This window comes from Schistocerca serialis, chromosome 5 (genome assembly GCF_023864345.2).
Source record: "Schistocerca serialis cubense isolate TAMUIC-IGC-003099 chromosome 5, iqSchSeri2.2, whole genome shotgun sequence".
NCBI classification, from domain to species: domain Eukaryota; kingdom Metazoa; phylum Arthropoda; class Insecta; order Orthoptera; family Acrididae; genus Schistocerca; species Schistocerca serialis.
Genome location: NC_064642.1, coordinates 562590283 through 562662371, shown reverse-complemented (window position 1 = coordinate 562662371; position 72089 = coordinate 562590283). Strand labels below are relative to the sequence as shown.

General features: G+C 42.2%; 1 protein-coding gene across 1 annotated transcript; it reads left to right on the top strand.

Annotated features, from left to right (window-relative positions):
- Nucleotides 1–25232: 25232 nt before the first annotated feature.
- Nucleotides 25233–52910, top strand: LOC126482084 (facilitated trehalose transporter Tret1-like). The gene is made up of 4 exons (XM_050106060.1): nt 25233–25445; nt 31053–31461; nt 43869–44263; nt 52605–52910. Exons 1-4 carry the CDS (start codon nt 25233–25235, stop codon nt 52908–52910), a joined length of 1323 nt encoding a protein of 440 aa, XP_049962017.1.
- The last annotated feature ends 19179 nt before the right edge of the window (nt 52911–72089 follow it).

Genomic DNA, 72089 nt, shown 5'->3' with positions numbered 1-72089 from the left:
TCTAACATTTTATATTTTCTAATCCCTTTTTCTTACACAAACAATATTTCAGCAAAATGTTATTACACTCCAGTTGCCGGCTGTGACGTCACAGGTGCCCACAGTATCGGCTTATAAAGACTTGGACCCGCTTCAGTCTCCTGATTGCTGGATCACACGCCGTGCTGAACTGTAGCCCTCCATCTCTATTAAGCGTGCAGTCAGCAAATTTTATTTGAATGAATTCTTAAATTACATTGCCCCTTAATACGGTAGTGTGAACGACGGACGATAGAAGTGTCACCGTTTTCTAGAGCATGCTCGGCTAAAGTAGTTTTTTGATAGTGGCACATCCAGGATTTCTGTTTGGAAGGGACTTGACATGGCTGAGGGTAGCCTTCACCAGGGTAAACACTAAAAAAGCACACAAAATTTTCTTTTCTTTATATAACGCTTAGAAAATGTCCTGGGTGACAATTTTTTTGCAAAGTTCGACACGTTGTAGGCTGCTAGATATGACTCGGCGATAGAAAATGTCACACATACTGTTCAACCTGTCTTCAGTCACTGTCGTTTTGTTAGCTCAAGCGAATAGGAGCTGCGCTCCTCACTATAAGTGATACTAGTAATGCAGCGAAAATTTATTCAAAGAATTTTATGTTCGGAAAAAACTCATTTGTCTCTCTATTTTATTGTTTTCAAGACTCTTTTTAATTCATTTTTAAAGTATTTCAATTTTCTCGTGCTTCCACATTCTATAAAATCCACAAATAAGATTCTTTTAGGTCCCTACAAAACGACAGCATGATAGGTGTCATGTATAATATTGGTATCCGAATCGATTGTGAGCGAGCAGCGATGTTGTAAGCTGAATCGCAGAAGATAAGCTAGTATTCTCTGAGCTGCGTGAGGGCGCAGTGGAGCTGACAATGTTTAGCTTTGAGAGAGAGAGCAGTCAACGTGCAACTATGTTAGAAGTTAGGCTGACTATGTTTAGCTGTGTTTGAGTTAGAAAATAGACAATGTTAAGCTGTGTTAAGGTGAGGAAGCAATGGAATAAATTATATTTTAAATTGAAAGTTTCATTTGATCAATTTGTTCAATCAACATGTGACAGAGAAAGTCTAATATAATGTTCAAGGTAAATACAATAATGATGTTACTTTTTTTTACCATTGCTGCGTCATCGAAAGATCTTGGTTATTGTACTAAAAGTTGTTAGATTTTAGACATGGGGAAGTGTTTTGTTTGGATGTTAAGAAGTTCATTAAATTTAAAGTCTGCCTTGAACACTTTTTCACATTATACAAAAAACTTAGTGTCGTCATTTATGCGCATATTTCATTTTCATACCAACCTTTCATTTACCATTCTTTTTAATGGATTATCCAAGCAAGTGTGTTCGAAAGACAGTTCGTTTTGCAATTAACAGAGAACTCATTGCACCTCTAGAGTTTCTCTGTGTAAATACAGTGATTTGCAACTTTAGCATATGGGAGCGCATATTTTGATTTTTTTAATTTATTCAATCTACGCCAACTTATTCAGAGAAAGCGTTTGTGATCAATTTTGCAAAACCAATTACTCTAGGTTTCATATCCCAGTTAATTATTCAGGCTGTTTATAGTGTTCAAAATTTTTGCAATCAGATTGCTAACTTTTACAGTATGAAAGACTTCTCTTTTCATTACGACGATTAATTATTATTACAGTGCAGCTTTGCTTTCACATTACGACAGTACACGTTTCATTATGTCAGTTCAATTATTATTACAGCTCATCGCTTACAATATGAAACAGAGTCCTTCAAATTATATTTTTATTCAGTTAGATAATTTTGAAGCCTTAACCGATATCTCGCTTTCTTTAGTTTCTTGCGCTAGGCGGAATGACTCCACAATACTGAGTCTGTTTCGTCTCCAAGTTAGCGCAGGAGCCCGCCTCCCGTCACAGCTCACGATTTCGTCCTTCCGCATCGCAACGAAAAGGAAAGTCCAGAGTAGCAGTCTTCCATTGTGTTCAGTCGTTCTCAGAAATAGTTTTGAAATCTAGTTAGCACGCAACTTGCAGTTCCCTAACTGTTTGGTCACGATCTCATGAAAAATACTTTAATTATCTGTGGAAACTTGTCGGACATTTGAAATATAGTGAAACGGTGATCTTTAAGAATTTTTTGTCAATTTTCAGTATGAGTTAGCTGTTAACTACAGACGTACGCCCACTGTTGTCAACATCATGAACATTCATCCTTCTTCTCTACAGACGTGTTCAAATTATTAGACTAAACGATTATTTTTGCTACTCTTAAGTTTTCTGGCGTAAAAATAGGAGAGAAAAGTGTAATAATTGAATTATTTTAATAGTTTGATTTATGCCACGAAATTTCCCTTTCAAGCAACTTACAGACCGCTGAATTTTTCACAGTTGGTAACACTTGTCATTTTCCCTCCAAATCGTGTTAATGTTCATTGTCTGTGTACATGCTTTGAAGTGTGTTTACAATGTTTTATGTTTATGTGGTGTACTTCAGCTTGTTATTTATTGTATCAACTTCTTGTTACATTAACAAACATTATATAACTTGTGAATTTGCATGTTTTTAGCTATAGGAATAAATCTTGGTGTTTCCAAAGAAAGTGAGGTTATGGGGAACACAAAAGATGTTTCACCTCGGAAAGTTACGGCTGTGGTAGCATTTATTGCTGAAAATCGTTGTACACAGCAAGAAAATGCAGACAGAATGAGAATATCACAGAAAATTGTCAGCAGAATCGAAGTTCCAGTGCAAAAAGGTGGCTAGTGCAAGCCAAACAGAAAGGAAAATGTGGATGTAAGAGAAAAATCAGCTCTAGAACAATGAAAAGACTTACAAAGACGGGAACAATGAACTGTAAACTTACTTCTACAGACGTGAGCCATCAGCTGTGATGAAATAATAGATCTGACTGTTTCCAAATCTGTTTTCTAAGTTTGACATCATGTGTACGATCGCATCACGCAACATAACATCTGAATATAAAGCACTACAAGCACATCTGAATTTGCATTTCCTCGTCATACCCTGCAAATTTGTTACCCACTCGCGATAAGTTTGTTCTGACCTTTCCTGCAATGAAAGAATTGGTACCTATCTGCCACCACATTCACTTCTTGGTCATAATAGTTAGCTAGAGAACCTACAACCTGATAATAGGAAAGTTCACTCAGAGTGGCATTAGGGAACAATTTATGAACGATGCGAAAGATTGTGCTTCCTAGCATTGACAATAAGTTATGTAGTTACACAGTGCCTGATGTTTGGTGAGCAATGATGTGTGCTTCATATTGTTGCAACCATTCGAGCCATTCCTCTTCTTTTTTGTTAAACTGGCGAAAAGGCGGAATGGCACTTGGAGCTACAGTTGTTGCATGTTGGTCGGTTGGTCGTGGTGCGTTTGTTGCTTGGTTGGCTAGTAACTGCTGTGTGGGTTGCTCGTTTTGGAATAGGCATTTGCAATAAACAGACAATGCAAGCAATAAAAGTAAGCACAAGCAAAGAAGTTTTCTGTAACGCCCACCTGAAAACACTGAATCGAAAAAACACTATGAGAGACACTGTTAAAACATGTACACAAGTCCCTGCATAGAAAAGACAAGGTAGAAGTAATGCACCAGCAAAAAACAAAAGCCCACAACAAAATAAAACAAAGATAATCTGTGGCAGCTTGTGGCTCTGAGTTCGATACGTTAACATGTTGTCGCTTCGTTATTGCTCCTATATCGTCGGCACCATATTGTTTGAACATGTTGTGTCTAGGAATCCTGCATACTCAGTTTGCTAGACAAACTATCAAAAACTAGTATTAATGAGTTTTATTATAACAAGACGAGTACAAATACTTAACTTTGATAGAAGTATCGCAAGCAAAGGGCGACATACAAAATAATCGGTCTTCTTCAGAATAGACAAACACAAGTCTGTACCATGCAGAGGTTGCTAATGATAGAGCCTACGGTGCAATAGCTAACGAAGTGGATAACGTTGAAGCTGCTATTGAAGTGGGTGCCACCAGTTAGGTGTGGCGCTAGGGACCGCTACTTTCGCGTTGTCGTCCTGGAGGGAGCTTGGTCAGCATGTGACTGGTTCACCTCTTCTCACAGCCGTCTCTTCTCTATCGTTCCCGACTGGTGTGCCGGCGCTGACTTTACGCTGTACTTGACTTAGTTGCTGTTGCATTTGAGAACATTCCTGTACTTGAAACAGACTGGTGCAACATGTGTGGAAACAGTTCACATAACTGCAACATAACAGAATACAAGTTGAAAAATAGAGGGAGGGAGAGAGGGTGATATATATATGTGCGTATGATAAAACTCTTTCCTTGAAAATTTCCCTCTTTCATACCTCCTCTGTGCTCCCACAGATGACATCTACATCTACATCTACATGGATACTCTGCAAATCACATTTAAGTGCCTGGCAGAGGGTTCATTGAACCATCTTCACAAATCTCTATTTTTCCAATCTCGTATAGCGCGCGGAAAGAATGAACACCTATATCTTTCCGTACGAGCTCTGATTTCCCTTATTTTATCGTGGTGATCGTTTCCCCCTATGTAGGTCGGTCTCAACAAAATATTTTCGCGTTCGGAGGAGAAAGTTGGTCACTGGAATTTCGGGAGAAGATTCCGTCGCAACTAAAAACGCCTTTCTTTTAATGATTTCCAGCCTAAATGCTGCATCATTTCTGTGACACTCTCTCCCATATTTCGCGATAATACAAAACGTGCTGCCTTTCTTTGAACTTTTTCGATGTACTCCGTCAGTCCTATCTTGTAAGGATCCCACACCGCGCAGCAGTATTCTAAAAGAGGACGGACAAGCGTAGTGTAGGCAGTCTCCTTAGTAGGTCTGTTACATTTTCTAAGTGTCCTGCCAATAAAACGCAGTCTTTGGTTAGCCTTCCCCACAACATTTTCTATGTGTTCCTCCCAATTTAAGTTGTTCGTAATTGTAATACCTAGGTATTTAGTTGAATTTACGGCTTTTAGATTAGACTGAGTTATCGTGTAACCGAAGTTTAACGAGTTCCTTTTAGCACTTATGTGGATGACCTCCCACTTTTCGTTACTGAGGGTCAACTGCCACTTTTCGCACCATTCAGATATTTTTTCTAAATCGTTTTGCAGTTTGTTTTCATCTTATGATGACTTTATTAGTCGATAAACGACAGCGTCATCTGCAAACAACCAAAGACGGCTGCCCAGATTGTCTCCCAAATCGTTTGTATAGATAAGCAACAGCAAAGGGCCTATAACACTACCTTGGGGAACGCCTGAAATTACTTCTGTTTTACTGGATGACTTTCCGTCAATTACTACGAACTGTGACCTCTCTGACAGGAAATCGCATATCCAGTCACATAACTGAGACGATATTCCATCAGCACGCAATTTCACTACGAGCCGCTTGTGTGGTATTGTGTCAAAAGCCTTCGGGAAATCTAGGAATACGGAATCGATCTGAAATCTTTTGTCAATAGCACTCAGCACTCCATGTGAATAAAGAGCTAGTTGTGTTTCACAGGAACGATGTTTTCTAAACCTATGTTTACTATTTGTCAATAGACCGTTTCCTTCGAGGTAATTCATAATGTTCGAACATAATATATGTTCCAGAATCCTGCTGCATATCGACGTTAACGATATGAGCCTGTAATTTAGTGGATTATTCCTTCTACCTTTCTTGAATACTGGTGTGACCTGTGCAATTTTCCAGTCTTTGGGTACGGATCTTTCGTCGAGCGAACGGTTGTAAATGATTGTTAAGTATAGAGCTAATGCATCAGCATACTCGGAAAGGAACCTAATTGGTATACAGTCTGGACTTGAAGACTTCTTTTATTAATTGATTTGAGCTGCTTCACTACTCCGTGAATATTTACTTCTACGTTACTCATGTTGGCAACTGTTCTCGATTCGAATTCTGAAATACTTACTTCGTCTTCTTTTGTGAAGGCATTTTGGAAGGCTGTGTTTAGTAACTCTGCTTTGGCAGCACTGTCTTCAATAGTATCTCCACTGCTATCGTGCAGAGAAGGCATTGATTGTTTCTTGCCGCTAACATATTCACATACGACCAGAATCTCTTTGGATTTTCTGCCAGGTTTCTAGACAAAGTTTCGATATGGAAACTGTTATAAGCATCTCGCATTAAACTCAGCGCTAAATTTCATGCTTGTGTAAAGGATCGCCAATCTTGGGGATTTTGCGTCTGTTTAAGTTTGGCATGTTTGTTTCGTTGGTTCTGCAACAGTGTTCTAACCTGTTTTCTGTACCAAGGAGGATCAGCTCCGTCGTTTGTAAATTTATTTGGTATAAATCTCTCGATTGCTGCCGATACTATTTCTTTGAATTTAAACCACATCTGGTCTACACTTATATTATTAATTTGGAATGAGTGGAGATTGTCTCTCAGGAAGGCGTCAAGTGAATTTTTATCTGCTTTTTTGGACAGGTATATTTTTCGCTTATTTTTCGAGGATTTGGGGATTACAGTATTCAGTCTCGCTACGACAACCCTGTGTTCACTAATCCCTATATCAGTTTTGATGCTCGTTATTAACTCAGGATTATTTGTTGCTATGAGGTCAAGTGTGATTTCACAACCGTTTACTATTCGCGTAGGCTCATGAACTAACTGCTCGAAATAATATTCAGATAATGCGTTTAGCACAATTTCGGAAGATTTTTTATGCGTACCTCCGGAATTAAACATGAATCTTTTCCAAATTATCGAGGGTAAATTAAAGTCACCACAAACTATTATCGTATGAGTCGGGTACGAGTTTGAACATTTCAGAAACTGTATCATCTGAACTGGGAGGTCGGTAAAAGGATCCCATTATTATTTTATTCCGGTTGCCAACAGTGACCTCTGCCAATATTAACTCACAGGAAGTATCTACCTCAATTTCGCAACAAGTTAAACTAGTTGTGACAGCAACAAACACGCCACCGCCAACCGTGTTTAGCCTATCTTTTCTGAACACGGTTAGGTTCTTCGCAAAAATTTCGACTGAGCTTATATCTGGCTTTAGCCAGCTTTCAGTGCCTATAACCATTTGAGCATCAGAGCTTTCTATTAGCGCTTAGAGCTCTGGTACTTCCCAACACAGCTACGACAATTTACAACTGTTATACCAATGGTTCCTGTATCTACGTTCTTGCTGTGCTCAGCCTGCACTCTTTGTGACTGAAGCCCTTCTTGTGTTTTCCCGAGACCCTCTAAACTAAAAAACTGGCCAGTCCACGCCACACAGCCCCTGCTACCCGTGTAGCCGCCTCCTGCGTATAGTGGACACCTGACCTATTCAGCGGAACCCGAAACCCAACCACCCTTTGGCGCAAGTCGAGGAATCTGCAGCCTACACGGTCGCAGAACCGTATGATCCTCTGATTCAGACCCTCCAGTCGGCTCTGTACCAGAGGTTCTGTCGACTACGCTGCAAATGTTCAGCTCTGCTTTCATCTTGCAAGAAAGACTCGCAGCCCTTACCACTTCTGTTAGCCGCTCGAAACCAGAGAGAATCTCTTCTGATCCAAAGTGACACACATCATTGGTACCGACGTGAGCAACCACCTGCAGTTGGCTGCACCCTGTGCTCTTCATGGCATCCAGGAGGACCCTTTCCACATCTGGAATGACTCCACCCGGTATGTACACGGAGTGCACAGTAGTTTTCTTACCCTCCTTGTCAGCCAAGTCCCTAAGGGACCCCATAACGCACCTAACGTTGGAGCTCCCAACTACCAATAATACCACCCTTTGCAATTTCCCGGAACTTGCAGGCTGAGTGGTTTCCTCTAAAACAGGGCCTGCATGAGTGGCCGAGCGGTTCTAGGTGCTTCAGTCTGGAACCGATGGGGCCATTACGGTCGCAGGTTCGAATCCTGCCTCGGGCATGGATATGTGTGATGTCCTTAGGTTAGTTAGGTTCTAGGGGACTGATGACCTCAGCTGTTAAGTCTCGTAGTGCTCAGAGCCATTTCTAAAACAGGACAGGCGACAGCATCTGGCTCAGCGACAGTGTCAGCCACAGTCAGCACCTGGAACCTGTTTGTCAGACAAACTGGGGAGGCCTTACGTGCGGCCGCCTGGGAAGTCTTTCGCCGCCTGCTTCGCCCCGGGGCGACCTCCCACTCGACCATAGGTGAGGGGTCGGCCTCAGTGCGAGCAGTAACTGGGTTTGCCACCGGTGAGGACCGATGGGAGGACTCTGACGTGCTGGACGTCCGTTGGATCCCCACGGCCGGCCCACAACAGTGGCGCCCATCCACTGCAGCCTGAAGCTGTGTAACCGAAGCCATCACAGCCTGAAGCTGAGTGTGACCAACTCGGCTCGCATCCACACACAACAATCGGAGTCCCTGTCCATACTAAAGACCGTGGAAAACTAAACTATTCAGATAAACGGACTATTGGCATGTGCTGCGCAGCTCTACTGTAGACCCTGACGAAAATGCATGAACTGTGTCTAGTAATACGCAGATATTCAAAAACCTAACTACCGAAGCACTCAAGTGAAACTAAATAATTTTCCCCTGATTAGGGACTTTTAATATGTCACAAAATCGGTTTACTTTCTGACGCAAACGAAAACGCGAGAACTGTGGCTATTAGATGTTAAATTTACACGCAGAAACACAAGGAACAAAACTATTAAAGCACACAGATGATATAATAAAATTCGCTCCTGGTTAGGAACTCGTAAATGACACAAAAGCGTTTACTTATCTGTTGCTGCGTCTGTCGCGGTCGGCTACTCCTGCCTGACTGTCACTGCTGCCTGACTGCTGCCTGACGTGTCACTGATCTCATTTGTACTAAGATTGCAGAACACGTGAGGTGCCTCTCTGCTTCCAATGCCATGAGTGGAATGAATAAGTTCTAATAAATGTTCAACAACCTAGAGTCTTCCATAGTTGTTGTCCCCTGCACAGAAAACAGAAACTAGCCAACGAGATTCTTCCATTCTTTTGCAGGGTCTGCTCAAGAGACAGGATTATAACTGGAGGAGAAAATTAGATCCCTTCAGGTTGATTTGGACAGAGCGAGGGAGGAACTGAAGAGGTTAAGGGGGGAGGAGGGTAAACAGCTGTGGGAAGTGATAGCTGGGAACAGGGGCCACAAAAGAGGACAGTGTCTGACAGTTTCCCAATTGGGACAATCAGTAGATTTGCCTTGCTACCACAGTTAAGAAAGGAAGAGGCTCCAGCAGAAGTAGATGTAGTTAAGATGCAACAGAATATCACTAGGAAACCAACTGTTTCAAAAAGAGTAGATAAGAGGAGAGTTCTGATGCTAGGTAGCAGCCATGGAAGAGGTGTGGGCCAAATTTTGCAGGAAAAATTAGGTGACAAGTACCAGTCAAAAACTTTTTCAAGCCAAGTGCATGTCTTAGCCAGGTGGTAGAGGATATAGGTTCCTCGTGCAAGGGTTTCACAAAGCAGGATCATGTGATGATAGTGGGTGGAGTGGGAAACAGTATTGATAGGGATCAGGGCTACAGTATTGAGTGTGACCTGGTGAAAATAGCCTTTGCAACGACCCATACCAATGTTGGGCTAGTGCCTGCTTTCGTGTGGCATGATCAGCCCCAGTTGAACCGCTCTGTCAGAAGGGTAAATATGGAGCTGGATCAGTTGCGTAGGGTGGCCATTCTGTCAGACATTGGTTTGGTTCCTGTCGATGCTATTTATAGGGAGGATTACACTAGGCATGGCCTACACCTCAATAGGAAAGGGAAGGGTAAACTGGCAGGGTTGTTAGCGAAATCCATAAGGGGGGACACTAGTACTCGTGGATGTACCTCTTTTTTAGACTAATATCAGTGTCAAATGAGAAGTTCAGGCAGGCAGGTGCTAAAGAGGTCCAAAACTCACAAAATTCTCACAACAGAAAAGTAAATAATAATGTTACCATATTTAACCAAAATATTCCAGGATTGAAGAATAAAGTTGATGAGCTCCTGATTTGTTTAGATGACATTGTATCTGATAATGTAATAAATATACTATGGCTGCCTGAGCATCACATTGTATATGATATGGAAAAGGTAAATATCAGTTGTTTTAAACCAGCTGCAGATATGAGTAGAGATAAGAAGATGAGAGGAGGAGTTGCCATGTATGTCAAAAGTTATCACGGTGTAAAATCTTAGATATAAAAAAGTTTTGTCTAGAGAAATATATAGAAGCATGTGCCTGTCAACTTAAACTGAAGGAGGAATCTTTTATAATTGTAACAGTATATAGGTCCCCTTCAGGAAACTTTCATTTATTCTTGGAAAACTTGGATGCCTTGTCGTGCTATCTGTCAGATAGGGGAAAGCAAATTATTATTTGTGGGGACTTCAATGTTGATTCACTGAAAGAGTGTAATAGGAAGAATGACCTGGAAGTCTAGCTCGGTTCTTTCAATTTGACATCTGTCATTAATTTTCCTACTCGGGTAGTAAAGGACAGCAGCACATTGATAGACAACCCTTTTATAGTCCAAAATAAGTTTAAAAACATACATTCCTGCCATGCTGAGATTGGCCTTTCTGATGATGGTGCTCAGCTTGTTACAGTATATGACATAGCTCCATTCAGTAATTCAAAACTACCCTCCAAAGTTGTGCATTCAATTAATGACTCAACAATTAGAAATTTCAGAGAAAATCATCAGCAGTTAGACTGGGATGAGGTGTACAAGGAACTCGATGCTAATTTAAAATACAACTTATTTCATGATAGACTTGTAAGAGAATTTGAAAACTGTTTCCCCAAGAAATTAGTTAAATCTAGTTATAAGAAACCATACAAAAAACCTTGGCTTACTAAAGGAATAAAAATATCTTGTAACCACATAAGGGAACTGTATCTAACAACAAGAAAGATTAATGTCCCAGAAAAAGCCAAATATTATAAAACTGCTGTGCTACATTAGGAAAGGTCATTAAAAAGTCCAGAAGCATGTGCATCATGTCTGAGATTAATATCTCTGATAACAAAATCAAAACAATTTGGAATATTATTACAAGGGTGACAGGGCAACAAAGAGTACATGATGACAGCATTACCATCAAAACAAATAGAAACTTGACAAACAATAGGCCAGAAGTCGAAAACCTTTTGAATAATCATTTTTAGATGTTGTAGAGAAAATAGATCTAAATGTCCATTAGAAGAAGCAGGGCAGTTAATGGAAGAGGCCTTACCCACACCATTTGATACAATTGAAATTTCACCCACCCCTCCTTTTGGGAGAGAAAGATAATAAACTCTCTCAAGAATAAAAGCTCACATGGAATTGATGGCGTTTCCAGCAGGATAATAAAATCTTGTTCCCAAGAGATAAGTGGGATTCTTAGCCACATATGTAATAGCTCTCTGAAGCAGGGTATTTTCCCAGACAGACTGAAGTATGCCATTGTTAAACCACTGCATAAAAAATGGGATATGTCTGATGTCAACAACTACCGCCCAGTCTCTCTTCTGACTGCCTTGCTGGCCAGTGTGGCCGAGCGGTTCTAGGCTCTACAGTCTGGAACCGCGCGACCGCTCCAGTCGGAGGTTCGAATCCTGCCTCGGGCATGGATGTGTGTGATGTCCTTAGGTTAGTTAGGTTTAAGTAGTTCTAAGTTGTAGGGGACTGATGTCCTCAGAAGTAAAGTCCCATAGTGCTCAGAGACATTTTTTTCTGACTGCCTTATCCAAAATTCTTGAAAACGTTATGCATTGTAGAGTAGCTTCACACCTTTTTAAAATTAAAGTTTTAACAATATGTCTGTTTGGTTTCCAGAAAGGTTTTTCAACAGAAAATGCTATATATACTTTCACTAATGAAATATTAAATGCTCTGAGTAACTGGAAGTCATCCGTTGGGATTTTTTGTGATCTCTCAAAAGCTTTTGATTGTGTAGGTCATGGAATACTTCTAGATAAGCTCAAGTACTGTGGTATGAATGGGACACCGCTCAAATGGTTTATATTATAAATAGGTGGAAGAGTGCAGAAAGTTGAAATAAGCAGTTCACATAATATGCAAAAGACTGGTGATTTCTCAAACTGGGGAACAATCAAGAATGGGGTGCCACAAGGTTTGGTCTTGGGTCCTCTGCTGTTCGTAATATATATTAATTACTTGCCATCTATATTCACGAAAATGCAAAGCTGGTAGTTTTTGCCGATGATACGAGTATAGCTATCACACCCAACAGTCAAGAATTAACTGGTGAAATTGTAAATGATGTTTTTCAGAAAATCATTAAGTGGTTCTCTGCAAATGGGCCCTCAATAAACTTTGACAAAACACAGTACATACAGTTCCACACAGTAAATGGAATGACACCATTAATAGATATAGACTTCGATCAGAAAACGGTAGCTAAGGTAGAATATTCAAAATTTCTAGGTGTATGCATTGATGAGGGGTTGAACTGGAAAAAACACACTGAGGATATGCTGAAACGTATGAGTTCAACTACTTATGCTATTAGGGTCATTGCAAATTTTTGCGATATACATCTCAGCAAATTAGCTTACCACACCTATTTTCATTCTCTGCTTTCGTATGGCATCATATTCTGGGGTAACTCATCATTGAGTAAAAGAGTGTCCATTGCACAAAAGCGAGTAATCAGAATAATTGTTGGAGCTCATCCAAGATCATCCTGCAGACACTTATTTAAAGAGCTAGAGATCTTCACTGTAGCCACACAATATATATATTCACTTACGAAATTAGTTATTAACAATCCGAACGAATTCAAAAGTAATAGCAGTGTACATGGCTACAACACTAGGAGAAAGGATGATCTTCACTACTAAAGGTTAAATCTAACTTTGGCTCAGAAGGGGGTAAATTATGCTGCTACTAAAGTCTTTGGTCACTTACGTAATAGCATCAAAAGTCTGACAGATAGCCATATAGCATTTAAAAGGAAATTAAAAGAATTTCTTAATGGCAACTCCTTCTACTCATTAGATGAATTTCTGGGTATAGTGAGTGGTTAGTTTCCCAACCCCCCAAACAAAAGAATATTAAGTGACATGTAATATTTTGTGTAATGTAGTATCTTGTATAGGCACCTTTTATGAACCTGACACATTCCACATCACTACGAAGAGCCGTATTCATGATGTATGGAACAAGTACTCACCTAATCTAATCTAATCTAATCTAATGGTAAATCCGTTATCTTGAGGCTGTAATAAACACTTAGCAAGGAACAGATATTTTAGAAATAATTTAATTTCCAATTAGTTTGTTTATACAGGATGCCACTCGCTTTTTATTTGCAGAACACGAGAAACTGCACAATTTCATTCCACTTTAGAGTCACAAAAAGTTTTCAGTCTTCAACAAAATAATGAACTGCGTAATTTGGTAATTACTGTCGCACTGTTCCCAGCTGCATGTCCAATTAACCAGAAAATTCTAATAAAGCCTTAACTGACACCACTCAGAGCAGATAACATGTCTGTTCTCTGAGGCTGCAGAAACAGCTATAATCTTACAGCCCAACCACTTCGCCCACCATCCAAGTTAGGGCAATCCAAATGTCACCGAAGTGCTTCGTCTGCCTTTTCATTTAGCATTTGTTTATTATTCTGCAGGTGATTAATACTTGTGAAACAATGGAAAGATAGCACGCTATTGAAGGGTGATTTAATTTGAAATGCAAGTAAATACGGTTTTAATACTAATAACATTTTGGCGCACAAATTCCGAACGCAGCAGCCAATCACAGAGAAGAAACATAATTTAGGCGGTCTTTCTGACGATACCTGTAATCGATACCTCACATTACATTACGTCGTCTTCCCACTGCTGCCTTCTCAACTGCTCTAAGGAGAGCTTCTTGTAGGCGAATATTACACATCCCCCTCCCCTTGATATTTCAGAAAATTGGGATGTTTTCACAGACAACAATCAATTTTGGAAATGAACAAATTTTTGCTCAAGTTTTTTAAATTTTTGAACTATTGTCTCTCAAGGGCCATACCATTTCATTCCATTACACTTGTAATATCTTATTGTTTTTCAAATGTGGAATCTACATTATATTTTTTCATTCAGAGTATTAATTTACTTATTAATCGTAAACTTAATTATTTTGTGATTAGAAAAACTGAGCATTACCCTCAATAATTCGTGTATAACCTTATATCCCAAAATTATTAATCTTTATCTAACAGTTTCTAACTAATTACATTATTCTTTTAATAGTAAAGATTTTCGAAGCAGTATTATTTTGCATCTTTATGATGTTGGTTGTCTTTTGTCAAATTACACTCTACCATTTTTGATAGAATACTCTATAGGAGTCCACTGTCTCCTAGATAACTCTCAACCACAGAATTTTATACTGCTGTTAGGCTACTATCGGAGCATTACAGTCCATTAAATTCAACAAAACATTTCTCGTGAAGAATTTACGTTGTTATTCACTTGCAGCGTATTGCTGTTCTTCAAACAGACCAACTGCTATACCACTACTATCGGCAAATTGCCGTCCTTTCAACTCGATGAAACCTACCTCGGTGTTATGTCGGCACCACGCCGTTCTACGCTTATTTATATCTGAATGCGCCATAAAGACGTCCACTTCACATGGTTACAAATAAAACAAAGACAACACCTATAAATTTCACAAATTTATGGAGACAGAAGAACATTGCACTCCCAACTATTACCACATCACACACAAGCAGCCCACAAAAGCAACACATATTAACTATTCTGATGCCCACGATGTGGTCTTCCATTGTGAAGTTCCACACTTTCCCCAACTGCTGTTGAGTTCAACAACAGTCAGTTCATTCTCCCATCTACAACCTCTGCACACAGGTCCATTACAACTCCGTGAAACAATACAAAATGCCTTAAAATAGTTTCGTAATAATTTTAAACAAATTTTAAGTAAACAGGTTTTTGTACACTATTACAATGTAAATGCATAATACATAATGTTTTGTTTTTGGGTGTTTACAAATAGTGCCACTGTTTACATCGTACTACGACAGTGGTTCATAGATGTTCTTGTTTTGGTCAAAGCTGTAGCTACATACAGCTATACTCTTTAAATCTTACCTTCGGAGGCTTACAATTGCAATTCACAGATACAGTGAGAGAACTGTTTAGAATCTTGCTTTGAACATAATGAGCCGGCCGAAGTGGCCGTGCGGTTAAAGGCGCTGCAGTCTGGAACCGCAGGACCACTACGGTCGCAGGTTCGAATCCTGCCTCGGGCATGGATGTTTGTGATGTCCTTAGGTTAGTTAGGTTTAACTAGTTCTAAGTTCTAGGGGACTAATGACCTCAGCAGTTGAGTCCCATAGTGCTCAGAGCCATTTGAACCATTTTGAACATAATGCACAAACACTGATTTATCAAATCTTTGCTTCATTCCACAGTATGATGAATCATTCTTTCTGCATTTGAGTGTCATTGTTTCTACAAATAGTGGAATTCTATTCATGTAATGAATGTGTATTTTCCATTGAGTCTCATATACGAACATTGTGTGACTTTGTAATATGCCGGGGCTAATCACCTTATTCATAGCTAGACTTTTATTCCAAATTCCTTTCATATTTAAAAGCACATACCCCTCTATATCCGTATCCAGTGACGCCTGTGGGTTGAGGATGACACGGCGGCCGGTCGGTACCGTTGGGTCAAGGCCTGTTCGGACGGAGAGAGAGATTTTGCCTTTCGTCCCTCACTCTTCATTAATGATTGGCCGACTTTCCTGTCGCCAGAGACCGTACTTCTCGTTTCTGTCTCTATGTAAATAATTGGACGACTTTTCGTAGTATATAACTCTCAATTTACCTCTTTTCTTTCTTCGTAAATAATTAGCTGACTTACCAGTCGTTTATCAGTGTATCATAATTCATTACAGCGGAAGCCACTTCGTCATAGCAATTCATACTAAAAAGTAACGATATGTCTTTTTCTGACACAATCTGAACATCATCTCAAGACAACATTTAGTGATTCCCATTATTTTATACACCAGAATTTCTACTATTGTACATTGTCATATTCATTAACCTGGTTTAGCGTCGTCCACTTCTTCTGCAGCCTTCAGCTTATTTTTATGCGCTATTTCATCTGTGTTATATATAGTAGCCCTCGTCTTGTTTTCCTACTCTTAAAATGTTTTCAGATGTAAGGTTTGTTTACCGTTGTTGTAATATTCAAAAACCTTGTTCCACTACAAGCTTTATGTTTTTCCCTTATGTGCATTAATATTCCATTTGTAACTATATGCTGTGTACTCTTGCTGGTGTACCTGTAATCCTATACTTCGTATATTCGAACCTGTCCACCTAACTCCAATACATGTCTGTTTTTCACCCATGCAATGCAGATGTTTATTCCGCTGGGTTACTTTGTTTGTGTCATAGCTTGTTTCTTTGTTGTCACATTTAGTGTAAGAAAATTTGCTCGTCTTAACCTTGATAGTGAATAATGTTTGCGAAGACAGATATAGTTCTGGATGAAATAAGGGGAAGAACTAACAGCAGGAAAAGAAGATGAAGTGTGCTGTCAGTTAACTCCAGCATGTGGTAATTGTCAGTTACCTAGGAATACAAAGAACATTATTGCCCCTTGAGGTTAGTATTCATAATATTTTTGCATGCAGTTGATTGGCATTTCATCTAACAATTGTTCTTGTGGTATTTCCGTTGCAGAATGGGGCACTTCATTCAAAACTTTCTCAAATTAAACCACGTAATCTACCCCAAATAATGCTTCTTAGCACTGATTTGATAATTTTGTCTCCCATAGACGAATACAGAATATATTTCACCATTATTTGCTGGCGGCCTCTGACAGAAGCTGGCTGTCAAGTCCATGTTTATTGACATCTTGAAGCCATTGTACTTTGATATGGGGCCTTCTAGTACTTAACTCCTATCCATTTTTGGTACAATGAATTTTTCACCAGCAAACCTTTTGTCCATAAATATCTCTCCTTAAGCTGTTTTTTTGTGATGCAGGACCAGTCTTGATTCAAGAATGCTTTAACAAATTCTTTATATGTTTTACAGGTATTTCTGACCCTTTTTCCCAATGATTTTGCTTCTCCTTCTAACCTACTTACCACGAATTCAGTTTTCTGTTGTTCAGTCATGTTTTCAGGAGTGATGCCCTCAAACTGTTCAGTGAAGGCTACTGGGTGCATGGTTTCGTTACTAGAGAGATGATCAAATTTATGATAATTACCGTCATTTACTACGTTACGTACGTGAACAACACCTTTCTTTCTTCCTCATTCATACCAAATTTCTACTTTTTGTTTAACTTAATTAACTGTTTTGTTTAGCATCTCAGGAAGCAATTTTTACTCTGTTTATCTTTGTTTACCCTTAATCGCAGTTGTGTTGCCTTTACAAGATGATTCTACTTGTGAAATATTAAGATTAAGTACTTCATAGCCGTTATTGATACTTCGTAAATTATTCCACTGAATTCTTCGATAGCCTTGCTTTGCTCTTGCCTTATACCCTACATTACTAATTTTATTAATTATTGTTTGATCCTGCAAATTCTTTTTTAACGTTTTGATTTCATGGTTAACCTTTTCATTTCTATCTGACTTACAAACTTTTAGTCTTTTACTCCATTTAGTTGTTTCATAATTTATTTCCTTACTACATCCCTTCATTTATAACTTCAAGATTTGTAGCCTTTTCTTCCAAAGCATCGAATTTACCGTTAATTTGAGCTATTCTTACAGTAATTTCTTTTAAGCCCTCATCTACTACATTACTTAATTCCTTATTTATTTTCTTGATTCCTCTTAGCTCTGTTTGTGCTACTTTTTGTGCTCGCAAAATTAATTTTAGTATAGACTTCAGATCCTGATCATCATCCTGAGTTGGTAAAGTGTCAGCTGATGCTGTACCATGTCTTAATGTACGTAACTCATCTACTGGCTCATTAGCAATCTCGACATCGGAGTCATTTTCTCTGGCATTGTCATTCCAATCAGTCATTTCATATTGACTGGGCATTAACTATCATTGGTTTGCATTATAAGTGTTTGCCACTAAATCTACATTTTCACTGTCTTCATCATTAACTCTACATTTCTTGTGAAACCATTAATGGCTACTTCAGAATTCTCAATGAGATTCTTGGTTAATGAATTTAATATTCCTGATTCATCACCGAAGTTTGAGTTTACATTTTCATTTGGGTTATTTGTTAGTACATGTGACGTATCAGTAAACCCATACCTGACTTCACTACCATTTATTTTGTACCTGGTCGTCATTAATACGGTGAGACTGAACTCCTCTACTTCTGAGAGAGTATCTTACTACCTCTTCCCCAGACATTTTACTAATGCTGATATTATAATCACAAATCTTAGACTGCTATATGAGATCCAACACTTACACTAGCCCTACTTTTCTTCCTCGACGTACTGCCCCTGAGCCTCCGAAGCTGTGGGCTGCACCGCTGGTGGCAGCTCCGCTAATTGTGGGGTGCTGAAGCTGGCACTTCAAGCGCGCCCTGTACCTCTAGCTGCGCCGTCCGCACCTATTGTCTGTGGCTGCCTCACGCTGCTCCATACGCTGCGCCGTCTCGTAACATTAAGAATCTAGAAGTGATGACTAATAGCGTAATGCCGTGGACCGCGCACTCAACCTTAACATTTTGTTCTCATAGCAATTCGGCATTTCCTATTTCTCAGTTACAGATACTACGAGGGTGAGTCAAATGAAAACCTTAAATTTGTAATAACAAATCGAAATTTCGGGCCGTTATCCTGTAAGCTGGTAAGCGTGCTACAAACAGCGTGCAGAACGGCCTGTAGGTGGCAGCATAGTGCAAATGTGCACATACCGTCGCAATATCAGTATAAAGATGGTCGCCCCACTTGAGACTTGCACCAGGGAAGAACAGCGTTCTCTTATTCGGTTTTTGGGTAGTGAAATTCATCGACGAATGAAGGTTCAGTACGGTGGTGCATGTTTGTCACAGCAGTCTACGAATGGAGTAGGAAGTTCGCAAATGGTGTGACTTCAGTGGAAGATGCTCCTTGTCCAGGTCAGGCACAACGAGTTGTGACTCCACAGAACACTGCAGCAGTTGAAGCGATAGTGAAGGAAAACCGCCGAGTGACACTGAATGACATTGCAGCATGTTTACCGATTACTCATGGGTCAGCACCCCACATTGTGCATGATGTGCTCCAGTTTCCGAAGTGTCTGTAAGATGGGTGCCATGGCAGCCAACTCCTGAAATGACAGAACGACGCGCTGATGCTTGTGAAGAACTTCTTCGGCGCTTTGAACGAGAAGGCGAAAGCTTACTTGCAAGAATCATTACTGGGGGCAAAACATGGGTTCACTTCCACCAACCGGAAACAAAGAGCGCGAACAAGGAATGGCGCCATTCCTCATCACCAAAATCAAAGAAGTTTCGAACAGAACCGTTAGCAGGGAAGGTTATGCTGACTCTCTTTTGGGACGAAAATGGCGTTATTTTGGAACATTACATGCCTAGAGGGACCACTGTTACCAGTGCATCATACACAGATCTCCTAAACATCATCTGCGGCCTGCAATCAAATCAAAGCGACGTCGATTGCTGTCAGCAGGTGTCCTTTTGCAACATGACAATGCAAAGCCCCACACTGCCCGTACAACAGTTGCAACAATAACAGGCCACGCTTTTTGAGTGTCTTCCTCATCCAGAATACTCACCAGACCTTGCCCCAAGTGATTTCCATATGTTTAGACCACTCAAAGATACAATGGGAGGAAAGAAGTTCCGTTCCGATGAAGAGGTACGCCACGCGGTGCATGAGTGGTTGCGTGGACTACCAAAAGAATTTTTTTCTAAAGGAATTTATACACTTTGTAAGCGCTGGAGAATTTGCATTTAGCGTGGGGGAGATTATGTTGAAATGTGATACAGCTTTGTACCACTTCTGAACAATAAATAATCGAAAATTTGATTTTTCAGCATCAGATTTTATAGTTCAACTAAAGTTCAAAAACAGTTGAAACACACTTCAAAGCAACTTCTCACAGTTCTCATGCAGTTCTCTGGTCATTCACATTTCACATGTATCATAGTCCTTACAGTTTCCTGATCGGTTGCAGTTCACAGTTCTCGCCAATAAAATCTAACCTCATAATTCCAAAGCATATGGACTTCAACGATCATCCCTGAAAGGGATGCTATGTATGGCAAGATGAAAAACAGTGAGAGAGAGAGACAAAGAGACAAAGAGAGAGAGAGACAAAGAGAGAGAGAGAGAGAGAGAGGGGGGGGGGGGGTGATATATATGTGCGTATGATAAACCCCTTCCCTCGAAAATTTCTCTCCCTCATACTGCCTCTGTGTTGTCACAGATGACGTGTCACTGATCTCATTTGTACTAAGATAGCAGAACACGTGAGGTGCCTCTCTGCTTCCAACGCCATGAGTGGAATGAATAAGTTGTAATAAATGTTCACCAACCTGCAGTCTTCTATAGTTGCCCCCCCCCCCCCCCCCCCCACACACACACATAGAAAACAGCGCGTAGGTCGTGAATCCGTTAGCTTGAGGCTGTATTAAACTCTTACTACGAACGAATATTTTAAAAATAATTTATAATTTATTTTCCAGTTAGTTTGTTTATGCTAGATGCCACCTTCTTTCAAATTCTGAAGGTGACAGGGGTAAAATACATGAAGAGAAACATGGCCGGTGTGGCCAAGTGGTTGTAGGCGCTTCAGTCTGGAACTCCGCTGCTGCTAAGGTCACAGTTTCGAATCCTGTCTAAGGCATGGATGTGTGTGATGTCCATAGGTTAGTTAGGTCAAACTAGTTCTAAGTTCTAGGGGACTAATGACCTCAGATGTTAAGTCCCATAGTGCTCAGAGCCATTTGAGCCAGGGAGAGAAAGGCTATTTACAGTTTGTAAAGAAGATGGCAGCTATAAGGAGGGAGTGAGATAGGGTTGTAGCCTATCGCAGATGTTATTCAGTCTGTATATTGAGAAGCAGTAAAGGAAACAAAAGAAAAATTTGGAGTAGGAATTAAAATCTATGGTAGAAGAAACAAAAACTTTGAGGTTTGCCAATGACATTGTAATTCTGTTGGAGACAGAAAGGACCTGGAAGAACAGTTGAACGGAATGGACAACGTCTTGAAAGGAGGATATAAGATGAACATCAACAAAAGCAAAACGAAGGTAATGCAATGTAGTCAAATTAAATCAGTTGGTGCTGAGGGAATTAGATTAGGAAATGAGACACTTAAAGGAGCAAATGAGTTTGGCTGTTTGGGAAGCAAAAAGACTGATGATGGTCGAAGTAGAGAGGATATAAAATGTAGACTGGCAATGGCAAGGAAAGCGTTCCTGAAGAAGAGAAATTTGTTATCATCGAGTATAGATTTAAGTGTCACGAAGTCTTTTCTGAAAGTATTTGTATGGAGTGTAGCCATGTATGGAAGTGAAAGATAGCCGATAAATAGCTTAGATAAGAAGAGAATAGAAGGTTTAGATATGTGGTGCTACAGAAGAATGCTGAAGATTAGGTGGGTAGATCACGCAACTAATGAGGAGTACAGAACAGAATTAGCGAGAAGAGGAATTTGTAGCACAACTTGACTAGAAGAAGGGATCGGTCGTTAGGGCATGTTCTGAGCATCAAGGAATCACCAATTTAGTATTGGAGGGCAGCGTGGAGGGTAAAAATCGTAGAGGGAGACCAAGAAATGAATACACTAAGCAGATTCAGAAGGCTGTAGGCTGCAGTAGGTACTGGGAGATGAAGAAGCTTGCACAGGATAGAGTAGCATGGAGAGCTGCATCAACCAGTCTCAGGACTGAAGACCACAACAACAACAACATACTGGATGCCACTCGCTTTTTATTAGCAGTACAGGAGAAACGGCACAATTTCATTCCACTTTAGAGTCACAAAAAATTTCCTGTCTTCAACAAAATAATGAACTGCCTTCTTCGGTAATTAGTATCACAGTGTTCTCAATTACATGTCCAAATAACCAGAAAATGCTAATAATGGCTTAACTGACAGCAACCGCGGCAGACAACATGTCTGTTCTTCGAGGCTGCCAAACCAGCTATAATCTGAGAGGCGAACCATTTCACCCCTCATCCAAGTTAGCCGCAATTCGAAGATCACCCAAGTGCTTCGTCTGCCTTTTTGTTTAGCAGTTGTTTGTTATTCTGCTGGTGAATAATACTTGTGGAATAGTGGAATGATAGCACGCTGCTGAGTGATGCTTTCATTTGAAATACAAGTAAATACGCTGTAAATATTAATAACAGAAGATTATCACTTTGGCGCGCAGCTTCCGAACGCAGCAGCCAATCACGGAGACGGACGACAGTTTAAACGGTCTTTCTCAAAACACCCATACCGAACATACCATCTCTCATTGGTATCTCATATCAAATTACTTCATCTTCCCACTGCTGCCTTCTCCACTGCTCTTTAGTGAGCTTCTTGTAGCCGAATATGATGACTGTAAAGCCAGAAATATTATAAGAGTATCTTGAGACAGCCTTCAGCTAGCAGCATCTTATCGCAGCAGGCAGACATCTGCAAGCTCTGACGAGTGTTGTGAGATGCATCCAGATTATTATGCATAATTTAAAGAACGAAAATAATTTTTATTGCTGAATTGTTGCTCAGATACACAGTCCCTTGAGTGTGCTAATCTGTTCGCTATTAGAGAGGTTGAGTTTCCTTGATTATGTGGGTATTAGGGAGCTTGTATTTCTTAAATATCATGTTATTTGTGAATGTGGAAAGCCCGAAATACGATGGTTACGTCAACAAGAAAGAACTTGCTGATTAATGCTTAGCAATCACATTTTTGCCTACTGGCTCAGTATTGCGGCGTGTTATAAAAGCAAGAAGAATAACTACAAAAGCTTTGTCGTTGCTGCTGCACCATCGAAGACGTCATCATTATCATCATCATCGTCATAGTCGCTATAAGCACTTTTTCAGAACACGGAAGTACAACATGCACTACATACTACTACTACTACTACTACTACTACTACTAATAGATTCTACATATTTTGTGCATCAATTACTCGCTTTGATACAAGAATACAGGAATACAGAATTTGGAACATGTAGAAAGCGCAGTATGAAATAAAAGACAATCAGCACTGGAATTGGGGTCGCATTTCAAATGTTGACCGCTAGACACTTCCTCATCAAATCTGATGTGACAGTGATGGTTCATCTGGAAAACTACAAGATATATCTGCCATTAACATTCTTGAACGTGAGTCATGCTGAACTTGACTTTCCCAACAGAGGTGCCACAGTTGATATCAAAAATACTGGTACAGGATCTTTATCTATGCCTACCAGAATAAACTAAATATAAAAACGTCAGTTTCTATAGACAGAGTACTATGGAATGGAACAATAAAGATGTGTTAATATTAGATTTCTAAAAGAAGATTGTTGTAGCTCGTTATTAAACCTGAAAAAGTGTTTATTTCTCGCATACAAAGTCACTGTTTTTTTTTTTCAGAACAGAAAGTGAAAATAATACTCTCGCTTAGGAGGCAGTACTTCAAGATTCTGAAACCTTCGTTGTTTTTTAAATGTACCGTAGGTATGAACGTATTAATTACACTTAACTGTTTCTGTTCCAGTGTAACGAACTGGTTGATTGTTGCATTAAGGATTTATTATTTATACTGTATACAGTTTGTCTGCAAAATGCAATTTAGTGCTATTTCGATTTTATTAAGCTATAAACACTAGTGAAAAGTTGGGTGTTTAATGAAGTTGTCTCAAAAATATACTCAAATTGTAACAAGCTATTGTTTGTAGTGAATGATATTCTAACATAAATTTCTGTTTCCAGTATGTGTGACAATATATCAAAGTTCACTGTGATTTATTGTGTGAACATTTTTTACGATAAATATTATATCTATAGTATTCTTTGTTTTCCCTCCATTTCCCCTGTGTCATAATGGTTATGCAGATATGAAAATATTTTGTTCACACACGAGAGATGAAAGTTAATAACTAAATAAAGGCGAAAACAGAGAAGGAGATAGAGGGAGCGATCAAATTTAGTGTGGTACATAAATCACACAAAAGATGAGACTGGTGTGAGAGTACTTTGTGCACAAATATATGAGATGATATCTAATGATGAGGCAAAGTTTGAAATATTTTGTCCACACGTGAGATAAAATTCAAGTAACAATACAGATGTGATACATTATGCAGAGCGTGTGTGAGTGTGTATGTGAAGATTACAATATTTTTGGTAAGAATGTGTATCTCCAAACTTGGTTTCAGTTCAAATGAACCTTACATAATTTCACAGCTACATGTTGATTGGATGCCACTGACTGGAGAGAAGGCGGAGAGGGGTAATGCAGGACAAGTGGGAGGGGAGGGGGAAAAGGTATAAGTACAAAGTATAAACAGGTTAGTTTCACCACTCTGAATTTTTAAATTTCTTATCATTTTACTTTTTTTAAAATTTCCCACCCCCACCATATTGCATTTCCAATTTTCTCACCACCTGTATCTTGCATTTTTTTTTAAATTTCCAGTCACTGTCATGCTGCATTTTTTAATTTACCACCAACACATCTTGGATTTTCTGTCAACTGCAATGTCAACTTGTGTAGAAACTTTAAAAATGCACCAATGGCCCTTCGATCTGCGGTGTATTTCGTTAATTAAAAAATTTTATTATGGCTCGAACCTTGGAGTCAGCAGTAGAAAGAATGAGAGGTACCATTTTGTGCCACTGCTGCAGCAGTACTGACAATGACTAATACTGGTCTGGCCATCACAGCTCTGTTGCACATGCACCATATTTCTGGTTAAATATTTCTGATGGTGAAATACTTTTAATGAAGATTGATTTCATACTAATTTAATTTAGTTAATGTGACTGATATTGCCTCTGAGGTGTTTACAATTCACCTATAGCTCTCATTAATATATTAGAATTGTTTAATATTTAAGAAAATAGGGAAACTATGTTGGCATGCTGAAAATTAATGCCTCCGAATGGTTCCCTGAAAGGGTGTACCTGTTTTCCATCCCCACCTCTCCCCAAATCGAGCTTGTGCTCCATCTCTAATAATACCATTTTGAATGGGACATTGAACTCCTAATCTTCCTTAGAGGTGTGAAAGTGTGGTGTTTCAACAGCGTCACTGACATGTGTGATGAGCGGCATGGTCACCGGCTGGTTGTCACCCATCCTGCCACGCCTCCAGGAGCCGGGTTCATGGCTGCCACTGACAGCAGACGAGGCCTCCTGGATCGTCTTCTGCACGACTATCTCGTCCGTGATACCCATCATAGGTGTGCCAATAATCGTCGACATCGTCGGTCGCAAGATGCTGCTCATCACATCTGGGCTTCCGGTGTTTGCTTCCTGGCTTATGGTCTGTACTTAATTTAATGCCTTTCTTCGGCTGATGTGCACAATGGCAAGAGTACATGTTTTAACAAGAATATTATTTGTGGAGTTTAATTGCACATAAAATTGTGTTGTAGAGGGATCTACTTAATAACAATTAATTACTGTTCAGTTAATTCTGATTCTTTTTTCAGTTCATTTTGCATCATTCCATGTTATGAAGCGAAGAAACTTCTGCCGATATTTTTTTGGAAGTTAAATTTTGAGTAATATATGTAGCAGTACTGTAAGCTAAAGACTTTCAAATGTAATAATGCATGTATAATTCTTTTTCCGTAGATCGAAGAAAGCCTCATATGTATTTTGTTGCCGATCAATATTGTTGATGTGCTAGAACTCAGAACCAGATATCTTCCTTTTATCTCTGACGCTCCATCTGATGCTTTTTGAAAACCGACTCAGATTTTAAAGTCGTATCACATGAAAATTTCATGAGGGAAGTCATCTGCATCGAAATACAGGGTAATTCAAAAAGAATACCACAACTTTAAAAATGTGTATTTAATGAAAGAAACATAATATAGCCTTCTGTTATACATCATTACAAAGAGTATTTAAAAAGGTTTTTTTTCACTCAAAAACAAGTTCAGAGATGTTCAATATGGTCCCCTCCAGACACTCGAGCAATATCAACCCGATACTCCAACTCGTTCCACACTCTCTGTAGCATATCAGGCGTAACAGTTTGGCTAGCTGCTGTTATTTCTCGTTTCAAATCATCAATGGTGGCTGGGAGAGGTGGCCGAAACACCATATCCTTAACATACCCCCATAAGAAAAAATCGCAGGGATAAGATCAGGGCATCTTGGAGACCAGTGATGAAGTGCTCTGTCACGGGCTGCCTGGCGGCCGATCCATCGCCTCGGGTAGTTGACGTTCAGGTTTCATAACTAACCTTTTTCGTACGACTCTCCATACAGTTGATTGTGGAATTTGCAGCTCTCTGCTAGCTCTGCGAGTCGATTTTCCTGGGCTGCGAACAAATGCTTGCTGGATGCGTGCTACATTTTCATCACTCGTTCTCGGCCGTCCAGAACTTTTCCCTTTGCACAAACACCCATTCTCTGTAAACTGCTCATACCAACGTTTAATACACCACCTATCAGGAGGTTTAACACCATACTTCGTTCGAAATGCACGCTGAACAACTGTCGTCGATTCACTTCTGCCGTACTCAATAACACAAAAAACTTTCTGTTGAGCGGTCGCCATCTTAGCATCAACTGACGCTGACGCCTAGTCAACAGCGCCTCAAGCGAACAAATGTACAACAAAATGAAACTTTATAGCTCCCTTAATTCGCCAACAGATAGTGCATAGCTCTGCCTTTTGTCGTTGCAGAGTTTTAAATTCCTAAAGTTGTGGTATTCTTTTCGAATCACCCTGTATTAAAATAGCAAGAACAGTACGTACACTTTAATTTGACAAAGAAAATTAGCACCTGAGGTAGTGTAACCTGGAATCCACAATACGTACTTAATCAAACAGAAGCATTTAAGTGCCAACAACAAGAAAAAAATATGTATAAGCTGTATTGAAATGGCGTGACGGTCCTGTGTTGCTTTGATATTAATTTTATGGTTTAATAACTGAATGTTTAAATCCTGAAAGTATTATTGACATTAATATTTTTCTCTCTTTCATAATGTTGCTCTGATCATTCCACTGTAATGCCAAGGTGTTCGATTTATAATTTTCATGAAAACTGGCAATATGAATGATTGGAAGGAACAAAAGGAACATAGTGAATCAGACTTCTGCGCGACTTTTGCCAGTCTGTAGCACTCAACGGCTGTGCATGGTGGGCGAAGCTAGTTCCTGTTAGAGTTTACAGCTGAAGCGAACACAGAGGTAACCTCATCACCCTGTAGCACTATTGCAGCAAAGAATTTGGTGCACCAATTACCTATTTGCCACAAGTTCAGAAGAGCGAAATTTATCAAGTGGCATTTTGCACACGATGGAAAACTTGAGAGGTGATAGAAAGAGAAGAGTTAAGTAGATTCCCTTCAAGATCAAACTGCACACTGAAGATATAAGTCAGTTCATGAGATGTGGTCGATGAGCCATTTTAAAATACAGAGATTACCAGAGACAGCACTTTTGGCCAGAGACCTGTCCTCATATTGGAGTGTCAATGTGCCACAAGAATTTACATAATAATACTATAAAAGTGCACAGTGATACCACTCAAGACCAACTGACTTTCATTTAGCCCAAGCTCATACAATTAAATTGCTGCCTCATTTTCGGTGCCTGCTTCATGAACTCCATTCAGAAGGTAATTTAGTATGCTAAGCCTATATGGTGTGTCATTCAATGCTGCGTAACGTTTACCTCAGTTCCTTTATTCTGAGACCCAAAAATCATTTGCCATTCATTTGATGGGCTTGTGTGAAAAACGAAATGCTGTTAAAGAAACATGTACTTTCAAAAGCTGTCTCACGTAGCAGAAGAACTGACAACTTGTTTTAAAAAGGAATCCAATTAGTGTGGCAAGATGACAAAGATCTGTCTTTTCCAATGCCGTAAAAATAAACAGTATTAACATAAATCCAATATTGAAGTACAACAGTATTCTTTATTTGCTTGCAGGTTGTGAATGGGAAAATAAAATATTTAATTCAATCCTCTATATTTATCTTCCTGTTCAAGTAAGTCAAGCTATCAAATACTTCTTTACCCTAAAACAATTTGAAAATATCGTTTGTTTCATGGCTTAAAATCTTTATTGTGGCACAGAAGAAAAGTCGTAAAAAATATCGAATTTCTTTCGAAATGGTCACTAAGAGAGGGAAGAAGGTCTTTTACCCAGTTGAAACAAAATGACGACGTTCTCCGAGCATTACTAAAGCCTTTTTGTATCTCTACTATTATAACCCGAATTCAGTGTGGAATATGCGATCTGAACTGTTGAATAATATACGAACTTCCAGGTGGAAGAAAAATGGCAAGAGAAATCCACAGCACAATATTAGGGATCATCAAGGACGGGGGTGCCAACAAGTGAGTAGCACTAAGGTCAATATGTTGCAGGAAGAGACAAGTGTGGTGTCTGTTGTAGTTTCATTAGTTAGATTACAGTCTAGTCTCCGTTACCTGAAACTTTGGCAACTGTTACGGAGCCACTGAATAACCATTAAATTCAGCTACTAATCCAAAGAATAGAAAAAAATGCACCTGAAAACTATATTCATTCATGAAATAGAAAGCATGTGGGACACAAGTTGCTGAATAGATGGTGGTCAATATTCAGAGATATGACAGGACCGATCATTTGGGGCAAAAAATTTCATATGGACAACTGCCCCATTCCGAATGGCTTCTGAACAGAACACACCTACTAAACACTTATTTATTTTCTGTACTATTCAGTACGTTGTCAGGTTTACTCATGCACACATGTACAGCAATTACTAAACACGACAACATGCATTACACAAAGTATAAATTGGAAAATGCGATTTTAACACATTCACCTGTAAGAATTATCATGCTTGTCAGTACGCTGCACCATTTTAACAACATGTTGCAGTTCCTGTGCAGGTTGTTCAACAAAACGTTCAGAAGGATAATGGAAACGTGGCAGAATACCTGTTTCACGCAACGTGCTGAAAACACTCTACGAGGGGCGTTTGAAAAGTCCGTGCAAAGTCTGAGAGATGACACCACCGGTGCGTATCGAGGTCATGTTTAGTTAGTAACATCTTTGGAAAGAATGCACACCACGTTTCAACCATATTGGTCTATTTCTTCGTGTTTGGCCCTCGTGTGAATCAAGGAAGTCGAGTCATTGTCAAAAATGGACGAAAAAGTATTTCATGTGGTGATTAAACATTACTTTATGGAAGGCAAAACGCCTCAGGAGACTAAGGAGAAGCTTGATAAACATTACGGTGACTCTGCACCTTCGATTAGAACAGTTTATAAGTGGTTTCATAATTTTCGGAGTGGCCATATGGGCACAAGTATTGCTGAACGGTCTGGAAGCCCTGTGGAGGTTACGACTCCAGAAATCATTGATAAAATCCATGATATGGTGATTGATGACAGAAGAGGTAAGGTGCGTGAGATTGCTAGTGCTGTGGACATCTCAAATGAACGGGTACATAATATTTTGGATAAACATTTGGACACGAGGAAGCTATCCGCTTGATGGGTTCCGGATTGCTCAAGCTTGACGAAAAACGGAATCGTGTGAAGTGTTACAAGGATGGTTTGCAGCTGTTGAGGAAGAAGCCGCAGGACTTTAAGCGTCATTTCGTCACTGTGGATGAAACATGGATACATTACTCTACTCCTGAGACCAAACATTAATGTAAACAATGGCTTACCAAGGGAGAATCTGCACCAAAAAAGGCTAAGACCCTTCCTTCGGCTGGAAAATTTATGGCGATTGTCTTTTGGGATTCGCAAGGGATAACCCTCATCGACTATCCAGAAAAGGATGAAACTGTTACAGGTGAATATTATTCATCGTTATCGGACCGTTTGATTGAAAACCGAGCTGCAAGAAAAATGTCGGCGATTGGAATGCAAAAAATTCCTTTTCCATCACGACAATGCACCAGTACACACCTCAGCAGTTGTGGTCGCAAAATTAATGGAAGTAGGATTCCAACTCGTTTCACATCCCCCCTATTCTCCAGACTAGGCTCCCTCAGACTACTATTTGTTCCTCAATTTGAAGAAATGGCTGGTGGGAGAAAGATTTTATTCAAACAAAGAAGTGATTGCAGCAACTAATAGCTATTTTGCAGACTTGGACAATTCCTATTATTCGGAAGGGATCAACAAATTAGAACAGCGTTGGACGAATTGTATAAGTCTAGAAGGAGACTATGTCGAAAAATAAAAAAGTTTTAGCCCCAAAATTTAAGTGGTTTTTATTTTTGCACAGACTTTTGAAACGCCCCTCGTACAACCAGAACTTTGATGTATCGGAAAGCACCAATGATGTTTTCCTACAGTAGTAGGAGCAGTGCCATAACAGAACCCATAAATATACATCAAATCTATATATTCTTCTTTGGATTAGATGTGGGTCTTTTTAGCCAGCGCGTATACCAATACAGTGAACTGATGCTTTTATTCGATACACTCTCAGTCCCTCACACTACATCATTCCTAACACTTCACGGACAACTGCTTGTTGAATGGGCTAGTTTACTGGCAGAAAGACATCCTGAACAAAGAGTTTGAAGGCGATAAGGTAGGTTTGGCTAGGACAAAACGTAGAAGAGGTTTGGAGCGTAAAATACATACGTGCACGCTGCTAGCCTAAAAGCAAATGTACACTACGTGTCATCTATCGCAGAAACCATTCGGATTAGGGCATATGTCCATGCACAGTATTTTGCTTCAAGAGATCTTTCCTGTCGTATCCCTGAATACTGCCAAGTCCTCCTGGGACATCCTGTATAAAAAGTTCTGGAAATGAAATTGTAAATTTTTAACAGAAAGACATCACCAGACAGCTGTCACTTGGCCCACATGCAGCGTGGCAGCAATAGTTTTTCCAATTTGGCTAAAGGTAGCCAGAAGTGACAGAAATGTGCTGTTGGCCGACAGGTGCTGTTTGCCGACTCAGCAGGCATGCTGATAGCATCGCGCCTGGTGGCTGGTCTGGGTACAGGTTCCTGTTTGTCCCTGGTAGCGATGTACGTAGCGGAGATTGCCGAGACCAAGATACGAGGTATGCTGGGCACCGTCTTCCAGTTCGCACTGAGCGCGGGTGGGCTCGCCTCCTACTGCATGGGGCCCTACATGTCCTACTCGGCCGTGGCCATCGTGTCGGCTGCAGTACCTGTCATCTTCATGCTGGGCTTTCTCTGGATGCCCGAGTCACCATACTTCCTGGCGCTGCATTCGAGGAACGAGGAAGCTGAGAGTGTGTTGAGGCGGTTGCGAGGTGCCGTGTCTGAGGAAGCCATCCAGGAGGAGCTCGACATTGTGCAGAAGTACGTCAAGGAGCAGCGAGGTGAGTGGGTGCAGATTACTTCACATCTTACGTCAGACAGCTGTACTTATAACCGATGTCTCGCTTCTTGGTACATAATTATGTGATGCCATTGGCTGAATATGCGACGAGGAGTATTCAGAAAGTAAGTTTTACACCCCATCAAAATGTGTTGTTTTCGAGTCTCTGAATCAAAGACTGGTTTGTTATAGTTCTTCAGGCTGGGCCATCCTGTGCAAGCCTGCTTAATTATTGCAACCTACATTTACTTAAACCTATTTATTGTAGTCCACACTTGATCTCCCTATACAAATTTTACTCTCCGCGCCCCCCTTCCCGTCCCCAAACAGACACACATATCTCGATTCCCGAACTGAGGATTCCTTGTTGTCTCTGGATGTGTTCCATCAACTGATCCGTACATTTATTCGAGATATGAGATACATTTCTTTTCTCCCGTATTCGATTCACTACCACGTCATTAGCCATCTGATCTATTCATATAACTGCAGACTACCTTTTAGGTGGTGCAACCACAGCTACGAGTATTCATCTCGGGTATTAACAACAGCTTCAGCTGTATTTGCTCCTTTATCACTGTACCACTACCGGTTTCGTGGCGCTAAAGTCACATCTTCAGGTGACATATGATTAAAACATTAGAGCGGAGAAGCTCGGAATCTTTTTTCCCAACAAAACATCGGTAAAAGACGGTATGTCATGGATTAAAAACTGCCAGATTCCATATAGTGAGTGGGTTCTAACCAAATAGTACCATAGTGCTCACTTCTCCAATCTATATGGAACCGCATACAGGGGACGCGTCCGCGTGCTCTGTCATACTGACGACAAGAAAATAAAAAGCTTGCCTGCAGACGCCTCGCGCATGCCCTGATGATGCGCGGGCTTGATCGAATTCGGAGAAGCGATCACTATGGTACGATTTTTTTTGGACCCGTCCACTAAATTGGGATCTGGCAGTTTTTAATCCATGACATACCGTCTTTTATGGTGTCTTGTTTTGACAGACAACGAACGTTGGGAAAAAAGATTCCGAGATTTTCCGCTCTAATGTTTTAGTTATACGTTATCTGAAGATGTGACTTTAGCGCCACGAAACCGGTACTGGTACAGTAATAAAGAACCAAATACAGCTGAAGCGGTTATTAATACCCAAGATATTCATCTAACCTTCAGCATTTTTCTGGAACATCACATTTCAAAACCTTCGTTCGCATTCTGCTTCCATACAAAGCTACTCACCTGATATATATTTCAGAAAACACTTTCTAACGTGTACATTTGTATTAGATATTAACAAATGTCTCTTTGTCAGGAACGCTTTTGTTGCTGTCGCAAGTCTGTATTTTACATCCTCTTTACTTTTTCAATTATTAGTTATTTTGCTTCTAAAATAGCATAACTCGTCCATTACTTTCCGTGCCTCTGTTCCTAGCGCAGTTCCTTCAATAACGCATGATTTAATTCGATTACACTCCATCATCCTCGTCTCAGTTTTGTTGATGTCTACCTCTTAACCTATGTTCAAGGCATTTTCTATTCAATTCAAGGGTAATCAAATTATTTGCCATCTCTTGCACAATTATAATGTCATTGGCAAAGTCAAATCTTGTTTTACTTCTTCTTCCCCCCCCCCCCCCCCCCCCAAATTTCACCTGGTATTCTTTATGGCTTGCTCAATATAGAAACTGAATAACATGGTTGATAAACTGAAAACCTGTCCCATTTCTTTGCCACTAGTGTCTCTCTTTCACGCTCATCATGTCCTAACCGCAGTCTGATTTCTGTATTTTATACTTCATAACTTCAGAATTGGAAAGACTGTATTCCAGTCAACACCGTCAACAAAAGTTTTGCTACTTTACTCTGTTATTCTATACTTTGCCATCTCTTGCAGAATTATTATGCCTTCGAGAAACCGAATTCTTCTTACTCAAATTTAATTCCTAAATTAATGAATAACATGTAGGATTAGCTTCAAACGAGTCTCATTCCCATCATGTCCTAACTGCAGTCTGGTTTCTTTATTTTATACTTTATAACTTAAGAATTTGGAAGACTGCATTACCAACACTGTCAAAAGGAATTTTTGCTCTTATACAAACACTGTAAATATGAGTTAGCCCCTCTTGAATCTATCTTCTCAGATAAATCATATGGGAAATATTGCTTTACATGTTCCTACATTTCTCTCAAATCTAAATGGATTTTCCCCTGTATCAGCCTCTGTCACTTGTTACGTTCTTTTGTAGATAACTATTCGTATTGGTATTTAGGAACCATGACTATTAAGAACACACCTTTCAGCACCTGTGTTTAGTATTGGCATTATTACAATCTTCTTGAAGTCCAAGGGTGTTTCGCGCGTCATATGTTTCCTACATACCGTGTGGAACAGTTTTGTCATGTCTGCTTACCCTGAGGATCTTAATAATTATGAAGGACTATTGTCTTTGTATCCAGCTGCGGTAAACTTATTTATGTTAACTGTGTTTGCTAATTGTAAGTAATAAATTTTAGTTCGAATTTTTAATCAATAATCAATAAAGGGATTTAGTATTCCAGCTGTGTGAATTTCATTGAAATTTATTGTAACTGCTTTTATTTCCGTAAAAATGATCTATTTTGTATCAGGGGTGAATTTATGATTGTTATCCATTAAAAAATTAATTACTTTGCTAAAGAGACTGCCCACAATACACTTGTCTATTCTGTTCTGGAGTCTTGATTTAAGGTTGCGATATCCTTACGTTATAGCACTGACGGAGGATATCGAAAGAGTTCAAAGAAGGGTAACTTCTTTTCTACTAGCGCAAAATAGGGGAAAGACTGTTACGTGTATGACACGTGAGTTGGGGTGTCAATTATTGAAACAAAGGCGTTTTCTGTAGCAGTGATATCTTTTCACGAAATTTCAATCACCAACTTTCTTCTCCAAACGTGCAAATATTTTGTGCATTCCCACCTACATGTGTAGAAATCACCATCGCAATAAGAGGAATCAGGGATAAGATCATTATAAGATTCATGCTGCGACAGAAAAGGTGAATGAGGAATAATCGGGAATTTCTCGATGTAACTAATGGAATCAGACAAGGTTGTATAATGTCACCTCATCTATATAACATGTATGCGGAGTATGTCACTGGGAGTGCATTGGATAACCGTGATGGTGGAATTTCTGTTTGCGTCAGGAAAATCAACAGTCTTTGCTTTCCAAGTAGTGAGGAAGTAATTAATGATCTGTTATCCAGAGCGAAGAGTATCAATTTAAATTTCGGTGTTTATAGTAAACTATTTCGATTCGCTGTTTTCGAATTATTTGTAACAGTTGTCTAGCAATTGGTTGATATTTTGGAGACGGCAATGATGGGTCTCCAAAAAACGTTTATACATGAACAAAAAATACGTTTCATAGCTATAAACCAAACTGACAACAGTTAGATGATAGATCCAAGGCTTTGTCAATGTGTCCTACGATCCTTTTTAAAGAGATAGATTAATCCATTCCTTTTTCCAGTCACAAGAGATGGTCAGTTGTTACATCTCACGAAAGCTTTAACTGTAGAGTTTTTTTAGTCTTGTCACTTTCACAAATACGATCCCATTGAAATTATAAAACAATGACAATTCTTTTTGCAACTCAGGTAGGTCGTTTCCACTGCTCATGTGACATATAACACGAACTTTCTTGTAGATAGATATCTTTATTATTGACTATCCCCCTTATCTACATAGGTGGGGTGATGGGCTGTCAGTGGTACAAGGATCATGTTCTTCATCTAAATTGGTATTATAATACACACAGTTGATGCAACGTACACTGCCTGAGAATAAAGTTAAATATCCACATGACATGGTCTGATGTCAATGTAACTTTGTACACAAGTGCACCATCAGTAGGAATGTAAATGATCAGAGTGCAGTTCTCTGTTACAGGTAGAATGGTACCGAGACTGGATTACAGTCGTTCGTGTTTAGTATTGTTACCAGGTCCAGTAGGGCATGAACAGCGTCATGTGTTATCACTGTGAAGATCATGGAGGTGCCACGTCCTCGTGTGGAACAGAATTATCATCACCTGATAGCGTTTGAAAGGGATCTCGTTGTGGCTCTTCATTTCACAGGCTGTTCGAATCGTACACTACCCAGATTTATGGAGAATTCGGATGTGACAGTGGCCTGAAATTGGACTGCATGAGAATGTGAGGGCAGCCATACTCCACGTCAAGGCTCTGGTCGCCCACGTCTGACCACCACAAGGTAGGATGGCTGTGCTGTGCACCAAGCACATGTAACCCTTTCACATCTGCACCTGTCATCTGAGAACGAGTAACAGACTGCCTACAACATCGGGTATGACTTCAGGACACGGGTGGTAGCGATTGAGGGAACTCTGAAGGCACAAAGGCAAGTGTTACATCTACGTGGCAGTATCGTGGTTCCATTTTTCAAAATGACAATACTTGTATATATGAACTGTCTGCGTGGTGTTGAGGCACTCCCATGGTCTGCCAGATCACCAAACGAGTTCCTGATAGGTAGGTGTAGGACCAGATGGAGCATCAACTCTGTGCCAGTGCCAATTTCCAGGATCTCAAGGGCTTGTTATATCAGTTGTGGGCATGCATCCAGGCCAAAGGGGATGAAATGTCATACTGAAAAGCTGAATCATTCTGCCAAGTTTTTTTTTGTATATCTGACTCGGTTTTATAATCACTGAAATAATTTCATATAGACTTTGAACCTGTGAAGTTTCATTTCATTTTCTCTTCCCCTTCTGAGTGCAACTCTAATTTTGGCAGGCAGTGTAACTAAAACAAGTGAGGCATTTACATAGGATTTTAACACTAATGAGATATATTGTTCTAGATGGTATTAAGACATATAGTGGCCATGGTGCAGAAAGGTAAAGATCGTAAAAAGGAACTCCACATATTCACTTGAAATTGATAGACTTCCTGTGGGTAGAGATAGGAGAGGGAACATTAGACATATTGTAGTGCCTAGTGTATCGGTATAAAGCCAAGTGGACCAGTGGATTACAACTCTTGACATAAGGATAGATGGAGGTTGACAGCAGGAGACAGAAATGGTTCAAATGTCTCTGAGCACTATGGGACTTAACATCTGAGGTCATCAGTCCCCTAGAACTTAGAACTATTTAAACCTAACTAACCTAAGGACATCACACACATCCATGCCCGAGGCAGGATTCGAACCTGCGACCGTAGCAGCCGCGCGGTTCCGGACTGAAGCGCCTAGAACCGCTCGTCCACCGTGGCCGGCGACAGAAATGGAGCAGGGGACTAAGGTGTTTGATCGGCTATGAAGGAAGAGGAAAGTAGAAGGGAAGGATGGAGAGGGAAGTGTGTACCCTGAGTCTGGTAGGGTGTGGGGGGAAGAGAGGTGTTACCATGAAGAAGTATTGGTATGGTTTCCATTGTCTAAGAGAGGGAGGCAGTTGAATTTTGAAAGACGATATACAGAGTGTGAGTAGATGTAGGACTGGTAATATGTGCCAGAACAGGAGCAAAAAGAAACCAGGATTGGAAGTTAGAGGGGAAACAATGCACTTGTTGGAGTCGAGATTGTAGGTAGTACACACAGGTATTCGATGTGAGTGAGGGGATGGGAATTTGATGAGATGCTAAAGGATTCATGAGGGGGAAGATAAACAGATGCTATCTGCAACACAGGATAATTTTGGTTCAAGGATTTGGAAGGAGTGATGAAACTTTGGCGGAGCAGATATGCAGGCAATTTTGGGAAGGCACAAGATTGGTGATACAAAGGGCGTTCAAAAAGTTTTGCACAGTCGTCTCTAATTTTTTTTATTTTTTGTAGGAGAAGAGTGAACATACTGGGAACATTTAGCTATACATTGAGCCTACTCAATGTAGCCTCCATCAGCTGTGACGCATCTGGCCCAACGTTCTTTCCATGATGTAAATGCACTTTGGTAAAATTCTGGGAGCTGACTTTTGCACCATCGTTTGACACAGGAAATAAGGTCTTTCTCACTAACAAATGTTTCACCGCACATGTGGGCCTTCAGATGACCAAAGAGGCAAAAACGAGATGGAGCCAAGTCCGGACTGTAGGGAGGATAAGTAACAATTTTCCAATTCACTTTCCTGATTTTCTTCTGCGTCACAAGGGCTGTATGGATTTTGGCACTGTCATAGTGTAGTCTGATGAGCTGACCCTGATGTTGTGGTCTGTTGGTCTTGGTGGCACCTCGCAGCTTGTCTAATGACAAACAGTAACGGTTATGGTTAACTGTGGAGCCAGGTTCCAAAAAGTCAATGAAAATGACACCACACTGCCATCACCTTTCGGCCTGCTGTTCGTGATAGTCTTGGTTTCTTCTTCCGAGGGGATCCCGGATGACGCCACGCCATGGATTGGTCTTCATGAGACCCTCGCACACCTTCTTCCTCATCGTTTTCATTCCTCTTGTCAATAATCTAGGCACCCAACGTGCGCAGATTTTTATGTACCCTAGTGACTGTACCAGTGATACCACACTACCCAACGACAAACGAGTCATTTCAGCAAGCTGTCGTGTCGTCACACATCTGTCATTTTTGATGATTTGATCAATGGTCTCCTTATTCACATTACTCACTGCCGTCGATGGTCTACCGCATCTTGGATTGTCCAGCAGAGAGAAATCACTCTCTTTTAACCTCTGCAATCACCGCTGGATACTGCTGTGATCCACTGTGTCCTGCCCATAAACAGGGAGCAACTTCCTGTGAATCGCCGGCCGTGGTGGCCCAGCGGTTCTAGGCGCTTCAGTCCGGAACCGTGCGACTGCTACGGTCGCAGGTTCGAATCCTGCTTCGAGCATGGATGTATGTGATGTTCTTAGGTTAGTTAGGTTTAAGTAGCTCTAAGTTCTAGGGGACTGATGACCTCAGATGTTAAGTCCCATAGTGCTCAGAGCCATTTGAACCATTTTTTCCTGTGAATCGATGTGACAGTTCATCGCCGGTCTTGAAGAGGAACTCCATCACCGACCGTTGTAGCACCCTGACATGCTCCATTATGGTCCACATGTAAGTAAAAGAAAATAATTTTATATACCAACTTAAAGCTAAATGTTCCAAGCATGTTCACAAAAAATTTCATTCTCCTCCTCCAAAAAATAAAAAAAAATAGAGACGACTATGCAAACCCTTTTGAACGTCCATTGCATTTAGGTTTAATAGGCACGGAGATCGTGAAAGGGAAGGGATACAGTCAACATGACCAGTCAGCAACTATAGATTGTTATGGTCTTTCTGTTGAATGATTAAGAGATGGGATTTTCATGTTAGTTTATGGTGTAGTGTTAGTCTTAAGTTTTTAGTGTGTTAATTAATAAAATAGGCAGTCATAAATGTTTATGTAGAAGTCATCTACATCTACGTCTATATCTACATAGATACTCCGCAAGCCACTGTACGGTGCGTGGTGGAGGGTACCCTGTACCACTATTTGTCATTTCCTTTCTTGTTCCACTCGCAAACAGAGCGAGGGAAAAACGACTGTCTGTACATCTCTGTATGAGTCCTAATTTCTCGTATCGTCGCGTCCTTATGCGATATGTATGCTGGTGGCAGTAAAATCGTTCGGCAGTTGGCTTCAAATGCCGGGTCTCTAAATTTTCTCAATAGCCTTTCTCCAAAACACAAGCTGCGAGTGGCGTGTGCTCTAATTATTACCCGGATTTTGGAAGGGCAAATCTTGAGGAACCACTGGTTTCATCAGGATGTAACTTGATTAAGAGGGAGTTGGAGGAATTGTTAGGCCTTCTGTAATGTGATGTTGAGGACTAGGAAAGTGGTGTAATCAGACATAATTCATTTCCTTTTCGTTATTTCATTCCTTCGATCATCAGGCTGAGGCTGAGGTGGCAGCGAAAATATTAATAAACTATGGAGAGCTTCTGAAAAATTTTTAAATGTAAAGGATATACGTGATATTGGTTCCACTCCATTCTGATTGATGCAGCAATTGGTTATGAATATTTTTGAACGAAAACGGTCTCTGTTCCAGAATTGTTTTTATTAATAATACTTATGCTTTTTAGCCTTATAAGGCATCATTACATAATCTGATGATGCCTTACAATTGTTATTAATAAAAATAGTTCTGCAACTGAGACCCTTTCCATTCAAAATTATATATATGATCTTTAAAATTATTAAAAATTATCTACAAAAAGATAAAGCACCTCATTTTACTGGACTGGATTGCGGGAAGTGAGTTGAGGGTGAGAGGAATTGTCAGAGAGCGTGTGCTTTAGAAAGGATGTGGGTTGGAAGAATTGGGGAGGGGAAGCCTGGTCCAAGTGTTGGCAAGGGAGTTCGGAAAGTGGTGGAGAAGACGAAGAAGTGGAGAAATGGAGAAGAATAGGAGAGTTCTGTCAAAGCCAGAAGGATGGGTAGATCTCTGGGCAAATTTTAGGGTATGGTAGGGGTAAACAATTAAATTTTTGTGGGTACAAGACGTGGAGAGAGTGAAGATGTAATGTTGGGGAAATTCGTTGGTATAATAGAGTTAGAGGGTTAACAACAGGAATGAAATGACACCGTTTCTGGTATAAAGTTTGGAGTAAATATGGTAAACCTGAAGGCATTCATTGTGGGAGAGGAGAGAGGGGAATAAGCCCATTTGGAATCACCTCCTTGGTGAGGTGGAGTGCATGGCACCTGCGGGTTTGAAAGGAATGATGGAATTTATACGCAGCAGAAATTCTTGTAACATTGGCTTAAGAAAGGACGGGTTGGATTAAGGAGCATGTTGGAGGAATGCAGCCCTCATGTGCAACTACACTACTGGCCGTTAAAATTGCTACACCATGAAGATGACGTGCTACAGACGCGAAATTTAACCGACAAGAAGAAGATGCTACGACATGCAAATTATTAGCTTTTCAGAGCATTCACACAAGGTTGCCGGGTGAAAAGTTGTTGTGATGCCTTGTGCAAGGAGGAGAAATGCGTACCATCACGTTTCCGACTTTGATAAAGGTCGGATTGTAGCCTACCGCGATTGCGGTTTATCGTATCGCGACATTGCTGCTCGCGTTGGTCGAGATCAGGAGGGTAATACGGAACGCCATGCTGGATCCCAACGGCCTCGTATCACTAGCAGTCGAGATGGCAGGCATCTTATCCACATGGCTGTAACGCATCATGCAGCCACGTCTCGATCCCTGAGTCAACACATGGGGACGTTTGCAAGACAACAACCATCTGCACGAACAGTTCGACGATGTTTGCAGCAGCATGGACTATCAGCTCGGAGACCATGGCTGCGGTTACACTTGACGCTGCATCACAGAGAGGAGCGCCTGCGATGGTGTACTCAACGGCGAACCTGGGTGCACGAATGGCAAAACGTCATTTTTTAGGATGAATCCTGGTTCTGTTTACAGCACCATGATGGTCGCATCCTTGTTTGGCGACATCGCGGTGAACGCACATTGGAAGCGTGTATTCGTCATCGCCATACTGGCGTATTACCTGGCGTGATGGTATGGGGTGCCATTGGTTACACGTCTCGGTCACCTCTTGTTCGCGTTGACGGCACTTTGAACAGTGGACGTTCATTTCAGATGTGTTACGACCCGTGGCTCTACCCTTCATTCGATCCCTGCGAAACCCGACATTTTGGCAGGATAGTGCACGAGCGCATGTTGCAGGTCCTGTGCGGGCCTTTCTGGCTACAGAAAATGTTCGACTGCTGCACTGGGCAGCACATTCTCCAGATATCTCACCAATTGAAAACGTGTGGACAAAGGTGGCCAAGCAACTGGCTCGTCACAATACGCCAGTCACTACTCTTGATGAACTGTGGTATCGTGTTGAAGCTGCATGGGCAGCTGTACCTGTACACGCCATCCAATGGCTCAATGCCCAGGTGTATCAAGGCCATTATTACGGCCAGAGGTGGTTGTTCTGAATACTGATGTCTCAGGATCTATGCACCCAATTGCGTGAAAATGTAATCACATCTCAGTTCTAATGTAATATATTTCTCCAATGAATACCTGTTTATCATCTGCATTTCTTCTTGGTGTAGCAATTTTAATGGCCAGTAGTGTACTTGGTTATTTCAATAGTATCAATCACTGTAGGATTTAAGTTGAATCTGTACTAGGTGTAATTCAGTTTAGGAGAGGAGAGAGGGGAAATTAAGAATCTCACATGGGATCACCGTAGGGGTGGGGGTGATAATCGAGCAAGGAAGGTGAGAGGAGTGCATGGCGTTTGAAGATCTGGAGGGACTGGTACGGTTTATGTAATTCGGAAATCCTTGTGACATTGATATAAGGGGGGGTTAGTCTGATCAAGGTATTCTGTGTGGAGGGTGGTGGTAGTGGTAAATACAGGAAACCCAGAGGTGTTCATCGTGAGAGAGGACAGAGAGGAATAAGCGATTCAGGCGTTTCAGTAGTTTCAGTCCATTGTAGGATATATATGAAATGCTTATGAGGTATAGTTCATTTTGGGAGAGGAGAGAGCGGAAATTAGAATGTTCATACAGAATTACGCTGGTAGATATTAGATGGGTAAGGAAGACCAAAGCCATACACAGCATTTCAAGATTCAGAGAGACTGATAAAGTTTATGTATAGCAGAAATCCTTGTGATGTTGGCGTAGGAGAGGATTGGTTGGACTAAGGCTTTGTTTGTGTGAAGGATAGTGGAAGTATGCAGTCTCCATGTTCAGTCATTTAGTGGTTTTATTAATCTCAGCTTATTGTAGGATTTATGTTGAGTGGTCAGTAGGTGTAGCTCGTATGTTAGTTTACATTCGAGGGTTAGTTCGAGGTATTTCAATGTTTTTGTTAATCAGATTGGATGATTATAGATGGTGAGGTAGAAGTCTTGGGGCATTGATTCCCACAGATTTCTCATCGAAAGCGACAGTTCGCAGTGCGATGACCAACCAACCGCTGACATCCTCAGACGTTTTCACCCTTCTGTAAGGATACTGTGGAGCTGCCTCCCCATTGAACATGATTGCAACCATTTAGAGTGCAGTGTAATCGAAATTTTTGGTCTTGTTTACAGAGGGGAACAATTAGAGACCGCTCAAAATCATTTGAAGAAATCTGAACGTGACCTGAAGCAGCAAAGATTACTTACGCTTTTCAGTCCTTCTGTTTTCTGCCCTCCTGTGGCATGACCACGGGGGAATAGTGCAACATTAATAAGTGCATGAATAAAACTGCAAAGGGTCTCTCTAAAACTCCCCCCCCCCCCCCCCCCCGATTACAAATATACCTGACAGAAATTTCGATACCGATTCACCCTTGTAACTACTCTAGCACCTGATGGTTAGGCAACCCCTTCGGCACCTCTTAGGCGGAATTTGCCTTCAGGCGCTAGAGCAGTCACAAGGCAGAATTGGTGTCGAATTCTGTGACAGGTACATTTGCAACAAAAGTGCATGGTTGACACACTGAAGGTGTTGGCAAACTAAGGGATGGAGTCTTTGTTATTTTATTCACGCACATGTTAATGTTGGACTTCACCATGATCCCACCACAGGTGAGCGTGAAACAGGAGAGACAAGAAAGCTTAAGTACACTTTGCTGCTTCATATCATGTTTAAGTTTCGTCGAATGCTTTCGTCTAGTAGTTACAACCTGTGCAAGAGAGCAAAAATTTCCATCGCACTGCACTCGAAAGGAGTGCGAACACATTCAATGGAGATGTAGCTCCAAAATGTCCTTACAGAACGATTGCAACATCCAAGGGACTCTGCAGTATCAAAGGTAATCAAGAATGTCTTCCCATTGGTTATCACACTGCGAACTGTCGTTTTAGACTGTGAAATGTGAGGGAATCAGCGCCAGGGGCTTTGGTGGTCTCATTGACGCCCTTTATGCCACTCCCTGAGGCCTTTCCGTGCCTAAAATGTTTTTCTCGGCCACCTATAAGAAAATCGTGTGATTTCAAAGCTGGGTGTCATGGTTGTGAACTCCATTGCAGAGGCGTCAAAGTAAGGGTTGAAATGTGGATAAGATGAACTGTAACGACCTTTCGATGGTGTTTGATACATACACGGTGGCTTTGGGGAGAATTTTGGTAAAATTTGGTGCCAAAGTGACATCATTAACCTACCTTACAGCTAACATGAACTTCTGAGATGTGACCTTTTTCTGGTGTGTATTGACACGTTGCTGTTTGAACCATCGTGGAGCTCGTGGGGTGCCTCGCTCGTGCAACATTACAGAGGGAGGTTGTAGGCACTTTTGAGCAAAATTTCAAACTTATGTATCACAATGGAAGACAATTGCAGGCTTTCGAGAAAGTGATCCTTTAACTTTGTTGAATAGTGAAATTTTGTGACAGCAGTGCAGCTGCAGAGGAGTGGGAGCTGACAGTGCATTGTTGGGTCAGAGGCCAGGCGGTCGCAACTGGAGCTGCTGCGCCAGCTGGTGCTTCGGCGTGGCAGCCGGCGTGCGCTGGTGGTGTGCGTGGTGCTGATCGTGACGCAGGTGTTCGCGGGGCTGTCTGTGCTCTTGGCCTACGCCACAGACATCTTCCGGCAGTCGGGCGTGGCGCTTGATGCAGACGTGTGTGCCATCATCGTGGCAGCAGTGCAGACGATGACCAGCGTTGCCACGTCGCTGCTGGTAGACCGCGCCGGCCGCCGGCCGCTGATGCTGCTCTCACTCGCCGGCTGCAGCGCCACCATGGCCGTGCTCGGCACCTGTTTCTACCTGAAGGACGTGGCGCGCACAGACCTCACCGCTGTGCAGTGGCTGCCCCTCGCCGCCACAGTCGCATTTCTCGTGAGTCCCTTCACAATACACACAGACTGCACTCGAAGGGCATACTCGGCAACTGCCCTCCATGGCGCTAATACAAAATAATCGCTGCAAAAATCAAAACTATTTCATCACACCACTGACAAACTAATTGAGTCAGCTCAGAACCTGTGCATGCTCTTGCAGTGCACCATAATATCTCGCATCATGGCAGCAACGATTCGATTTATGTTTGTCCAGGACATCGACAATGTTACAGACAATCACGCCCAAGTTCATGTCATGATCCTCCACTTTCAGAGAGATTTGAGAAAGTTCCACAAAATACCAGCTTACGATGTACACAGGCCAATGTAAAGGAAGTATTAGATAGCCATTTGTTTAATAATAGCTTAATGCAATATGTTTGCTGCAAGAGGAAAGCTACAAGGGCCGTGGTTATGCTACTGTAAACAGCAATAAGACTGTTACATCTCCTCTTGCTGTTGATTGTCCTGCTTACTCCCTTGTAAGATGTCGCTGTTTCTTTATGTGCATTTTCATGCAGCAGGGCGTGGGTGATAACTCAATGTATTGACTATTCATATCGTTTTTCACGCTCTATTTCCTAGTGAGGCATGGCTGTATCCGCCAAAACCCCTACTACTACGAATAAGCACGGTTTACACGGGAAATGTGATTGAGGGTATGTACCTTTGCGACTTAAAAAGACTTATAAAATCTGTCAGCTTCTTAAGAGGCAGATCAGCAGTCTCCCGACTTGATTCTAGTTGGTTTATAAGCAGTTCGAGCGGTGGATATACACCAACAGCTCCATCACTCCCTAGGACCCATGAATAGTGTAGAAGGAAGTAGTTTTACCATCTTAAAGTTTGTCGCCATAGTGATTGGGATAGAAAACTTGTGCTCATACGTCAGATATGGACATGTATGTCCTGCATTAGAGTATTAAGAGTGTTGCAGTCCACACGACTAATACTTCAGAAACCATATGGCTTTCACAATACAGCGTTTTTAGGTGGAGAACCATGTAGCCCAAGGCGATCATTTCTCTCTTGCTGGTACCTTCTTGGTACTGCCTTGCGACACTCGAATAAGACCCCAGATTGATAGCACAGTTGATTTATGTAAAATGTTTCAAACACTCTGTGTCTGGAGCTCCATCATCCATAAACCGCACATTTCTTCTTAATCATCTGTTATATCTCCACAGCACTCTCATGTCTAGTACACACCAATAAGGTGTGGTAATCTCCTTGACATGCACACTTCTGGAGAGATCTTGTGCACTTGGTGGGTGCTGTAAGTAAGATTGGTGCATAAGTTTCCTCTGTTTCTTCATGAGACGTGGAAGGTAGCTGGTATAGTATGCCCCTACGTCTTGTCAGTTACATGGCGACAGTGTTGCAGGGAGGGTTGGTTAAGGACAACGCAGGGAGATCTTTCAATCTCCAGCTTTATGCTATGAACACGAGAGTACTCTGTGACTCCCCTCCAGATAGGGGAAGATGGCTGGTTATGTTCTAGAAATATGTAGATCACCTAACTACGCTGGTATAGGATGCTCTCTGATATACTTTGGTGTTTGTGAACCGATGGGCATACTGCACATTCATTTATCGAGAGTCATAGGGTAGTATATGGTACTCATAAAGTAGTTTAGGGGTGGTTTAGTGGAGATATTGGAATTGGGATGCATTCTTCTGTGTCATTGGCTGGCATTGAAATTATGGAAAAACTGGTGAAATTGATCGCACTATCAACTGCGGTGCTTATTACTGTACCTCATCCCACATCAACAGTGTCTTTACCATGCCATCTGTCCACTTGTACACTGTTGGTTACCACCTATGACTGACTGACACCACTTGTTTGAGATGGAGCGAGTCTTGGCAGAACACTGGACATCTACGACTTGTCACTGTGGAATATGGGATTAAATGTAGAGGTCATCATTTTTGGACAGCTTTTTGGAGATGTTTCTCAATGCTACAGACCCATCGTATTTCCATATGCTGTGAGGCCCGCCACATTATTTTTCTTTTTTTTTGCCAACAAGATAACAATACCACTTTGTTTCTACTACCCATGCATGTTGTGAACAGCACCTTCCAGGGGTTGTCAACTTTGGAACAATGATCATATGCATGGCTACAGTGTAAGGAAACAATGCTCTTCGAAATGGAACACCAAGAAATCTCCTATCCGATCACTGTGGAAGATGAGATTAAAAGTAGAGATCATGATCTTCAGACAGCTATTTGGAAATGCTGCACAACCCCTCAAACACTTCCAGCTACCATATGTTGCAATGTCTTCAACATGTTTATCAATAACCTGTGTTTTATTTCTACCATCCTGTGTGTTGTGGGAGCAGCATAGTTTACACCATATGATATCCGATTTAGCACCTGACACAGCTCTCGAAGTCATGGTAGAAAAACAAAGTGTATGATGGTGTACAAAGCTGTAGTCGTACACTGCTTGGATGTGTTACAGCCGAAAAACAACGTATCAAACTGCTTATGACAGAACAACACAGGTAGCCTCTCTTGTGACTGATAGTCTGTGGGATGCGGCCTTCCTTCAGTTGTTGTTGTTGTTGTCGTCTTCAGTCCTGAGACTGGTTTGATGCAGCTCTCCATGCTACCCTATCCTGTGCAAGCTTCTTCATCTCCCAGTACTTATTGCAACCCACATCCTCCTGAATCTGCTTAGTGTATTCATCTCTTGGTCTCCCTCTACGATTTTTACCCTCCACGCTGCCCTCCAATGCTAAATTTGTGATCCCTTGATGCCTCAGAACATGTCCTACTAACCGGTCCCTTCTATTTGTCAAGTTGTGCCACATACTCCTCTTCTCCCTAATTCTATTCAATACTTCATCATTAGTTATGTGGTCTATCCATCTAATCTTCAGCATTCTTCTGTAGCACCACATTTCGAAAGCTTCTATTCTCTTCTTGTCCAAACTATTTATCGTCTATGTTTCACTTCCATACATGGCTACACTCCATACAAATACTTTCAGAAACGACTTCCTGACACTTAAATCTATACTCGACGTTAACAAATTTCTCTCCTTCAGAAACGCTTTTCTTGCCATTGCCAGTCTACATTTGATATCTTCTCTACTTCGACCATCATCAGTTATTTTGCTCCCCAAATAGCAAAACTCCTTTACTACTTTAAGTGCCTCATTTCCTAATCTAATTCCCTCAGCATCACCCGACTTAATTCGACTACATTCCATTATCCTCGTTTTGCTTTTGTTGATGTTCATCTTATATCCTTCTTTCAAGACACTGTCCATTCCGTTCAACTGCTCTTCCAAGTCCTTTGCTGTCTCTGATAGAATTACAATGTCATCGGCGAACCTCAAAGTTTTTATTTCTTCTCCATGGATTTTAATACCTACTCCGATTTTTTCTTTTGTTTCCTCTACTGCTTGCTAAATATACAGATTGAATAACATCGGTGAGAGGCTACAACCCTGTCTCACTCCCTTCCCAACCACTGCTTCCCTTTCATGTCCCTCGACTATTATAACTGCCATCTGGTTTCCATACAAATTGTAAATAGCCTTTTGCTCCCTGTATTTTACCCCTACCACCTTTAGAATTTGAAAGAGAGTATTCCAGTCAACATTGTCAAAAGCTTTCTCTAAGTCTAAAAATGCTAGAAACGTAGGTTTGCCTTTCCTTAATCTTTCTTCTAAGATAAGTCGTAAGGTCAGTATTGCCTCACGTGTTCCAACATTTCTACGGAATCCAAATTGATCTTCCCCGAGGTTGGCTTCTATCAGTTTTTCCATTCGTCTGTAAATAATTCGCGTTAGTATTTTGCAGCCGTGACTTATTAAACTGATAGTTCGGTAATTTTCACATCTGTCAACACCTGCTTTCTTTGGCGCCAGTACAGGCGAAAAAACTTTACAAAGGTCTGTGCAAGTGACTTTGACCACTGGCCACTTGCTCCAGTGGACCAATACGTGTATATAAAATATGGGCAATGTCAGCATGCAGACGGTATTTGTCTTTCAATATATCAGAAGAGAGAGATGCAGTAAAATGTTATGGGAGGTTCTATTACAAGGAGTGGTATGACTGGTTAAAGTTTGGTTACAGATAGTTTGTAGTTCCTTTTTTTACCTACTCTAGATGTTACAAAATAATGATTATTAGTGCTCTTGAACGTAACAAATGACTGTGTAGATCCTGATAAGTATCGGTATTTCATACATCTTAAATGAATATATTGCTCTTATGCACGAAAAATTGTATTTTGAGCATGCAGAATACTCTCAAACTTCACCCATTTTCCTCATAAAACTAATAGAAATCGACTGTATCTATTCTCACAGAATCATGACTGTTTTATAATTATTCTCATGATTATATTTTTAAAAATATGTATTATTGCACGTCCTGTGTTACTTAATACTTTATAACCTATAATTATAAAGTAGCCATCAGTTAATTATAGCTCATTGTAGAACGTAGAAATGATAGTGTTTTTCACGACATGTTATTAGATTGCGCGAAATGGGCTGTTCTGTGATGACCATATTGCTTACAAAACTACAACACAAGAATATGCTGCTATTGCGAATTATAATTTGCTGGGTGACAGAAATCTTACTCACACGTCGGTAGAGGCGAGTTGTGGAGCAAAAATGTCAGATGTCAGCACACAGGTGGTATTTGTTTTTGATGTATCGGTGGAGCATTATAGGATTTTCTACTTTGTGATGTTAGGTGGTTCCATCACAAGGCATGCTCTCATGATTTATTTTTCACAGTTCGTAAACCCCAGGACGGTATGCCATTGCCTTGGTAAAACAGGACATGCCATAGTGTATGAAACAACAACATACTTTTGAATTATAGCTTGCAGTTGCTGAACGTAAAATAATTGTTTTTCCAACATGTGAGCAGATAACATGAAGGACTGTATTCTGAGATGGTATTTCGTGTGTCTGAAACGCATGGCAGTTTATTTACAGACACTGATTTAAACGCCAGTGAAGTTCCCAAAGTATGTAATTTGGTCCATCGAACTGAAAGAAATCGCTTAGCATAGACGTAGGCGTCAGGACTAGCTAAGAAGAGTATGTAAAGCGTGTCGGGGGGATGTGGAAAATAGTGTTATCATATTGCAGAACTGGGACGATTTGTCTGATGTCCAAAAGGGCATGAAAATTAGCTGCCGAGCCAATTGCTAAGATTGTAGATTTTTCGCATGCTGCCGTGTTTAAGTACAACATGAATGGTAAAATTGTGGTATCCAGAACCGCCGCTGAGGCAACTGCACCATGGTCCATAGATGACAGGGGTGAATGATGGTTACAGAGACTGCAACAGGCACCTGATTTATGTACCCATCCTGACTGCTGTTCACCTGACTGCTACGAAGGCTAGAACTGGTACGACAATACTGAAACTGCACGTTCATTGAGTGGTGACAGAGGTGGCCATTTTCGGACGACTCACGTTTAAGGCTCCATGGGACAGATGGCCGTTTGCGTGTAAAGCACTGCAGCAATCATCGGAAGCATCCAGGCTGGAGGAGGGAGCATTGTGGTCTGGGGAATATTTTCGTGGCTTTCTTTGGGTGATCTTGTCATCCTGGAAGGCACAATTGATCAACACAAGTATGCATCTGTCCTCAGGGACCATCTGCACCCCTACATGCAGTTTGTATTTCCTCAGCATGATTGCATCTACCAGCAGGACAATACAACTTGTAACATAGCTCGCAGTATACGTTCGTCGTTTGAAAAGCACCAGACTGAGCTTACTGTACTTCCCTGTCACCAAACTCTCTGTATTTAAATCCAGTCGAGGATCTAAAGGACCACCTTGATTGGGTTTTTCGTGCCATGGATCCTCAACCGAGAAATCTACCGCAGCAGGTCACAGCACTGGAACCGCAATGGCTGCACATACCTGTCAGAATCTTGCTCACTCCCTTACTGCATGTCTGTGCTGCAAAAGGTTCTTATTTAGTTTTTTGACACGGTATCACATGTGACTGCACCATGTATATATGCGGTGCCAAGACGAATGGGAAATCGTTCTAGCAACGGCAGGGGCTGCAAATACGGAAATCCACTGACATTAGCGGCTTTGGCAAATGGCAGATAGTCAGACACCTGGGAATGACTGTCTCGTGTTACGGCCGTAAGTGTATATGGAAAATAACTGAAGGGCGATGAAACCATGAGTATGCAAGGAGGTGTTGAAAGACCACGTGTCATCACAGAACATGAAGGTTGGAGAGTTGTCCACTCTATAAAGGTGGATGTGTAGCCATCTATGGCAAAACTAGCGACAGAATACAAAGCTGGTGCAGGCTCTAGTTTAATGGAGCACACCGCTCAGCGCACATTATTGAACTGGGGCTCTGCTGGAGACAACCCCTTAGTTTTACCAAGTTCACCCGCGATTCGCAGCGGGCACAAGTTCATCGAGGCTCGACCATGTATGAATTGAAATATGTCGCCTGGTTGGACGAATCTCGGTTCTTGTTACACCAGATCAATGTTAGTGGTCAGATACGCCGTTATCCAGGAGACCATTTGCTCTAAACACACACTGTACAAGTGGTGGCTTTATTATGCTACACGTGACATTCAACTGGGTTTCTATTGGACCTTTAGTAGTAATCGAAGGCACTGTGAGAACTGCGGGTTGGGTGAACATTATTGTGGACCATCTGCACCCCTTCATACCTGGTTTCTTTCCTGAAGGCGATGGCATCATCTACCAGGATAATGATTCGTATCACAAGGCCAAAATTGTGCTACTGTGATTTGAGGTGTGCGATAGTGAACTCATATTGCTGTCTTCATGTTTTCCCACTTTAATTGTATTAATGTGTCACCTGTTTGCTGGTTATTTCTATCGCTAACCAATAGTATTTTCTCATTCTGTGTATTTTTTTGTAGTTTTCAGTGTCAATCTAAAATGTTAGTATATGCATAAAATATTTTTTGCAAATAACTAGTCATTTACGTCTATGGTCACAAACGTTTTGTTAACAGATTATACATATATATATATATATATATATATATATATATATATATATATATATATATATATATATTTGACGATGCTGGTGCTGATTTTTCATTTAACATTTGACGATGCCATTATGGCTGCAGTACATTAGGACTTTGTTTTTATAAAACAGCTCTGATGATGGTCATTATAGACCGAAACCGGTAATCTGATAACAAAAAGTTTGTGACCTTAGACGTAAATTAAAGGAAACTTACAATTCTAAATCGTTGAATCAAAAAGAAAAAGATTGCATTCATGTTTGCATTAAGGGGGGTAGGACGTCAAACGGGCTGACTTGGAGCAGGAGAGGCACCACAAGACATTTTAATTTCCACCGTCTTTACTTTTAAAAATAAATTCATAAAACTTTGTCAGCATGACCAGGCAGGGTTCAGGATTCACACTGATAGCAGTGGAAGTTCAAAAACGTAACAAAATAATTTTTTTTTTACATTTGAAGTTTCATCATTTTTTCACTTAATATTGGCTGCATTTGTTGCTACAAGTATACTTTTCTTTATGAGAGGTTCTTTGATGAATTTTGCCCAGCATACAAACCATAGTTACAGGTTTCTTAAACTCTAGAATTTATTTAATTGATGAAAAAATGACTGAGCTGTTACATTTTAAACTTCATGTTTAGAAAAACTAAAATTTTATAGTTTATTATCTCAATTTTTACCTCATTTTTTAACAGATTTGGAAAATTTTAGAGTTTCGTACACCTGTACGTTTTGTATGCTGTGCAAAATTCATCCAAGAATCTCTCTTACTTATGAAGAAAAGTGTACCTATAGCAACAAATGCAGGCAATAGAAAGTGAAAAAAATGATGAAATTTCGCATGTAAAAAAAATTATTTTGTTATGTTTTTGAACTTCCACTGGTATGATGTGAATCATAAATCCTTCTTGGTCATTCTGAGAAAGTTTTATGAATTTATTTGTAAAGTATTGACACTGGAAATTAAAATGTCCTGTGGTGCCTCTCCTACACCAAGTCGGCCCATGTGACGTACTATCTCCCTTAATAACAGGAAAGATGTGCATTGCTCACACTATTGAAATATTTATGCCATTTAAGTATGAAAATAATCTATCTTAAAACATTGATTGGGTATCTCACCTACATTTCTTATTCTTCCTATTAAACGCAGTTCTGTAATACATTTTCAAGCCGAAGGATTCAGTTATTTAAAGAAATGATAACAGTAGAATATTGCTGCCCCCTTTCTCCTTCCTCGCATTAATTTCTACGGTCCAACATGGCTCTGACTGATGAGAGTCTTTGCCTGCACAGGTGTTCAACATCCTAGGGGTGGGCCCACTGCCGTGGGCCATCGTGGGCGAGGTCTTCCAGTCAGATGTGAAGGGTATGGCCATAGCAATCGTGTCGGTGTTGCAATCCGTCCTTTTCGCAGTGCTCAGCAAGCTCTTCCAGGTGATCAGCGATGCCACGGGCATGTACACCGCCTTCTTCCTCTTCATGGCCAGCGCATTTGCCGGCCTCGTCTTCACATTCTTCTTTCTGCCTGAGACCAGGGGCCGCACCTTCATAGAAATCACACGGCACTTCGAGGGCGAAGAAGGCGAAGAGACAAAGTAGCCATTTTTCTGACTCTGGCTCAAATAAAGAACTCAAATTTGCCCGAGTGCGACTAAAATTCAGTTGGAAATTAAAATTGCACGTAATTTATTGTATTAACATTAAACCAAAGAAAGAAAAAAATATTTTTTAAGCTCTCTACATCGATGCAAGGTGTATGTGTTTCGTTTGTGTAGTCAGTCATCTGACTGGTTTTGTGGGGGCGGACACAGTATCCTCTCCAGCGTCAATCTCTTTATCTCAGATTAGCACCTTCATCAAACGTCCTGAATTATTTGTTACATATGTTCTAATATCTAACACTAGTAGTGTGAATGCCTTAACATCTGTACTATCATCCTGTCCCTTCTTTAATTCAGTGTTTTCCAAATATTCCTTCTATCGCTGATTCTGTGGAAACTCTTGAGTACCTCCTCATTTCTGATCATATTTGTTCATCTAATTTTCAACATCCCCTGTAACACTATGTCTCAAACGTAATGGTCTTCTTATTTTTCCGTATTTCCACCGCCAATGATTCATTTTCATAGAATGCTGTGCCCAGTATGTACATTCATAAAAATATCTTTCTCCATGTCTACGTCTGATATTAGCAGCGCTATTTTGACAAGTACTACTCCCTTTGCCACTGCTAGTCTTCTTCTTGTATCTTCTTCCTCCTTCACTTCATCTATTACGTTGTACCTGATTTTGGTGTTAAGTTTATCATAAATTTCGTTCCTGCTATTCCTAATGACTTTCTTCCTTCTTTGGTTTACTCTATCCATATTGTGTGTTTATTGAACTGTTCGGTCTAGTCAGTGAGGCTTGTAATTCATCCTGACTTTCTCTAAGTACTACAATGTCATAGGGTAACTTTATCAATGATATCCTTTCACCAAACTGCAAATACAAGGTGTACAGACCTCCTTCCATGCTCTTATCTGAAAGTAACATAAGCTTAACAAAATTTTAATCATTATACTATTTTATGTTATGAAATGTTATCATGTAAATTATATCAGCACACAGATCTATCTTATATGTTGTACTATTACTAGCGTTCTAAAATAAGTTTAAAAATTATTTATACACATGTTTAAAACTTTTTCTTAATTTGAAGCTTGTATATGTTGAAGGTCTATGAATATTTGTGATTCCAGTTGTTCACTTCTCATATGGAAGTTATTATATGTGATATTACATTGTGTTAAGAAATCTGTTATCTATTCAGGGTAGAAATTCAGGTTACTCAGTACTCAATACATAGGAAATGAGACTGATAGAATTACTCAGGAATCACTTAATGTAATGTGCTCTTGTACGAGGGTTTTTTGTCTTTGAATAGTACCCTTATGCTGTGACAAGTTTCATCAAAGCTGACCAAGTCAGTTCTAGCTCTCAAACGCGAAAGCTCTGCACGAAATGTGACAGAAAACGAATGAGATAGATATCGAAAATTTGTGTTCTTTTTTATTAGTGGAGGTCACCTTGATAGTAGGAACCTTTTGAGACCACACGCGTCTATATTAGAGATGCACAAACTAGTTGATTTTGGGGAACTCCTTCTTTCGTGATAGGTAGTTTTAGGCACCTGTTCATTTTTGCCGTTTACCGTTCATTTTTTTATGTAATTGTGGGATGTTGTATAGATTTTGAAACAGGCGAAGTGGAAAAGTCCTGTACCCAGTAACAACAGCGCATGCAGCACGTGAGTTGAGTAGGAGGGGCAGGGTGTAAGTCATTGATTTCGCTGTGAGCGACGAAATAGTTTTGAGATTTCACAATCAATCTTTCTGCGTATCCTTGCTTACATATTCTACCTTCTAACTCGTACTGGATTTATATTGTACATCTGTCTGCGTGGCAGTGCATGGCGGTAATTAGATGTTATTAAGGGTGGGGAACCACACACAATTCCCTCACTGTCCCTGGCCATCGCTAGGTACTCTCATGCAGAATTTTTTAAAATAAAATTCATCTACGTCAAGAAAAAATCTCTTTCTTTTGTGACAAGCATTCTACTCCAACTATCAAGTAAATATAAGCAACTAAAAAGTTGTAATTTTAAAAACTGAAATATTTTGACGAATATCGTTTATACGTCAAGAACAAGAGCGATCAAAAACTTTCAAAATTCGAATTAAAAATGTTGATGGCATGAGCGAACAAAACTGAGGTGAGAATGGTCACTAGGGAGCATGATTACACTTTAATCCCTTCCGATGATTGTCAGCTGTGCCTCAGAAGCACATAAATGCCACTGGGTTTTCAGGAGACAACTGTGTGAAACTTCAAGATCTGCAGAAAATAGATACGTGCCAATAGACAGAGCAGCCCTCCAAGTTTCTAACTCACATGACAGATGCCCTATATGGGCACCGTTTGAGTCGTGGCAAAAGTCAATACGTGCGTGCAATATATTGAATCTGCTGACACGAGTTGCCCGAGAAGACACGACAGTAGCTTGCTTTGGAAATCTGTTCATTGGTTGTCCTCTCCGTATGCACGAACTAATTCAGTGCGATAATGCGAAACGGATGACTTGCCAACATGTTCTGACATACCTGCTCCTGGCGCAGGTATGATGCGGGGGGTATTACGAATCGAAACTTGAAGAGCTTCTCCATCCATTGATGTGTGTCCTTTTTCTGTATGGTTTGCGGTTATCGTGCAGTCGTCTTCTGAAACCCTGGAGATTCTCGTTAATAACCTTGTATTTACAAACTGAAACATTTCCATTGATAAACATTATTCGTGAAAGCCAAAGTGGAGGTAATGATCACTTTGTTTTCAAAAACACGGTCTTGTATGCCGAAAAGCGAGTTAAGCAATCTGGAATTTCTTGTTTTACTGTTAGTATATAACTACCACACAGTTATAAATTACCGTTCTTGGATGCTGAGCGGCATACACTTAGAACTCCAAGTTGTGATTCTGAAAACTATTTGGATTGATTAAGAGAGGGGAACGCAATGAACGAAAGGAACTACAACTCAGTACGAATGAGGAACAGTGGAACTGGAGCGAGGAATAGTGACCCGCGAAACAGAACGAGATCAGGCGGGAACGAGATACGGCGAAATGGATTAGGAACGAGTTACTTCCCGAATAAGAACGAGACTGACAGCAGCTCCATTGTTTTTTGTTTTCTCAGGAGCGCAACGTTACATCTGGGATGAACTGCTCGTCCACAACTGCTGACTCGATCGACTTTGATAAAATTTGTCACCGCACAAGGACGCAGTACAAAGAAGAACGACACTAGTGCATCTAAACGGCGTGACAAATAATGTCTCGATCGTTTCGTTCCCGTATGTCAATTGACTAAATGCCACAAGAATAAATAAATAAACAAAAAACTACTTCGGACTTCGGGACAACTCCAAGGATGGCCCACAGACTAAACTCTGAGGCTCCTCATCTTGCAAAAAGCAAGGCACATTTGGTTGCAAAGCTCGAAATGCGCGGCCACTTACTGATTTACTGTGGCATCGCAGCGAAGTTTATGATCACATAATGAGATACTGTTCGTATACGACATGAATGTGTCTCCGATCTCATGTCTGGAAGGCGTTGACAGTGTATAATGTTCTCGTGAGTAAGCTGCCTGATTGTTGTGTAATCTTGGCGTGCATCCTTTCAAACATGGTAATGACTCCTTCCTTTTATATATATACCGGGTATATCAGAAAGACCAGGCCCCATGCCACCTCAATATGCTAGACAGACCCCAAAGATGACAGCGAGCTACAGTGTGGAAATTTTGTGCCAAAAAGATATAACAATCTGGCAGTGCAGCACCGAGAACTTTACACATGAGTGTGTATGTGGTGTTTGCTTACAGCACCTCCGTGCTGTGTAAGTCGTCTCTGACAGCAGAGCTTCAGATGTTTAGTGCATACTTTTTCTGTTACTCGCCTCTGCTTCACACGTTTGTGAAACAGAAGACAGTATTCTGTCCTAGTTTAGGCTACAACGATTTTATCTGTAACTATAAAGTGATGTATGTGTGTAACTTAAGAATTTTGAATGAATGCATCTCATATAACTCAGTGTAACACTCAGTTCCCCATGAATCCATCAGGGAAATGATCAAAAATTCCTTTCGTAAAACATTTAATGAGTATTATGGGTGGTCCTTAAAAGAAACAAAGATCAATCAATACTTAGTTCACAGAAGAAACCATAGTACATACACTGTAGCAACTAAGTGAGATCTATGAAAGTCAACAAAAATATTTTCTATTGTTATAAACAGACATGTAAACCTCAGAAGTATATACCATACTATAATAATAAAAATAAGATACTCTTCTAATTTCTAGGTTTCACTTAGTTAAAAATTAAGACAAACTACATGTGCTTACTAGATTATTTTTATGTTCACATTAATATACAAACATAATGAAATATTTTTGCAATGTTCATAAACTCGACTTAGAGAAATTCAACATCAGAGGAAGTTTCACGACGCTAAAATTTAAGAAAATTACTACATAAAGAAGGATACCACAGAGAAACCTGCGTAACAACCTTAATATTTATGACTGCAGAACTGTACAAATTCTACACTGTGGGCTGGTAGCTCAATGGGTAAGAGTCAGATTACATTTCTGGTATGGATTTCAATCTTTAGTCCGTCCTAGGATTTTTTTCTGACACTTATCCCTTGATTAGCTTTTGGCAATGACTTGTTGATGCAGAGAAAACCGAGCTGCACTGTGGCTCAGAGGACGCTTTAAACTGTAGCTGTAACTACTTGGGTAAGCCAGTACAAAGGCTGAAAGAGGGCAAAGTGTATGGTGTTCTTCTGGTGTTTGTACAATACAATTTAGTAAACACTGAAACAGTTCCCAATGTTGTAGGCATGTTGTCAGGAAGCGAGGACGAGTGGTTTAAGTGTCCACAATATCAGCAAAGATCTACAGCCCGTTGCCAACTGGAATTCCATTCTGCACAGACACAAGCGGAATTTCAGAACTACATAAATAATGATTAAAGAAGCCCACCCGGCTAGCCGCGTAGTATAACGCACTGCTTCCCGAGCAGGAAGGAGTGCCGGTCCCTGGCACAAATCCGCCTGGCGGATAGTGTCGAGGTCAGGTGTGCCGGCCAGTCTGTGGATGGTCTTTAAGGCGGTTTTTCATCTACCTCGGTGAATGCGGGCTGGTTCCCTGTATTCTGCCTCAGTTACACTGTGTCAGTGATTGCTGCGCAAACATCATTTCCACGTATTTGTACACCATAATTATCGTACCATGCAAACGTTTGGGGTTACACTCGTCTGGTATGAGACGTTCCCAGGAGGGTTCATTGGATGCTCAATCGCACAATAACCCTGGGTTCGGTGTGGGGCGGCGGTGGGGTGAGTGGACTGCTGTGGCCTGTTGCGGGATTGTGAACCACTGAGGGCTACAGCGGGACGAAGCCTCTCCAGCGTTTCTAGGTCCCTGGCTTAATACATAAATACAAACATACATAAATGATTAAATAATCCATTTCTGCTGGTTAGTAAATTTATCGGGCGATGTTTAAAGTATTGTATGTATACACTATCTGATGCTCCATGCCATCTGTCATCCCAAAAACACAATATCAAGCATCAGTTGCCACTGCTAAGGGCTTGCTGGGGATGTATGGAACAAGGAAGGGAACAGGGTAAATTACTGTAGCAGCGTTCAGAAAAATGTTCTTAAGCTGGTATCTACCAATATTGAACACTACTGTATTCAACTTCTTTTATGGAGCTTAAGGATGTGGAATGATTGGTATTAAATCGTTATTTTTCCCATAAATACTTTATGTCCTTTTAAATTCTTGGGTGTAACATTATTTCTATGGTTTCTATAAGGGGCATTCAAAAATAAACGAGCCAGAGGCATAATTACAGAAACCAGTACCTGTATGTTAGAAGTATTGGCCCTGGCTGCTGAAACACTTGTCCCACTGTGACACAAGGTGGTGAATGGCTGTCTCATAAAATTCCCGGGGCTGCGATGTTAACCAGTTCCGCACGTACAGCTGGACGTCGTTGTCTGAGGAGCATCATTTGCCCCTCACAGCCTTTTTAAGGGGACCAAAAATGGCGTAATCACAGGGAGAGAGGTCCAGACTGTATAGAGGGTGGCCAAGAACCTCCCATCTGAATTTCTGCAGGAGAGCCGCGACTGTGTTGGGCGTATGAGCTTTTGCACTGTCGTGGAGCAAATGATCCCACAGGTGAGATTGCCTGGTCGTTTTGATTTGATCGCTTGGCAAAGGGTGGTCACGATTTGTGAGCAACGCTGGGCATTCACTGTTGTCCCATGCTGCAGGAAGTGAATCAGAAGGGGGCCATCTTGGTCAAAGAAGAATGTCAACATAACCTTTCCGGCACTCATGTGGATGGCCTTGGCTTTTTTTGGTGGTGGTGACCCTGGATGCTTCCACTGTGGAGACTTTGTCGGTTTGATTCTGATTCGAAGTGATGACACCATGACTCATCTCCAGCCACCACTCATGCCGCGAACGCATTCCCTTCCAGAGCATAGTGCTTCAGATGAGCAAGACATTGGGCTATTCGGCATACTTCCTGGTGTGGTTGAAGACTGTGGAGCACGCATTGGGCACACTTTGCGCATGTGCAGTCGTTCCTTCATGATGGTGTGAACACTTCTGCCACTCAATCCGACCACGGCGGCTATGACTTTCACTGCCACTCCGCGATCCTTGGTAATGAGTGCATCCACAAGCTGGACAACCTCATCGGGAATGCAGTGTGGTGCTCCAGACTGTGCATCATCGGCTAACGACACCTTTTCTTTCCTGAAGCGCTAGTGACACACCTTGACCCTTGCAAGTGACATGCAGTGTTCACTGTACACTTGTGTCATTCGTCGATGAATATCTGTTCCTCCTACTCCTTCCGCTGTCAGAAAACGAACAACACCTCTTTGCTCTTCTGTAGACGTCGCCATGTAACTGTTTGCGCTGCGACTGACAGCGTTGGACGATTTATGGATGCTGCTGCTAGCTCTGTATAGTCACGTGACATGCATATGTGCCCTCTAGCGACAGCCGGCCGTTGTGGCCTAGCGGTTCTAGACGCTTCAGTCCTGAACCGCGCTGCTGCCACGGTCTCAGATTAGAATCCTGCCTCGAGCATGGACGTGCGTGATGTCTTTAGATTAGTTAGGTTTAAGTAGTTCTAAGTCTAGGGGACTGATGACCTCGGATGCTAAGTCCCATAGTGCTCAGAGGAATTTGAACCATTTGACGGACCAGGAACCGCTGAATGACGATAGTCAACTCCATTTGAACCTCTAGCGACAGGCTGTGAACTTCCACGCTCTGGTCGGAACCACACCTCGTTACACACGCCACCATCCTGTCACCGGTTTGCGCATTCCAGACTGTAGGTCGTTTCTTTTTGAACGCCCCTTATAAATGAATTTTAGTGGACAGGATCCGTTATTTGCTTGAAAAATCCAAAATGCTCCACTTATAGCTGAAAAACAGACACTTCTGTAAATTTCAGTGTTGCCTGTATGCAACAGGCTTAACAAAAGTGACTTCGTAGTGGCATCTGAATAGGGTTTGCCTAAGGTAAGCAGACTGAGTCAAGGTGGCAATCTCCATAGGGTGCAGTAGTAATGGTGGTGGCACTGCACGACCCAGAGTTCCTATTTACACCAAACAGCAGCTCGATGGCAGAATAACGCTTGAAGGGAGCGTTGGAAAAACCAAAATATTTGGTCATCATCCGCCTCCCCCTCCCTCTCATATCTGCACCTTCTTCCCCCTTCCAACCCTCCATGTTCCCCGTCCACCTCCTCTCCGTCCATTTCTCCCTCTTCAAAACACAATTGGTGGAGACAGATTACTTCCCCTAGCATTTGAGTCAAACAATTGCCGTTCTGCTGAGCAGGGACATTTTTATTTAAACAGTACGGTGTTATTATTTAAACAATTTGACATTTTTATTAGCCATGCAGCGCTTGAATCACACACAGCAGGAGCCATCATCCACGTGAGGTGCAAGTGGTCAGGTGGTTTTCTACTGCCATCCCTCTCCATGCTGCAGGGACTGTGAGGCTTCAACTGCAGCTCACGCTGTGAGGATTTCGCTCTAGGTTTTACCAACATCCATCCATGCAGATCTCGCCCTCACAGGAATGACAAATGTTCGCAGATATATGATGGTTGAAACCATCCCAGACTCTCCCTGCTGCCCCCCCCCCCCCCCTTTGTCCACCAAAGGCTGCCCAGGACCACACTCGAGACACCTGCTGAGAGACAGGTGGTAGCTGGCACTTCCTGCTGTCCTTCGAAGGCCACTCAGACATCAGACATTATGCAGATGGTCGTCTAGATACAGCATCCACCTCCCAGGGTTGTATGGACACTGTATTGACACTTTTTTCTGAGTGGACGACGGTAGTCAGCATTCCTTGCCGTCCACTCAGGTCGTCCCAGATGTGCTGCCACCTGCTGATCAGTCGGTTACAACTTGCTCTCCTGGGGATGTCCAGGTGCAGCTGCTCCAGCGACTTCTTGCGAAGGTGGCGGAGGCTGTGGCAGATATATCATTCAGATGTTATGTGTGAGACTCCAACCCCCCTCCCCATCGCCATCAGGTAATAATTTATTTGTACACAGGATGGTCCATTGATCGTGACCAGGCCAAATATCTCACGGAATAAGCGTCAAACGAAAAAACTACAAAGAAGTAAACTCGTCTAGCGTGAAGGGGGAAACCAGATGGCGCTATGGTTGACCCGCTAGATGGCGCTGCCATAGGTCAAACGGATATCAACTGCGCTTTTTTAAATAGGAACCCCATTTTCTATTACATATTCGTGTAGTACGTAAAGAAATATGAATGTTTTAGTTGGACCACTTTTTTCGCTTTGTGATAGATAGCGGTGTAATAGTCACAAACATATGGCTCGCAATTTTAGACGAACAGTAGGTAACAAGTAGGTTTTTTAAATTAAAATACAGAACGTAGGTACGTCGAACATTTTATTTCGGTTGTTCCAATGTGATACATGTACCTTTGTGAACTTATCATTTCTGAGAACGCATGCCGGCCGGTGTGGCCGAGCGGTTCTAGGCGCTTCAGTCTGGAACCGCGCGACCGCTACGGTCGCAGGTTCGAATCCTGCCTCGGGCATGGATGTGTGTGATGTCCTTAGGTTAGTTAGGTTTAAGTGGTTCTAAGTTCTAGGGAACTGATGACCTCAAATGTTAAGTCCCATAGTGCGCAGAGCCATTTGAACCATTTTGAGAACGCATGCTGTTACAGCGTGATTACCTGTAAATACCACATTAATGCAATAAATGCTCAAAATGATGTCCGTCAACCTCAATGCATTTGGCAATACGTACAACGACATTATTCTCAACAGCGAGTAGTTCGTCTTCCGTAATGTTCGCTGATGCATATTGTCGGCCGTTGTCGGTGGATCACGATAGCAAATATCCTTCAACTTTCCCCACAGAAAGAAATCCTGGGACGTCAGATCCGGTGAACGTGCGGGCCATGCCCAATCCACCTGTCATGAAATATGCTATTCAATACCGCTTCAACCGCACTCGAGCTATGTTGGAAGTACATCGCCATTCTGTTATGCAGTGAAACATCTTGCTGTAACACTTACTTGGGGATCATCATTTGTTGCAGGTCGTGGTTGACGTTTCGCATGTGGCTGAACACATCCTGTTTCCTTAAATAACGTAACTATCCGGCGAACGGTCCGGACACTTGGATAATGTCGTCCAGGATACCGGGCAGCATACACAGCACACACCCATTGGGCATTTTGATCACAATAACCATACATCAACACGATATCGACCTTTTCCGCATTGGTAAACGGTCCATTTTAACACGGGTTAATGTATCACGAAGCAAATACCGTTCGCACTGGCGGAATGTTACGTGATACCACGTACTTACCCGTGTGTGACTATTACAGCGGCATCTATCACAAAGCGAAAAAAGTGGTCAAACTAAATCATTCGTATTTCTTTACGTACTACACGAATAAGTAATAAAAAATGAGGGTTCCTATTTAAAAAAAAAACGCAGTTGATATACGTTTGACCTATGGCAGCGCCATCTGGCGGGCTAACCATAGCGCCATCTGGTTTCCCCCTTCAAGCTAGATGAGTTTCGTTCTTTGTAGTTTTTTCGTTTGATGCTTATTTCGTGAGACATTTGGCCCGGACCACCCTGTATATTAAATGAGTAGTGTCTTTGAATTTTTAAAAAGTTACACACACTGAAACGCAAAAACTATTATTATTGACAGTAACAAACAATGTTTTCAGTCACATATGGACGACCGAAGTGTATACAGGAAGCATTCACTGATATCATCATGTCAATCATTGTAGTAGCAAAAGAAAAGCTGTTAGTAAGTATTGATCTGGTGTGTGTGTGAGTCTTTATGTTTGTGTGTGCTTAACTTAAAACTCCAGAATGACATTTTCACACTGCAGTGGATTGTTCGATGACACGAAACTTCGTGGCAGCTTAATACTCTGTGACGGACCGAGACTCGAACCTTTGCCTTTCGCAGGCAAGGGCTCTACCATCTGAGTTATCTAAGCACGACTCAGGGCCCCTCCTCACAGCTTTACTTACGTCACTACCTCGTCTCCTACCTTTTTTTATTTTTATTTTTTAAATCTCATTTTGTTCGATTTTGTTCGTTGCATCTGCTCGGGGCGGAAGTCGTAAGACATCGGTTTAAGTTCGTTGTTGATCGATTAACTCAGTCTTTTTATTACAGACGGAGCTAGCCCTCTGACCGAACACGCTGAGCTACCGTGCCGGCATACCTTTCAAACGTCACAGAAACTCTCCTGCGAATCTTGCAGAACAACCCTGCAGAACTAACACTCCTGAAAGAAAAGTTATTGCGGAGACATGGCTTAGCCCCAGCCTGGGGGATGTTTCCAGAATGAGATTTTCACTCTGCAGCGGAGTGTGCGCTGATATGAAACTTCCTAGCAGATTAAAAGTGTGTTCCGCACCGAGACTCGAACTCATGACCTTTGCCTTTCGCAAGCATTGCCTTTTGCATTCAAGTGCTCTGCCTTTTTTTTATTTTTTTTAAATCGTTGTGTTTGGTCGTTGCGGACGTCGCAAGACATCCTGTTCAAGTTCGGTGGTTAATCCTTCCACTCAGTTTTTTTATTACAGAGCCAACCGGCTCCCTGACCGAGCTACCGTGCCGGCATGTGAGCTACCCAAGCACGGCTCACGCCTCCTCCCCACAGCTTTACTTCTGCCACTACCTCGTCTCCTAACTTTCAAACTTCACAGAAGCTCTCCTGCGAACCTTACAGAACTAGTAAATCGTGCTTGAGTAGCTCAGATGGAGCAGTCTGCTTTAGTCGGTGGCGCGGTACGGACCTGTTGTCCCGGCCACGGGCGCGCGTGGACAAGGGAGTGTTTACACCACCGGTACTCACGCGTGTTGTCTGACTAGATAGCCAAGGCACACAATTTTAGAAAGACTACGCTCCAGTTTACGTCTGACAACGAATATGACAGACCCAAAGCTTTAGAAACAGAGCGTTTTTTGAGGGAAGAAGTTCGTTTACCTGCTACAGACCTAACTAGAATCCACCTATCCATTGAAAGCAGTACCATGTACGTCAAGATGACCGATGAAGCTGCATTTGAAAGAAATCTCGCCGCTGCTCAAAGAGGATTTAAATTTCGACACTCTGATGGCCATATCAGCAATGTAACAGTCGCTCCTTCAGGCTTGGGTGTTAGGGTCATTCGGATCTTTGAACTGCCGTTTGAGGTACCAGAATCGATGGTTACTGTATCGCTGCGACCATATGGAACGGTACTCAGTCATACGCCTGAACGCTGGGCAAGTTTTAGCACCTATCCCATGCTAAACGGCGTCCGACAGGTGCGGATCTACCTTAACAAGCATATCCCTTCTTATTCATACATTGGCGGATGTCGAGCTATTGTGATTTACGATGGCCAGCCACGCCCATGTTCTGGCTGTGGTGGAGAAGGACATATTCGCTCGGAGTGCATACAACGCCGCGTCATGCAACTGCCACATGGAGAAGCGTCACAGCGAGAAGTTCCCACGCAACTGCTGATGACGTACGTGTCCGTGGCCCGCCAGGAGGTGTTGCCAAGTTCGGAGCGTGACAAGGACGTGTTGATGCAAGAGCAAACCGAGTTTGGGAGCATGGAGGTGACACGGAGAAAGCCCCTAGACCCACGTCTCGTCAGATGCAAGCGGCGTGGAGGTAGAGGTCGAGACAGTGGCGCCAGTAACAGACCAACGAACGATCGACGAACACAGTGAGGCGACGCCTACGGCAGCAGAGGGCAGGGCACGAAAACAGCGATCGCCGAAGCGTCGCAAAAAGCGTCAACATAGATCGGGTGACACGTCCCCCCCTATCCTAGCGGACACGGAAGTTATTCTAGCCGAAGATCTGTCTGACACGGAACACGTGCCTTTAGAGGACGCTGACAGGATTCTTTCAGATAGTGACCGGATGTCCTGCCTTTCAGACGGTCCCTCTTCATTGGCACCGACTGATGCAGCACTGCCGACGGAGAAGTCAGGGACAACAATGTCCCTGCAGCCCCATCGAAATACATCAGAGGATGTTTCTGGGATTGATGACCACTGCGACTGGGCGGTACCAGTCGAATAGATACACCCCCCCCCCCCCCCATTGATGACAACTCTCTTACAGGATGCACACCACGGAACGAATACAACGGAGGGCAAACCGTTGGCAGGCACCCTCCCTAGCACGAATAGTGGACTAAAGCCCTTGGAGTTCACAATGACATGACACGAGCATGACAACAACAACGGGCCAAGCATATAAGGCTGGAACAGTGAACATTAACACCACGCTGGCCGGCGTCGCCGAGCGGTTCTATGCGCTTAAGTCTGGAACCGCGCGACCGCTTCAGTCGCAGGTTGGAATCCTGCCTCGGGCATGGATGTGTGTGATGTCCTTAGGTTAGTTAGGTTTAAGTAGTTCTAAGTTCTAGGGGACTGATGACCTCCGATGTTGGGTCCCATAGTGCTCAGAGCCATTTTTATTAACACCGCACGTTCTCTTGCAAAGATGCAACTTTTCCGAGACATGATTTACGCCACAGACGTGGATATTCTGCTGGTGCAGGAAACCTGCAATGCTGCTTTTCCCGGCGTGCATGGTTACAACACTTATCTAGCGTCACCTCCAGATAGAGGACGTGGCACAGCGATATTAGTCCGGGAAGAGATTCCGATTGTGTGATCTCGATTACCTCCCTTCGGCTCGGGGTTTGGCTATGACCGTAAACGGCATTCGTATCGTCAACATCTATGCACCCTCCGGATCTGACAACCGACTGGCGCGAGCACGATTCTACTCGGAGGAGATTGCCCCCCCCCCTATTCCATGGGAGATATGACCACATCTTGGTAGGAGCGGATTTTAACTGTGTTCTCACACCGAAGGATCAAATTCCTGCCACGCATTGAACACGTTCTGCCGGGACATGGCACTAACGGACACGTGGGAAAATATCCATGGGCAGCGAGAGGGCTACACGTTTTTTACTAGCCACTCGGCTAGCAGGCTGGATCGGATTGATGTTTCTGACGGATTAAGGGATTACGTGTTGGCTGCTGAACGTTGGCCCACAGCTTTTACGGATCACCTTGCATATTTATGTACGTTAACCCTCCCACGGCAGCGGGTCTGGCGGAGTCGTAGTTCATGGAAACTTAATTCATCCATGTTGTTGGATCTCGAATGTCGCCAGCGGTTCGAAGAAACATGGCAGACATGCACTCGCCTTCTGCTGCTGCACCGTGCGGTTCTTTCATGGTGGCTGCAATGTGTAAAACCGGCGATACGAAGAGCTCTCATAACGTATGGCAAGGAAAAAGCGAAATGGCTCCGAGATACAGTTTATTACTACTTGGTGCTCCGCGACCTGTCCTCCAGGCCCCCGACGCCCGAGCGTCAAGCGGAAGTCCATCGCATTCAGGCGTGCATTTTATCGATCACGAGACGTCGACTGGAGGGACTTTCGATCCATGCTCGGTGCTTGGACAACGTCGATGGAGAACGCATTAGCATTCATCAAGGGATACGAACGTAATCGCATATCCTTGATCACAGTGCCCCATGATGACGATGGTCGGCCCTTGACGTCACAATAGGACATTTCTGCTGGGTTTCTGGAGCATTACCGCCTCCTTTTCACTGGGACGCCCACGGACAATCGGATAGGAAAAGAAATTTTACGACAGATGCAAACGGAGGTGGATGGTCCGGATGCAGAGGCGCTATTGGAACCCCTAACGGAAGATGACATACGGAGGGCACTCAACGAATGGTGCGGTGCACAAATCCCCTGTGCCAGATGGGTTGACACTCGAATTTTATAGCGCATTTGCGGATTTAATGATGTTCCAGTTGGTGTTGATGTATCATAAGTTATTGAGTCATGACACGGAAGTTCCCTTGTAGTTCATGGCGGGACTGCTTATACCAATACCAAAACCTACAGCGAGTGTCAGCGCCCATCACTTTAGACCGCTCACAATGCTCAATACTGACTATAAGATCTTTGCGCGAATGTTGGCGGCAAGGCTCAAGACCGTAATATCCAAGACAATACCACCAGACCAGGCTTGTCAAGGGGTTCTGAGTAACATCCATTCTATCCTAGGCGAATACCGTGACATAATTTCTCTGACGGAAGATTGTCGCATGCGAGCGGAGTTTGTATCGGTGGATTTTGATCGTGCCTTTGACAGGATCAGCCATGATTTCCTTGACTCGACGCATGGCGATACCTCAGGATTTATTACCGTCCTCATGCTCTATCTTCGTGGCGCTTCTTCGACAGTGAGAGTCAATGACAGGGAGGTAGGAACGATTCCTGTTTGCAGCTCAGTTGCCGGCTGTTGTGGCCGAGCGGTTCTAGGCGCTTCAGTCCGGAGCCGCGCTGCTGCTACGGTCGCAGGTTCGAATCCTGCTGTGGGCATGGATGTGTGTGACGTCCTTAGGTTACTTAGGTTTAAGTAGTTCTAAGCCATTTGAACCATTTGCAGCTCAGTTAGGCAAGGATGTTCCTTGTCGATGATGCTGTTTGCAATAGCGCTCGAACCACTGGTGCAGACTCTTAGACGGACTCTTACAGGCGTCCGACTCCGTTCGAGCTCCTTCACGTGTCGTGCATATGCCGACGACTTGATGATACTCGTCCGGTCGCAGAACGAAGTAAGTAAGGTGGTTACCTTTCCTACTACGTACAGAGTAGCTGCGGGAAGCAGGGTCAACATGAATAAAACCAAGATTATGCACATCGGACGAGGGGTGGACAGTCCGCTATGACTGTGGACATTTTGCGATGCTTAGGTGTATTGTCCACCCGATCGATACGGCAATCAGCGGCGGCGTGCTATCGACGGCTCCTCCAGCACGTCTGACTGCACATACGCAACAGTTCACTCCGAACCCAGGACCTGCTCCAAAGGGTGGAATACACTAATGTTCATCTGGCCTAGCGACTACCGCACCTGGCACAGGTACTGCCAATGCCACATGGTATTGCTGACACATCAATGGCGACCTTTGGACACTGTGTCAGCCAAGGGATGTTGTTTAAGATCAAATACGAGACTTAAACTCTCCCACACCACTCTGGAGGACCTAATCTCATGAATGTGTGGAAGAAGGCTCTAGCTCTATACCTGCGAGCGACGCTATTAACATGGAATTAACGACAACACGCCATCACGTCGGCGATCCCGGACGTGCTTCTTCCCACGTCCTTAGAACCGCCGGTGCCGGTAGGCACAATATCGCCCTCTTTTTCTCACGTCACGCGATTCTTTGTTGATTTTAGTTATGTTTATTTACAGATACCTTCTAAAAGAATCCCCACTACCCGTGAGATATATCGATGCTTGAGGCGTCATCATGGCGTATGTTGTCGAACTTAAATACCCAATGCGAGACTGGCGACAGATTTGGCGAGCTGTCCATACGCCTCTCCTTACCACGGCAGCGAGATAGTCATGGTATATATTAATCAACCGCATGACAGTCACCCCTCCGACGATTGTACGACATTCACTTGGTAGATTCCCCTCCCTGCCTTATACACTCCTGGAAATTGAAATAAGAACACCGTGAATTCATTGTCCCAGGAAGGGGAAACCTTATTGACACATTCCTGGGGTCAGATACATCACATGATCACACTGACAGAACCACAGGCACATAGACACAGGCAACAGAGCATGCACAATGTCGGCACTAGTACAGTGTATATCCACCTTTCGCAGCAATGCAGGCTGCTATTCTCCCATGGAGACGATCGTAGAGATGCTGGATGTAGTCCTGTGGAACGGCTTGCCATGCCATTTCCACCTGGCGCCTCAGTTGGACCAGCGTTCGTGCTGGACGTGCAGACCGCGTGAGACGACGCTTCATCCAGTCCCAAACATGCTCAATGGGGGACAGATCCGGAGATCTTGCTGGCCAGGGTAGTTGACTTACACCTTCTAGAGCACGTTGGGTGGCACGGGATACATGCGGACGTGCATTGTCCTGTTGGAACAGCAAGTTCCCTTGCCGGTCTAGGAATGGTAGAACGATGGGTTCGATGACGGTTTGGATGTACCGTGCACTATTCAGTGTCCCCTCGACGATCACCAGTGGTGTACGGCCAGTGTAGGAGATCGCTCCCCACACCATGATGCCGGGTGTTGGCCCTGTGTGCCTCGGTCGTATGCAGTCCTGATTGTGGCGCTCACCTGCACGGCGCCAAACACGCATACGACCATCATTGGCACCAAGGCAGAAGCGACTCTCATCGCTAAAGACGACACGTCTCCATTCGTCCCTCCATTCACGCCTGTCGCGACACCACTGGAGGCGGGCTGCACGATGTTGGGGCGTGAGCGGAAGACGGCCTAACGGTGTGCGGGACCGTAGCCCAGCTTCATGGAGACGGTTGCGAATGGTCCTCGCCGATACCCCAGGAGCAACAGTGTCTCTAATTTGATGGGAAGTGGCGGTGCGGTCCCCTACGGCACTGCGTAGGATCCTACGGTCTTGGCGTGCATCCGTGCGTCGCTGCGGTCCGGTCCCAGGTCGACGGGCACGTGCACCTTCCGCCGGCCACTGGCGACAACATCGATGTACTGTGGAGACCTCACGCCCCACGTGTTGAGCAATTCGGCGGTACGTCCACCCGGCCTCCCGCATGCCCACTATACGCCCTCGTTCAAAGTCCGTCAACTGCACATACGGTTCACGTCCACGCTGTCGCGGCATGCTACCAGTGTTAAAGACTGCGATGGAGCTCCGTATGCTACGGCAAACTGGCTGACACTGACGGCGGCGGTGCACAAATGCTGCGCAGCTAGCGCCATTCGACGGCCAACACCGCGGTTCCTGGTGTGTCCGCTGTGCCGTGCGTGTGATCATTGCTTGTACAGCCCTCTCGCAGTGTCCGGAGCAAGTATGGTGGGTCTGACGCACCGGTGTCAATGTGTTCTTTTTTCCATTTCCAGGAGTGTATGTGGTATACAGGACACCGACGAACATTCTCTGCAGTGCGGTGAGGTAAAGGATGTCTGGCGGCTGACGCAACACATCATGGCACTCCTCCGACGCACCGACGAATCCACCATCACGACGGACGCTTTATTTTTCCCTGACGTTGTCTTTTTCCCCTCACAGAAATCATCGGCAGTCCGCTGGATTGGAGGACACGCATCGTACTATGTGCTCTCGAGGACCTTGATATCGGGCATGGACTATTGGCATTATCTACTAGAACAACACGAAATCATCCGACGCCACTCTAAATATAAAACGCACTTTGCGAACTTTCTAGGCAGCATGTTTCATGACCCCTCGAAGCTGTGGGGAGTCCCAGGTTTACGTAGTTTCGAGGGATAGGATATTACTCCCAGTGAAGCGACGAGGATGTCCTTCGCCCCTTACTTTTTCATATATGATTTTTCTTCTGGGGCATTAAAATTAAATAATTAAAAAATAATGATAAATTACATACATGTACAATGTTTCCTTCTCGCTGCCTCTCCCTTATCCTGTCAGGGGACGGGTACGCCGTGGCCAGGCCTCCAAGTACGACCCCTGCCCAATGATCATAATGACTTCGATTGTTGAACATGCAAGACATTATGTGAAAACTAAGTTATTGCACCACCGGAAAAAGTATAGCATAATACTTGATTTATATTTGACAATGTTGCCATGGAAACCTTGGAACATATATTAAAATATTTGTTTTATAGAGTAGATGCTTTGTGTTGCAGTCAAACATACTTAGGCTTGGCTCTGAGCACTATGCGACTTAACTTCTGAGGTCATCAGTCGCCTAGAACTTAGAGCTAATTAAACCTAACTAACCTAAGGACATCACACACATCCATGCCCTAGGCAGGATTCGAACCTGCGACCGTAGCGGTCGCTCGGTTCCAGACTGTAGCGTCTAGAACGGCACGGCCACTCCGGATGGCAAAAAAAAAAAATGGTAAGGGGTAACACAAAACTTATTGTTTCTTTCAATCGATACAACGTGAATTTAAAACACATGTGAAACAGACGTAGGAACAGCCATGGCATTTAATGATTTAAAACTTTTGCGAAGACTCCTGGAATCACAAATTAGATGTCAGGTGGATGGTGGACGACAGAGAAGAAATTTCCAAGACTTTTTCTGAAAACTTTAATGTAGGTACACAGTAACCCACATAAAAATACAGACACATTGCCCACACTCGCAAACAAATGTGTGCAACTATTAAATATGAATTAACGGAAGAACTTAGCACGGATTTTGGATCATTAGCGTATATATAGTAAAACAAAGACATAATTACACGGCTATAATTACACAACGAACAAATTCATATAAATGTCATGCATTCAGTCTGACAGGATGCACAAAGAGAACGTCCAGTGATATGTTGACGTGAAAATTGTAATGATCAGTGAAAAGCTATACTACGAAAATTGCAATGACCAATGAAAGTGTCAGTAGCTACACTACAAAAACTGAAACGATCAGTGAAAGTCTCAAGGATATAAATCAAAGATCCCCAAACATTTTAGCCTAGGGGTCACACTGGCTCTTTCACTAAGTCCCAAGGGCAAAGATCTAGCTAT

Coding starts and splice junctions, on each gene's coding strand:
- LOC126482084 (XM_050106060.1), top strand. CDS start 25,233: ATGGTCACCGGCTGGTTGTCACCCATCCTGCCACGCCTCCAGGAGCCG. Junction 25,446..31,052: donor TGTTTGCTTCCTGGCTTATG/GTCTGTACTTAA, acceptor GTTGGCCGACAG/GTGCTGTTTGCCGACTCAGC. Junction 31,462..43,868: donor GTACGTCAAGGAGCAGCGAG/GTGAGTGGGTGC, acceptor TTGTTGGGTCAG/AGGCCAGGCGGTCGCAACTG.